The sequence below is a fragment of the Dermacentor silvarum genome, chromosome 4 (assembly GCF_013339745.2).
Source record: "Dermacentor silvarum isolate Dsil-2018 chromosome 4, BIME_Dsil_1.4, whole genome shotgun sequence".
Classification (NCBI taxonomy): domain Eukaryota; kingdom Metazoa; phylum Arthropoda; class Arachnida; order Ixodida; family Ixodidae; genus Dermacentor; species Dermacentor silvarum.
Genome location: NC_051157.2, coordinates 149,856,611 through 149,928,699, shown reverse-complemented (window position 1 = coordinate 149,928,699; position 72,089 = coordinate 149,856,611). Strand labels below are relative to the sequence as shown.

The 72,089-nt window shown below is 48.0% G+C and overlaps 1 protein-coding gene across 1 annotated transcript; it reads right to left on the bottom strand.

Moving 5' to 3' along the window:
• Nucleotides 1–43,249: 43,249 nt before the first annotated feature.
• LOC119448986 (uncharacterized protein K02A2.6-like) lies at nucleotides 43,250–44,935 on the bottom strand. Its single transcript, XM_037712186.1, has one exon. It carries the CDS (start codon nucleotides 44,933–44,935, stop codon nucleotides 43,250–43,252), a length of 1,686 nt encoding a protein of 561 aa, XP_037568114.1.
• Nucleotides 44,936–72,089: the final 27,154 nt, after the last annotated feature.

Genomic DNA, 72,089 nt, shown 5'->3' with positions numbered 1-72,089 from the left:
ATGGTATCATCTGTTTCCTTTCTGCTGTGCTTTCTCGTGACTCAGTAGCACGTTTCAATTCAACGCCATGTAAACAATCAATTGTGAGCGGATCTTACGTTGCTACCATACTGCTGCTGTACTGCACTCCACGGTTCCTTGACAGTCAACAGAAGCTATTCACTGGGAATAAGTTTTATATTCAAATAGCATTGTGGCTTCCTTAATTAATGCTGAAAAATAGCTTATGACCAACATCACTTTATTCCTTTCAGTCATGACTGTGTGTGGCCTCCAAATTTAAACAAATTTTCTGTATGTACAAAGCAAACTCAGCCGAAAAAAATTCAACCTGTAGCATGAACATTTAAGTGACATCAGGTTAGTCATCATAGTTACAGAAATAACTGATTGTGAAATTTATTATTTTAGATGCATTATTTCACGACAAGAAATAAAAATTGTTACAGAAGTAGGTGCACTGTTCTTAATCTAAAGGCGTTCTAATGCGAAAAAGAACACCAATTAACAGCAATGATACATAGCAACACTTTCCGACTACTTGTCAAACATGGTGGTATGCTTTTTCAGATACTGTTGTTTTGCATTATTCGTCTTATTTATTATGATGTATTTAGCGCTAGCTGAAGCTTACATTGGTACAGCAATTATCAGTTGCAGGATACCTAGTACACACGATTTTACAAGAGCAGCTCCGATGCAGTTGACAGTTATGTAGCAGCAAGTGGGAACAACAGTGCAATTTAGATAAATTAGGAGATTTAAGCTTTAAGATTTTGTACTTGTTTTTCAGGCGCATGTGCCAGGAGAACTAGAATGAAGTGAAAGCAACTGACTTTACATAAATGCCAGTTCAGTGGCTTCCGGTTTTCAGGTTGTGTAAGAAATTGAAAACAGTACACAGTAAAAACAGAGTTGCCCTAATCTTAACTTGTTTTTTGCACTGTTTCCTTCATTTTCAAAATGTACCAACCGAGTTATCTTAGCACACCTTTCAACACAGCAGTTGAGTAATTTCTTTCTGTATTAGTTTGGTCAAAGTTTTTATGGATAAATGACTACATGTACAAAATATATTGTTCAACCAATTGTATATTTAGCTGAGCGTGCAATTAATTTTACAGAAGGTGGCCGTATTGCACCTCAGATGCAGAGCTGCTGTTGGCATCTTCAAATTTAGTCAAGCTGCAAAGCTTATAGATCACAGCATGTCTACTCAATGACAAGCACACAGACGAGAACAGTTGCGAGAAACAATAGCCATAAACATTACGAAGTGCTAAGAAAGACTTTGACAGCATGTTTTAACCTTTAGATGTGCCAAAGAAATCAAAATGAAGGAAATTTACAAGGAAATGCTCTTACATAGCCAGAGTCCAATCGGTTCCTCAGGGCTGGGTACTGGTTTACCAAGGCACCTTGCAGCAATGTTGTACAGCTTATTCGGGTACCTGATGTTTACAAAAGTGTGCATAAACCTTCCACATAAAACAATATACAAAAAAACAATATGCAACAGCACTGTAGTGCAACCATTACCATGAAATCATATCCACCAGGTGAACTGTGATTCATCAGATGGGAGAATTTGTTCGGTTAACTGCACCATGAAAGCATTAGGTGCATGACGAGACAGAGGTTATAAAATTTATCGGATGGGTTTGACACAGGAGAGGGGTAACAGTATATCCTTTGGCCCTGCAATAGCCAAGATAAACTGATGATGATGACCAGAGTTCACACTCTAACAATACTTTCACCAAAACAGATTATAAAAGATTGTAATTATTACTTCAAATGAGTTTATTACTAAGAAATGCACACAAGGGAAAATTAGCCATGAATACCAATTGAAGAAGCATCTTCTATAAAAAATTAGTAGGGCGGCTGATTAAGCTAGTTGTTGATCAATTATCGTGAGTGTACAGCATGTCACTAATTGCCACTATATGACATGCACTTTATTTGTTTTCTAAATTTCCATGAGCGTGCAGATATTCCTTCCAGTTGCAAAGTTGTACGAGGCACTAGCTGACATGTACACAAAATTTAGTTCACGTACGCCCAGCTGTATTTTTTTAGAAAAAGGTACGAAGTCGAAACATCACATTCTTAGAAATATGCGAATAGATGTGTCAAATTGCTTGCTTAATCAACACATCCCACGATTAGTCGTCTTCATATTGAACTTTACAGTAGTCTTTCGCTCTCTTTCTGCAGTCCTTTCATTGCTGTTATGCTTCAGCTTTAGCTTGAAATTGCCTTTTTACCTGCCATGAGTCTGTTGATAGCATGCACATGAAAAAACAAAAATTTACCGGAGTGACCTCCAGTTGCTTAGTACGCTTTCACTGCAGCGGTTGCAATAAAACTTTCAATTTCGTATCAATGTATGTGTTTTCCTCATCAGCAACACTAAAAGGCATGAAATAGGTCCTTCACAGATGTGACGTGTCCTCCGAAAAGCACACACCAACATAAACAAAAGCAAGAGGAACGCATGAGAACTACAAAGAGCTCCCTAAGGGCTGTAAAATGCATTACAAAAAGAAAAAAAGTCATGAACCAAAACCAAAAGTACTGTCTAATGCAAGACGTTTTTATAGGATGGAAACTTCATATCATCTTAAGTCTCGACGACGGGTCATGCCCACTTTACAGTCGACGCTACAACTACAATGAATTAAATAAGTGGTTTAGAAGTCGCATATAGCCAAGTGTTTTATATTTCTTGAAAGCTATAAACATGTGCTAGCAGAACAACGCAAAATCAGAAATTTACGGTTCGGGCCTAACAACGTCTAACCCTCGCCCCCCCCCCCCCCCCTTAACAGCTGTACCCACAATTTTCAAAATACCCGAACGCTCTAGACACTGGTCGAGAGCATTCTCAGCCCAGAAGGCATTGAACATATTGCACTTTTCGAGCCTAAGTGCAGCCAGTCTACACTGGCTAACCTCATTCTCTTTCTATCTAAACCTCTCAATGCCTTTTCATTAGTAACAAAGCTTTAATGGGGCCCTGAAACACTTTGTGCATAGTAAGAAAGCATTGCCACTCTGTTAACGAGGCTCCTGTGGGCATGTGAACAAAATATTACATGACATGCAGCAGAAAATTCACAATCTCGTGCAAAAGCTGTTAAAAATTGCTTGCTCTCACTTAAGCATATTTGTTATGCAGTGTCAGCGCAAGCAGCTAGACCCACAGCAGCTATTGGCTGATTTCGTGATCGCAAGAACATTCTCAATAATACCATTATTGCTCATTTGAGTTAAATAAACAATATATACATATATATATATATATATATATATATATATTCGACCTCAAAAAGACAAAACAGCCATTTCACCTTTGCACTGCTTTTCTGAACATGACTGCACGCTGCTGCGCATGGCTTCAGAGATGAAAAGCGCAGCGTAGACATTGCGGCCGCCACGAGCCGTCTTGCGTTCACCCTACGGACAGCAGCGGGGCATTGCTTCCTTGTGCCCCTTTGCCAACTCCCCTGTGCAGCTTCCAGCATGCTAGCGGAAATGAAAGGAGACAAAAAAAGAAACACTTATCGCTATGATAATTTTGTCTAACTTCACTTGCCCTTGAAGGATTCGAAAATTTTTGCGGGAGGAAATTTTTGAGGCGACGTAATTTATAGTGATGTTATTCTACGATTACTTAGAAAAGTGTTTCAGGACCCCTTTAAAGTATTGCTCAAATACTGTTATTTTATCCTTCCAGCATATGACAGACTTTAGTCATACAGAGTTAACTAATGATTACAGATTGGATAAGATATACGGATAAGCATACAGCTGTTTTGGTGCCTCTGATGCTTCAGAGTGGCTTTGGGAGACGAATAAGTTAATCAACGCCCCGTCATGCACTGCTATGCTTTCATTCATGTTGACATAGCACGGGAACCGATCTTTGATCTGAAAGCATACACCGGTCGTTTATGAATAGGTTTGAACCAGTGGACACTGAACAGGCATTGATTAATTTTTAGCCTTTTTCTATGGTTGCTGTAGTGTCTCAAACAGGTTTCTTATTTAAAGCCATCACAGCACAGCACAACACTAATCCTGCGGCCCATATGTGAGCTAAGTGTAGGACACATTGAGCAAACAAGTTTGAGCTTATTTAGCAATGCCAGCAACGATCAGTATATAGGAACAGATGATTTCTCAAAGATAGAACCATATAGCTGATTGCACAACGTTTTCATAGTCTTGTTGCTGAAAATGTCAATGTTTTTCCTGGGTTGGTTGAATTTAACTTTATTACTGCATGATTACTGCAGCAAACAAATAACAAGGCAGGCAACACTCCTGTTTTCCTCGTCTTGTCTAAATATTGGTTAAACGCTACAGAAATTTGCAGATTATGGCATACTACGACCGGTTACACAAACTAAAGCACCATTACATTGTTTGAAGCTGTTAGTACTTCACCTTTCCCCATCCAATAGGGTAGCGATTGCACACCTGACTCAAATCAGTAGTAAACCAACCGCAAAAGTTTTCAGAAGACGGAAGTTCCGAAACCGTTCAGTTTCCTTTCCAGTTCTCCCCTAGGCAAAAACTGCAGTTGAGCAACGATGTGTTCGTAAGGGCAAGTATGCGCTTCACCTGTCAATGTCAGCGACGAGCCGAAAATATTTGTAATTGGCAGCACAGTGAAGTGACACAGGGCAATTTCGTAACACTCGGACTGTCAGGTAAACGTGAAACAACTCAACAGCTCAACTCGTGCTCGACATTTCCGCTACGCATACCGTTGCTATTTTGCCCATACGAACCAAACAGTGACCAAATCGTCTTTGCACTCCATAACACGCAGAACATTCATGCTCACCTGTATTAGGAGATCGTTGCATGTCATCAGGTGCGTGAACCAACCCATCCGCACACTTTCGTGAAGGTCGGCGAGCTTCCGGGCGCCTGTGAACTTCACAATTTTCTTTGGTGGCCCGTGCGAAACGAGGTAAACTGCTTCCGCATCAGTCGGCGAGCCTTCAGTTGAAGTCGGATCAGATGACATGCTGCTACAGTTGTCGGGTGTCACAGGCGCAACGGACGCAAGAGAAAAATCCCACTCGCGTTTCGACGGTCGCAGGCTTACCGCCGTCATGGAATATAGAACCGCCGCCGTGGTTTCAGATTCCGAGGAGTAACCGTTGCTACCGCAGCCGCGCTTTTCACAGTTGCGTATATATCCAAAGTTGAAGTAAATGCGAAAGCCATAAGCCAACCACTGTACCACGAGCATCAAAACCGCAAACGACCGTGAAAGTAATTGTGAGTCTCCAAGGTTGCGGTTTTTTTCTGTACTGCAAGCCCATTTTACTTACGACGTCAACGCTGCGTTTGAAACGGTTCTCAGAGGCTATGCTTTAGCAGGCTAGAGTGGGTCATAAGACCCATGACGGGTTTTTTATATATTATTTTGTTTTATTTACAACATTGTGCTAAACCTAAATAAAGATGTGTTGCAACGATAATTAAAGAAACAAGCTTCAATTGCTAATTATTATTTTTGCTCACTGGTACACGGCCCGAATTAATCGTGTTTACTAGGAGGCGACACAAATAGCTGTGCACCTCTACTCGGTACGCTCCATCAGCTTCAGTGAATGATGAGTTCCGCGTGCAACTTGGTGCACTTCATAGTTTGGTTTTCATTGACATTCAGTGTATATTCATGTTATATTTTCATTTGTTTTTTTTTATTCTATGCATGTTAAATCAATATTTATGTACTTCCGCCCCTTATTGCTTCCCTTGAGGAATCTTTAAATACAAAACAGATATGTATGTAAACCGCGTTGTATATAAATACCATCCAGTGTTTTCACTATGAAGTTTGCGTTGTGCCATCCTGCTTCTGTGATTTCTTACTGAATATTAAAAAAAATCAATTTACATTTCTTGCTATGTTGATAATTCAGTAATGAAGCACTGCATGAAACGCCTTTTACTTTTTGCGGCTATAGTTAACCTGCATTGTGTTGTTTTCTTTGGTATAGTCAACCAACTATTCCATTGAGTGATCCAATGAATCCACATTGGTTGATTGGATAAGGTGCTTATCACTGACTCCCTTCAAGCAGCATGGGACATGGGAGTCCCGACTTCGTTTCGCGACAACCTTTGGAAGAAAAGGTAGTCAGCATCTGAAAAAAAGAGAGTCGAGGTAGTCGTGACTCTCTTTTGACTCTCTTTTTTTAAGAGTGTACCTGTGCTTGTACATATTCAAGAAATTGTATGGAGCAGTCGTTAATTCATTTCTTGATATGTCAATATCATGCAAATCGTCGTGGCCAATATCCAAGCTCCCATATACACCTTGCGCGTCTGCTACAGTGTTCAGCATAGATCCGACTTCCTGGTGATTCGACAACACGCTTTGGATTGATTCAACATCACGCTTTGGAGACACACGGGGTCCTACGGGGACCAGCAAGATACTCTTCCGAAGGCTATAAACGCCGTCGTGGAATGCACAAAGGTGGCGCACATGGCGTGCACACCTGAGAAATCGTAACTCATCCGGGTGCGTGCGAAATACGCCAGAAAGAAGGACTGGGTGCCAATCACTCTGACTCTCGACGGGGCGCCCATTCGAGAAGTGGTCCACTCAGAGTATTGGGGATGTGAATACATCAGAACATTCGAACACCACACCCTTCAAATACAAAAGGGGGTCACATGAAAAGTTTCCAGGATGATGTGGACAGTGGCAAGAAGCAGAGACGGCCTCACTGAAGGAGAGACGATCAGCCTGGACCACGCATTCGCAATCAACCGCATCACATACGCCCTCCCGTATCAGGCTTTGAAGAACCAAGAGATAAAACAGGCAAACGCAATCATCAAGAAAGCCTTCAAAACCGCCCTTCCCGAATAGGCTAGCACAGAGAATTTCGTGTAACTAGGCCTCCACAGTACATTTGACCAGTAAACAGTCACCACGTTATATGCTCGGAAAGAACGGCTTTGTTCTTCGACTCCGGGCAGGGAAGTATTGACGAGGTTAGGATTTACAATGAGGCCCCACTTGTGGAGAGGAAACGGCACAGATAGACCGCAATGTTCAATCGCACATGGCGGTAGCCCCAGTTCCCAAGAACATGCATCCCAAGTACCATCCCGGACGACTCAGAGCAAGGGCAAAGGCTCTACAGAAAGGTTTCGGCATGGGATCGGGAGTGTATTATATGAATGCTAGTCAAACCATTACGGCGTGCCTCATCTTCAGAACTGGTTCTGGCACGTAAAACCCCAGAAAGAAGTCGAATGAGCTCCGACACCTTTACCGTAGTCTCTACGTATTCAAACAACGGCATCCTTGAAAACCTCCTCGGCATGCGTGGCAGAGCCTGCAGCCGTCGCATTGGCCATTCAGGACGCCGAGTGCCTAAACAATTCGGTTGTCGTATTATCCCACTCACAAGCAGCTTACCGCCTGTTTCTAAATGGGACGGCACTCGAATCAATAATCAAAATTTTGTGCAACCAACTAGAAGAGTGCCACACTATCACATGGTGTCCGGCACACGAGGGACTGGCAGGGAACGCGAGCGCAGACCGTACTGCTCGAGGATTAAACGTCCGAGCAACGGTAGGGTACAGCGACGATTTTCCCCCAAATTCTCGTGACATCCTCTTACAGCAAAGACAAGAGCGGAGACGCTTTTGACATCTTCACTCGAATTTAAACAGTGAACTGTATAGGGACTGGCGTCGTGTTCAGACGAATACATACCCGAACATGCACCACCTACACAGAATTCACCCTCCGAGGTTACTGACGATTTCCCGTTGTGTGGTGCACAGACACCCACATTAAAACACATCACATGCGAGTGTCCCAAGAGGCCTCTGCACATTAACAGCCCCACAATGCACAAACATCCACTTATTAGAAATATGTAGTGGGAGGCATGGCTTGAAGATGAGGGCCGGGAGAGCCAATTGGTTCTTCTGGAGAAAGTCCAGCGAGCCGCTCGTGCCAGTGAGGCCTTGGAATAGGTGCCACAACCATCGCGCCTTCTTTAATTCATTTTCATAAAGTTTTCACTCGCTCACTCACAGATTTGACAGAGTTCGCCGAAGAGGAGGCGGTGCCCTGGTTCTCGTTAAACAATGGTAGATTGATGTTTAGTACACGTGCGTTGTACTAGAGCACTGCACGGGCCGATTTTTTCAGCCCGGGCGCCCGGCCCGGGCCCGTTTTTACGTTGGGCGGCACGCCTGAGCCCGATCAAATCTTTTATGGCGAAACTCGGGCCCGGCCCTGGCCCGGAAATAATCTACGTTACCCGCCCGGCCCGGCGCGCCATCCCTTTACCTTAAGCCCGAGCCCGGCCCGAGCCCGACTCGAAACCGGCCCGAGACCGAAAAATAACGTTTTTCAGAGTTGAGACGCCCTAGAATAACTCGCTGCACGTCACATGCACACCACCAGAAAGCCCGAGCCCGGCCCGGGCCCGCGTCAAAAAACCCGAGCCCGGCCCGGGCCCGGGTCAAAAAGCACACGCCGTGCCCGAGCCCGGCCCGAGCCCGTGAAAAAACTGTTCTACCCGGCCCGGCCCGGCCCATGGGCATGGGCCCGGGCTTTCGGGTAAGCCCGAGCCCGTGCAGTGCTCTACGTTGTACCCTCGAACAGTTAACCTGTCTTTTCCATTTGGGAGAACCATTCTTGTCATCTGCTACCGTCCGCCAAATTCTGAGTGTTCTTTTGTTGATGAGTTGTATTCCGTCCTCTTACATCTGCAGTCCTACTATCCCCGTGCTAACTTTCTCCTCTGTAGAGTTTTTAATTATCCCTATATCGATTTGGAGCAGTGGTCAACATGTTCTCGCCAGTCAAACAACGCTTGAAATAGCGAAGCTGGGTGATCGTAGCCCAGCATTTTCCGGAACTGCGCGCGAACTTTTCATCTTATTACTCATGATGATGATAATTTCTTTCGCTCGTCTTTGAATTAAGGCCGTCACTGCGCGTTGCATAGCGCAGCTTGCGACCCCGACACTGTGTTCCAATGCCGACACGGCGTTCCATGATACCCGCGCCATGAATGCGTCTCTCGCTCTCATAGCGCGCAAAACCTCTTCACCTCGCAGAGCACGAGCGTACGAACGTGCTAGCTGTGGACGAAGACGACGAGGCTCCAACGCAATCATATCGTTCGCATAAATGCATGTTTTCAAGCGTGGCTGTATAGCCTCAGTCTGCCTCAGGATGCGGACGCGTTCGCACGCAAGATGTCGAGCTCTGCAAGAGCGGGTTCAGCAGCCACGTCTGGCCGTGGTAACATGTCTTCTGTCGCCCCACCGGGTTATCGGTATGTACTACTGACTTCGCCATCAGGAGAAACTATGAAGGAGTGTTTGTTTTTACACTGTGACGTGACCGGGAGCCGTTCTCCTCCCTACAACGAGAGCCGCGACGAACTTGATGCGTGAGTACCCACCAGCCAAGGATGGCCAAGCGACAAGTGGGCGCTATCATTAAGCTTTTGCCGGTCAGGCGAAGCTTTGAGCGTGGTCGGACGCATGTCTGCGGAGGAGGCCACAGATTATCAAAAGCTAAAACAAACTTTATTGCAAAAATTTCAGTATACCGAAGAAGGATACAGCCAAAAGTTTCGCGAAGCTAAGCCAGCGAATTCTGAGACAGGGCGGCAGTTTGCTAGTCGACTGCTCGGGTACTTCGATCATTGGCAACAGATGGCGAAAACAGAGAAAACTTATGAAGCATTAAGAGATAAGATTGTACAGAGCAGTTTTTGCTACGTTGCGATGAGAGGCTCGCCATCTTCCTGAAAGAGCGAGGGTGCCGTGACCTCGACAAGCTAGCCGACGCCGCTGACCATTATTTGGAAGCGCAAGGCCTGTCAAACCTAGCCAGAGGAAAAGAAGCAAAAGAAGCGAGTAAAGCAGCCTTGCAGAGCAAGAACTGTGAAAGAGAGGCCGAAAAAGAAAAAGTTCGGTAATTTCTATTTGGCAAGCAAGGACACCATGCTGCAGATTGTTGGACGCGGTCAAAAGGACCGAAGTCCTCGTCTTGCTGGAAATGAAGGAAGCATGGCCATAAAGTTGACGAGTGTCCAAACATAAAGAGAAGAACCAAGGAGGCGGCAAGTGCTATTTGATGACTGCGACCGGATGCCTGCCACCAGGAATGACAAATACCCGGCTTCTACCGTCGAAACAGAAGAGAAAACAAGCCCATCTGATGAAAAATATATTTGTCTTGGTCTTATGACGCAAGAGATGCCGCCGGCAACCGGATATCTCGATGGACATCCTGTGACGGTGTTGAGAGATTCCGGATGCAATATTGTGGTCGTCAGGCGTTCACTGGTGCCGGAAAAGAATTTCACCGGTAACATGCGTACTGTTTATCTTCTGGACGGTTGGTCTAAGCAGCTTGCAGAAGCGAAGGTTTACGTAGATTCTCCTTTCTTCCGAGGAACGACGCTGGCACTCTGCATGGAAAAGCAGCGTTATGACGTTGTTCTCGCGAACATCAACGGGGTGCTCAACCCCTCTGGTTCTGACATGTCACGTGACCCATCTGATGTTTCAAGACTGCATAAAGAGTCGGCCCCAGCAGAGGAGCCTGTTCGACACCACAGCGTGTCCCAAGATAGAGCGACCTTGAGTGCAGCGACAAGGGTAACCAAGCAAACGAGGTTACCTGTTGCTGCATCGAACGCACTAGATGTGAGCCCACAAGTTCTGGCAGAGTTGCAGCGAGCAGACCATACCTTGGAGGGTTGTTTTTCGTCGATCGGGAAGGCAACGACGAAGCGATCAGCAAACTTGGAATTTGTTTTGATCAAGAGGATTCTTTACCGACGCTACATATCTCTGACGAGGAAGGAAGTGGACCAACTAGTTGTTCCCCAAAGCCTGCGTCAGTTCGTCCATAAGATGGCGCACGAAGGAGTTTTGGCCGGTCACCAAGGTATTAAACACACCACTGACAGGATACTCGAAGAATTCTATTGGCCAGGCGCTTCAGGCTGAGGTGACATGATTTTTGCGCTCTTGTGACATCTGTCAGCGTACTGTTCCGAAGCACCTAGTCGGATGTGTCCCCCTAGGGAACATGCCGGTGATTGACACGTCATTCGAACGTGGGGCGATAGATATAATCGGGCCACTCTCACCGACATCGGCAAAAGGAAACCGATATATCCGAACAATGGTGGACTGCGCCACACGCTATCCTGACGCCGTTGCATTACCAAGCATTGAGACGGAGAGGAGAGCAGAAGCGTTGGTGGAAATCTTCTCGTGTGTGGGAATTCCACGGGAAATCGTGAGCGACCGATGTCGATCCTTCACTTCAAGTTTAGTGCAAGAACTAAGCAGGCTACTGTCCTTCCGACATTTGCCAACAACCCCATACCACCCTACGGCGAATGGCCTTGTTGAGCGTTTTAATGGCACGTTAAAGCAAATGATACGGCGCATGTGCCAGGAAAGTCCAAAAAATTGGGACAGATACTTGGCGCCATTATTATTTGCTTATAGAGAGGTGCCTCAGTCCAGTCTGGGTTTTTCTCCTTTCGACCTACTGTATGGTCGATACATTAGAGGACGAATGGCCATACTAGAGGAATTATGGACACGAACAACTCTTGATGAAGAAACCAAGACCACATATGGTTATGTTATGGAGCTTAGCGAACGTTTACGGGAAACGTGCAGAATTGCTCACGAGGAGCTGCAGAAAGCCAAGTTGACACAAAAAAAGTACTACGATCGCAAAGCAAAGCCACGTCAGCTCTGCGCCGGAGACAAGGTGTTGTTACTGTTGCCTTCCGATAACAACAAACTAGTTCAAACCTGGAAAGACCCCTTCACTCTATTGGAAAAACGTAGTGAAGTCGACTATGCTGTTGATCTGGGCACCCGCACCAGTTTGTTCCACATCAACCTCCTGAAAAAAGTATGAGGAGAGACCACTTTCGACGGACCCCGCGGGACGCGCGGCTGTCACGTTGCAGACGGAACAAGTGGAAGAGGACCCGGAACTACCGTTCCTTTCATTTAACTAGCTTGAGACCTACCGTGACGTCAGAGTCGCTGACACATTCGATATTAACCAGAAGGCGCGGGTCGAACAAATTCTGTCGAACTACCAAGACATTTTTTCCGACGTTGCAGGCAAGACGAACTTGGTTGCGTGGAAGCTCACGACAACATTTACAGAGCCGGTGAATGTGCGCCAATACCCGATACCATTTGCTGTGCAACAGGCAGTAGAGGAAGAAGTGCAGCAGATGCTGGCGCAGGGAATTATTGAACCATCGGACTCACCCTACCACTCGCCAATGGTCGTGGTTAAAGAGAAAGACGGCAGTAAGCGTCTCTGTATTGATTTCCGACAGTTAAACAAAGTAGTCGTCACGGACAATGAGCCTATTCCACGAGTTGACATGATGTTTGCAAACTTGGAGAAGGCTCGCTATTTCTCCAAGTTTGATTTTACCAAAGGGTACTGGAAGGTACCAATGCATGAGGACTCGAAACGTATGACTGCTTTTCAATCAATGTCAGGCCTGTACCAATTCCGCTTCATGCCCTTCGGCATTAAAACAGCGCCAGCAGTGTTCGCTAGGCTGATGAGAAAGGTTGTGGCTGGTATCTCTCACGTGCATCATTACTTTGATGATGTGCTTATAGCCACAGACACCTGGGAGACGCACGTAAACACATTGGAATGTTTCTTCCGGCAAGTGCGGCGTGGACACCTCACAATCAAGCCATCCAAGAGTGAAGTTGGGTCAACTTCGGTGAAGTTCTTGGGCCACATCGTGGGACATGGGGTCTTACGACCGCAACGGGAGCGCCTTGAAAAGATACAAACTGCAAAAAGGCCGCAAACAAAGAAAGAGGTCCGTTCCTTCCTGGGCCTTACAGGTTACTACCGCAACTTCGTGCCCAACTATTCCAAAGTGTCTTATCCCTTGACAGAGCACACTCGAAAACGCGCGCCGAACACGGCAATATGGCAACAACGTCACCAGGTGGCTTTTGAGGAACTTCGACGATTATTGTCTACCAATCCGATCTTAAAGTCTCCTGACCTCGAGAAGACATTTATTCTCCGCACAGACGCATCGTCCACCGGTGTGGGAGCTGTACTCATGCATTGTCATGAAGGCGTTCTTCATCCTGTCGCCTACGCAAGCAGGAAGCTCCTTCCGCGGGAGACACGCTACTCTACCATGGAGCGAGAGGGCCTTGCTTTCGTGTGGGCTGTTCAGAAATTCCACGTCTATGTCTTCGGGAAACAGTTTGTACTTCAGAGCGATCACCAACCGCTCGCCTACATTAACTGGGCCAAGCACACGAACAGCCGGATACTCCGCTGGACTCTGATCCTAATGCATTACGACATCACGCTGGAATATATAAAGGGCAGCGAAAATGTACGCGCTGACTATATGAGCAGAGTGTAAACTTACAGCGTCAGGTACGCCTACTGCATTTATTGCGTTTGTGACCACCTCATGAACTACTTATGTGCGTGTGGAAAAACTATTACATGTAAACACTTTGCGCCTTACGGACTGCGAACTTTACTCATGCACGTGGTTTGAAAAGTTATTTAGATGAAACAACTTTCTAAAGTGGGGGGTAAAATGTCATATGTAAGTGCCGCGAGGTGCCGCTAGAAGATCGGAGCGGCCACCCAAGCTCCGTGAAGAAGTGAACGGGTGCACAAGCACGGCGGCACGAGTCGCGCTCTCGCAGTGTTCGAACCAGGCGGGCTGCAGTTCCGAGCTCCTGGGGTGAACGAGGCGAAAGGTCCTTCCAAGCGAGACGTCCGTGGCAAGGTGCGGAGGATTGTGGAGCCGAGCGTGGACGAGGGCGTCCGAGGAACCAGGATCCTGCTGCCAGTGCTCGAGACGCTGGATTATCCGAGTGCCGCCGGTCCCTGAGCTGCCGCACCTGAGCTGTGCCGAGCTGCGTTCGTCTGGCACCGATGTTGCTGTGCTAGACGCGGTCCTCACGTGCGACCGCCGCACGTCGGTTGCGAGCGGAGTACGAGCTGGGCACCAAGGCCGTGCTGGACGTGCGACCGTAGCACGTCGGTTGCGAGCGGCGCGTACGAGCCGGACACCGAGGCCGTGCTGCTGGACAAGGCGTACCGTGGCGGCTGCTGCTGCTGCTGCTCTTGAGCGTGCCGAGCCAGAGAACCGTGCTGGACGGTGCCTGAACGTGTCGTCGTCGCAGTCCGCTCGAGCACGGGTGAACCCGCAGTGCCGTGACGACAGAACCGTGAGCATTGCAACACGGGACTGTCTCAGCCCATTTATGCTCGTGTGTGTGTGGACACACTGACTGCCGTTACGCAGATTATCAACTCTCTGTATGTACACATTCTTTAGATTCCTTTTGATTTTATAAATGCTCCAAAACGACTCTCTGTCTTTCTCCCGCATCACTGCGCACTAGCGAAAGTGCCGAACAGTCCTAAACACTACACCAAGTTTGGCACAGTTCCAAGAACACTGTTGCTTGCCGAGGCCGAACGTGTTGGAGGCTAGCCGCTCGATATCAATCGGCCAGCTTCGTTGTGTCTTGAGCTTTGCGCGGCTAGTGCAAGCTTTCGCCCTTTTTTTTCTCTCCTGGCACAGCGCGCCGCGGAGGGAAGAGAGGCGGGGGTCGGGAAGTAGGAGACCGCGTGTGCATGCGCCGCGCCGCCTTCCTCCACCCTCCTGGTTGCCATGACTACGGCGCGGCTCTTTTTTTTTATCCGAACCACACACCACAAATTACGGCTGGCTTCAACAGCTTCGCTGTTAAAATAGCAGGTTATGATCACTAAGGCCACTAGTACAGGCGAGCAGTAGCGCACCCAGGATCTCTGCCAGGGGGGGGGGGGTTAACAGTTTGCCAATACCACCTAAACAACTCTAATTTCGATTTCTCCACGGGAAATTGTCAAAAAATGCGCTTTTTGCGAGTGTGCAGACGATTGCGCGTCTTAGATCTTAGTTGCAGTACTCAAATGCGTAAGGAAAGAAAAGGTGTTAAACAAAAGGGGGGGTTAAGTCGGCCTCGGGGGGGGGGGGTCACAACCCCGGATTCCCCCCCCCCCCCCCCCCGTCGGTGCGCCACTGCGAGAGAGACTGAAAAAACTCTGGTTTCAAGACAAATACAAGATCAAGAATGTTGCTACCACGCGTTGGAGTTTTAACAGACTGAACCGGGTTAAAGGTAAGAATTAATTCCAACATTTTTTTTCACTGGCGAGAAGAAGCTCACCACTGCTCCAAATCAATATCGGGATAATTATAATCTCCATAGAGGACAAAGCACGGAGATAGAAGGACTGCAGATGTAATAGGACGGAATACAACTCAAGAACAGAACAATCTGAATCTGGCGTACGGTAGCAGATGACAAGTACGGCTCTGCCAGATGGAAGAGATTGGTTAACTCACACTAGTTTGAGGCTACAACGCACGGGTACTAAACATGAATCTATCGTTGCTTTAACGAGAACCAGGACACCGTCTCCTCTTCAGCCAACTCTATCAAATCTGTGAGTGAGCGAGTGAAAACTTTATTGCAAATAAATAAAAGAAGGCACGATGGTTGGGGCCAATATTCCAGGGCCCCACTGGCACGAACGACTCGCTGGGCTTAGTCCAGAAGAGCCAACTGGCTCTCCCGGCCTCATCTACAAGCCATGCGTCTCACTGCCTATTTCTCATGAGTGGGGCCCCGTGTCGCAGAACATTTGGCGTCGGCAATGGCGCCCGCGGCGGAGAAAATCATCCCCAACCACGCAGGCCCTCCTAATATATTTAGGTATGCCACACAATTGTATCATTAATGTTGCTCAAACCTTGTCTTGCATTCTTAGCAAAGCTATTCCTCAGAATTTTGAGAATGACAATCCACAAACAAATGTCATGAAACAAAATACCCACAGCGCATGTCTTTTATGTTAAATCTTCTCAGACTGAAATATTAAAAGTACGAAACAAAAACGGAAACCTGAAAATAATGCAATTTTTTTCGCGCGGCTGTGCAATATGTCCGGGATCGGCCCACGCGAGAGGCCGCGTTTCTGCTAGAATGAATTAATGAATGAAAAAAAATTAATTTTCACAAAGGAGGTTTCCCGGCGTAGGTGGAGCCCTCAGTTCAGGGCCCCTGTGGCCTTTGCCATCTTGCGAGCTCTGTCGATCAGCTTGAGCTGTTCAGGCTTCGAGCAGGATAGCGCAGCCTCCCACTGCTCCGGTGTTGGTGTTCTGTGTACTGGTGCTACATTGGGTTTTTGGCAAGCCCGGTAACGTGGTAAAGCGTCGTGTGTTCCCCGCATAGCGGGCATTTATTGTCATATGTTGCCGGATACTTGGAGGTTAACAAAGAAGCTCGAGAACAAGTTAAGGACCACACAAAGAGCGATGGAACGAAAAATCTTAGGACTAACGTTAAGAGACAGGAAGAGAGCGGTGTGGATCAGAGAACAAACGGAGATAGCCGATATTCTAGTTGACATTAAGCGGAAGAAATGGAGCTGGGCAGGCCATGTAATGCGTAGGATGGATAACTGGTGGACCATTAGGGTAACAGAATGGATACCAAGAGAAGGGAAGCGCAGTCGAGGTCGGCAGAAAACCAGATGGGATGATGAAGTTAGGAAATTTGCAGGCGCAAGTTGGAATACGCTAGCGCAAGACATGGGTAATTGGAGATCTCAGGGAGAGGCCTTCGTCCTGCAGTGGACGTAAAATATAGGCTGATGATGATGATGATGACGATGTTGCCGGATAGATTTTGCTGAGTAAACTCAGATTGGGGTATGTATTAGTCTGCAGTTGTCTCCAGGCGACCGACTTCTCTGTACTAAGGTCTTCGTGGGAAGGGGGGTAGATCCTCCTTAAGGCTCTTTGCTTTTCTAAAATTGCTCCATAGCGTCTGGTGACTGTGTCCAGTTCCCCGTCGTGGTACGCCTCCCGGTTGGCGTATGCTCGGGCGTTGGCGTCGGCACGCTGGTTCCCTGTCACAGTCTCATGGTCTGGTGTCCACGAAATGAAACATCTCGAGAAGGTGATTTTTCTCGTCTTGAGTATGCGGATGGCCACAGCGGATATGCGTCCGCTGCTGTACCTTCTTCACGCTTCTTGCGAGCCCTTAAGTATTTCTGTAGTGGCCTCTTCGCCTTGTTGGGTGATGGCGAGTGCGATTGCCGCTTCCTCAGCCTCGAGGATGTTGTTGCCTTTGATCGAAGCGCAATTGATTTCCCTAAGCTGGTGATCAACAACGCTGACTACCGCCCCGGAGTGTTCCTTGTATGTGGTCGCGTCGACGTATAACACGTCTTTTCTCCCCGCGAAATATCTTTCGTGTGCTTGCGATCTTGCCTTTCTTCTGGCCTTGTGTATTTTAGGATGCATGTTTCTCAGTATCGGGCTGATCTCAATGATCTCTCGAATATCTTTAGGTATGCTTTCCGTGCTGCTAATTTCTCTGCAAGCATCCCTCATGCCCAGTATCTTCAGCGTGTTCCTGCCCGTTGGCGTCTGCATGAGTCTCATTTTCTGCGCGAGAAGATGAGCTTCGATGTGTTTTTGCACTGTGTTGTTTATGCCCAATTTAAAGAATTTCTCCGTCGAGGTATTGACCGGCAGTCCGAGAGCGCATTTATAAGCTTTCCTAAGGATTGCCTCTAATTGTTCCTTTTCCTGCTCGAGTGGGGTTTGATAGGGGACACTGTATACAATCCTACTGACCACCAGGGCCCTTTACTAGTCTACATGTGTCCTCTTCCTTTATACCTCGTCGTCTGTTTGAGATTCTTGCGATCATCCTCGTGATCTGCGCTGTGGTGTTTGCGAGCTGTCTGATTGTGTGATCTAAACGACAGTTGCTGTGTATCCACATGCCAAGGATCTTAACTTGGGATTCCTCCGGAATCTTCTTCCTCCTATGTAGATGCCTATGGAGTTTTGCAGATTGTATCCTCTTCTGTAGACTCTGAGCACTTCGGATTTCTCCGGGGAGCATGCAAGTCCGCAGTGTGCGGTGTATGCGTGGACTGTATCTGCTGCACTCTGCAGAAGGTCTTCTTTTTCTCCTAAGGATCCCCTGATCACCCAGATTATGACGTCGTCTGCGTAAATGGCTTGCCTGAGTCCTTCAATTTTTTCGAGGTGCCGTGCTAATCCGATTATAACAATGTTAAATAGCATAGGGGATATCACAGAACCTTGCGATGTTCCCTTTGGGGCCGTTTGAAGGTGTCAGTCCTGATGCCTCTTATACCAATGGTGGCGGTTCTGTTACTGAGTAAAGCTTTGACGTAGCTGTGTATTCTCTGCCCGCAACCAATGTTGCTGAGCCCCTCCAGCACAGCTCTATGACTTACATTGTCGAAGGCCGCTTTAAGATCGAGCGCAAGCAAGATATTTTCTCCGTATTTCGGGATGTTAGTAAGCACCTCCTCCTTGATCTGCAGGAGGATGTCTTGTATTGAGAGGCATTTTCTGAATTCAAACATAGTGTGCGGCATGAGCTCGTTATCCTCCAGGTGGGTCTCCAACCTCTTAACCACAATTCTCTCGTATACTTTTCCCAAGCAGGACGTTAGTGAAATGGGCCGCATATTTTCCAGGCAGGGAGTCTTTCCGGACTTCGGAATCATTACTATTTCCGCATGTCTCCAGTCGTCTGGGATGGTCCCCCGTTCCCAGTGTTTATTGACGAATTCTGTAAATCGTTTGATCGAGTTTTCGTCTAGGTTCCTTATCATGGCGTTCGTGATGCCCTCCTTCCCTGGCGTGGTGTTCTTTGTGTCAGACATCACAGCGTGTCTGACTTCTTCTGTGGTAATGGGTTCATCTAGAGCGGGATTTGCTTCACCCGTGTATGTCAAGTTGCAGTTGACGTCCGTTGTATCCCCAACATAGCGCTGCTTGATGTTCTCTAGCATTTCCCGATCTGTGCCTTGGAATCGGTGAGCGATTCGTTTGGTCGTACGATTTTCGGACTTGGTCATGGTTGGCTCTATAAGAGCCCTTAGCAAGGCCCATGTCTTTTTCCAGTCTAGGGTCCCCTGTAGCTCGTTGCATTTTTGGTCCCAGTTGCGTCCTGAGAGTTCGGTCGCATACCCTTCGGCTTGTCTGGTGACCTCGACGATCTTAAGTCTGAGTTTCCTGTTGTGCTTCTGCCGTTTCCATCTTCTTAGTAGCCAACGTCGGGCGTCCCATAGGTGTAACGGATGCTTATCCACCTCGGGTGTGTTGGTGGTGAGGGCTACCTCTCGGGTTAGCCTTTTGCAGTCTGCCTTGATTCCTGCGACCCAGCTGGTAATGTCTGTGATCTCAGCATCATTGGACTCCGCCCTAGTTTTTCTATAGGCTACCCAGTCGGTGAGCCTAGCCTTGCCAAGTCTTTTCCTGATCTGGATGCTTTCTATCTTTGTGCGCAAAATGCAATGGTCACTGCCGAGTGTTTCCCCGTCATTTTACCATCGAGCATCCCTGACCCCTCTGACGAATGCCAAGTCAGGGCATGAATCTCGGTTGATACTGTTCCCCACTCGCGTGGGTTGGGTGTGGTCTTTGATGAGACAGAGCCTTCTGCGATCCGATTCTCTGGCTAGATCCCTGCCTTTTCGTGTTTCCTTAACGTAGCCCCAGCTTTTGTGCCAGGCATTAAAATACCCCAGGATGACGAGACCCTTCTTGCCTGCTGCTTGTTCTGCCTTGCGTTGCAGGTAGCCGAAATTTGCTTTCCTGTGGCTGGGCGGGCGGTAAATGTTGAAGAGAAAGAGGCTTTCTGGCTTCTTTTTGGGGTAATCATTTCAATAAAGGCGTGGTCAATGTCCGTTGCGTCGATGTCATGTCTGAGTGCGGTGACCGCTTTGGCAACCAGCATCGCGACCTTACTTTGCTCGAGCAGACCGACTAGACTGAGACGATAGACTGAGTAGCCCGCAAGATGGGGTGAGTAGCCGGTTTCCTGTAGGGCGATTATGTCTGGCGGAGCTCTGCAATTAGTGATGTGTTGTTTAAGAAGACCGTGCTTTCTGCGAATCCCACGGCAGTTCCACTGCCATATATCGAGGGTTTCCAACTTGATCGAGCATTTACGGCAGCTCGCCATGGTGAGCTGATGGCCTAATATATGGTTTAGTTCTGGATTTCATGCCCGTAAATTGTATTAGGCATTCCCTATACTTGCGCGCCTGCTCTTGGAGGTCAGAAACGAGGTTGCTAAGATTCGCTAGCGCATTGTTCATGGCTACCATGGCAGTTAATTCCTGCCACCCTGTGGTGGCCGACTGAGTTTCGTCTGTTTGCGTGTTTGAGTTTGGCTGCCCTGTTCTCAGTGCCTTAAGTTCATCTATGAGCTCGTTGAGCTTCTGTCTAAGCTCAGCATTTTCTGCGCTGAGAGTATGAATAGTTTGCCTAAGCTCATTTACTTCGTCGTTCTGCGTGTTCGTGTTCTTTGGAGCAGTGGGAGAGGCTGAGAAAAGATGCGCTTTCCAGCTCACCTTACTGTCTTCTTCCTTCTTGGCTATGGTATTCTTCTGTTGCTTCTTTTTCGTTTCCGGAGCCTGCCGGGCCTTGGACGCGGATCTCGACCTTGATCTGGACCTGCATGTCGAGCTGGAGTCCCTACTGAACCAGCGTTTCCTGGTCCGGCCACGTCCGCCGGCGTTCCTGGCTTCGGCGTCTGGTTCCTCTTGTTTTCTCGCCCGTGGGCTCCTCGGTTTCCTGAGGCGTTCCTTGCACTCCTTTGCTCGTGTGGGGTGCGCTTCCTTGCATAGCGCACACCTGGGCTCGCAGGTGTGTCCGTCCTCGATGACTGGTTCGGCGTAGTTCGAGCAGACAACGGCGTCAGGTGTCGGGCATACATCCGCCCTATGCCCAGGCTTGAAGCATATATAGCAGACTTGCGGTGATGACCGTGTCTCGCCGCCGTAGTAGTAAACGCAGCAGGGGACGATCTTGCCCTCGAAGGTAATGACTGCGGTTTGGGAATTTCCAAGCATTCTTGCTTAAAGTATTTTTACTCCTTCGGTACGTACCCGAAGATGGGCTAGTAATTCGGTCAGCGTTGTACCAGCGTCCAGTCCGTGAATCACACCTTTACACGAATTGTCCGGCGCTGCCACGTAAGCCGTCACTGCATAGTCTTCTGCACCAAAACGTAGACTTGGAACGCTCTGCACAACATTGGCAGTCTCCATGCTTGGTGTGCTGTTTATGGCGATGTTCGATCCGTTGCGCAACCGTATAAGCAAGTTGCCTTCGTTACACATGTCTGGGTTTCCACATGATTTGGTTATAGCCCGGGTCATCTGATGCGTGCTCAGTTGACGGATGTTGAGCCCATTCTTCGGTCTAATGATGACTTTGAAATCGGTTTTCGGCAGCGGAGGTAGCTTCTCTTGGCGAAGGGGATTCCCCTTTAGTTTAGGCTCGCTCGACGCTGATTTGTCCACCGCTTCGGTCCCGGTCTCCGGAACGGCGATCAGTCTTGAGTTGTGGTATTTTGCAGTAAACCATCCCCCGTTGTCAAGGGTTTTCTTTTGCGAGAGGTCGGTAGGGTTGTCCTCGCGTTGGGGGTTCTTTTCGATCAGCGTCATGGCTCCGATCGTCGCAGACGCGTCGTCGTCAGCCATCCTGGCACGTCCCGCACGAGCTGCAGGAGCGTTCCGTCAGGCCGACGGCCTGACGCCGCTTAGGCTTAGAGCAGCGTCCTTCTCCGCGGTTCTTCGAACAAGCAGAGAATGGAGAAGTTTGGACTTATTTATTTATTTGACAATACTGCCAGCTGCTTTTTGGCAGCCAAAGCAGGAGTGGTATAAAAAAAAGGACATCGTACAAGCAAAGAAAATGTCGAAATAAAATTCGAACACAGCATGGTCAAACACAGAGCAACACAAATCATACTTGTACGCTACTGCGCAGAACAATCTCTGCGAAAATAAAGACACGAGTTAAATAAACATTCGGTACGAAAGGAATTGCGTGCTTCGCTCACATCTGAGAAATACCTGATAAGAAAGAGTCGATGGTACGCTTGTTCGTTACCTCTTGTGGAAGCCTGTTCCAGTCTCTTATCGTTCTAGGAAAAAATGAAAATTGATAGGCGACAGTTCTAGCCTGGGGTACAATAAGGGTAAGTTCATGCTTTCCGCGGGTACTTCTACAGGTGTTAAACTGTAAGTAATTGTCAAAATTCATTTTAGTTTGGACGTTGACTATCGTGTAAAGCATCTTGAGACGGTGTAACTTACGGCGTTCCTGCAGTGTTGGAAGACCAGACCTTGAACGGAGATCGGATAGTGACACCTGTCTTCCGTAGGCATTAAAAATGAACCTGAGTGCTCTTTTTTGTACTTTTTCCAGCTTATCTGTATCAGTCTTAGTATGCGGGTCCCAAACGATATCACCATATTCAAGCAGTGGACGCACCAGTGAAGTATAACCAACTAGTTTTGTTTTGCTCGTACAGTGCTTCAGACGTTGCCGAAGTAACCATAGTCTTTTTGAGGCTGACGAAACTATGTTTTTAATGTGCGCACTCCATCTTAAATCGCGAGATATTTCAATCCCCAGATATTTAAACGTATCGACAAGCGTAATCCCAACGTCGTTAATTTTGTATGCATGCGATAGTGGACTCTTCTTTTTTGTTACGGTCATTTGGGAGCACTTAGGGATATTTAGGCTCATTTTCCAGGTCTGGCACCAGTTAGAAATTGATGTTAGGGAATTGCTTAATAGTAATTGGTCATCTTTAGTTTGAATGACATGATAAACAACGCAGTCATCCGCGAAAAATCGACATTGTACGGCAGTGTCAAGCGAGAGATCATTCAGATATACAAGAAAAAGTAATGATCCAAGGACGGACCCTTGAGGAACGCCTGAAAGGACTGGAGCCATTGATGATTTAGAGTCACCTATTTGAACATATTGTTGGCGTTGCGTTAGGTAAGAGTCAAGCCATCGGAGAATACGCTCATTTCTAAAGAGACGCTTTAGTTTTAATATCATTTTGGAATGCGACACGCGGTCAAAGGCTTTTTTAAAGTCTTACCACTATTATCCACTATTATCAGGAACTGCAAACAAATCATTAGTAATGTGAAGTAACTGTGTCACTGTTGAAAGGCCGCGCCTAAATCCGTGCTGACTGTTCAAGAAAAATTGTTGCCTTCAAGGAAGCTGCTTAAATGTTTGAAAAGAAAATGTTCTAATACCTTGCTAGCTGTGCACAACAACGACACCGGGCGATAATTAGTCACTGTGAGCTTATCGCCAGTTTTGTGTATCGGTATAATTTTACCTATTTTCCAGTCAGAAGGAACTTCTCCTTTTGCAAACTTTCGGAAAAAATAATATAAAGATACTTGGCACACCACTCCGCGTATCTAAACAAAAATGCATTTGGGATTTCGTCGGGTCCCGAAGATTTCCTAATGTCTAAGCTGAGCAATGCTGAAAAAATACCTTCTTCTGTGATTAGTAGCTCTGGAAGTCCATACATAGATGCGTTGCTGAAATCTACATTGTTATCGGCACTGCGCAGAAAAACGTACGAAAAGTAGTCGTTGTATGCCGTTGCTATACAGGTTGGGTCAGTGACGTCTTTATCGTGTATTTGAAAACCGGTTATCCACAGATTTCGCTTGATTAGTAGAAGACGATGGAGTACTGCATTTTCCGCTACGTTAAGCAAAAAGCGACCGAAGGCGACTGATGTTCACACCGGCAAGCCCGGCTGAGCGCGACCTGCAAGTCGCAATCCCGGAGATTCTCGTTCTTCAGCGAGAATTCTAGGGATCTACGCAGTTAGCGCGCACTTCGCTGCCGCTGTGTAAATTGGTTTCGCGTTCCGGCAACTGCCATGGATTTTGATTCGAGCGAACAGGAAGGCGTCATCCCTGTGCTGATGTGCTCTGCCGTGGTGTCAGCTGTGGCAGCGCGGAAGCCTCCGAAGAAACGCGACGCTGGTGGGTGCGCCCGTGCCTCCGCTCGCGTGAAGTGGCCGGCCACCCAAGCCGCCTCCTGCCCTAACTTTGTGCGCATGACAACGAGTATTATCGAGAGCAAGTTGTAATTTATAGTTCGCATTGCATGTGATTCGGTGCATAATATTAAAGCGAAGCTGTTCACCAGCTGTTCACCTTTGGGTGGCGTGCTCATCCAACGAATGACAGCTGGAAAACGGGTTCGTGTTGTGCTTTCTTTTCCTGCTGTTTAGCTTCCAGCAAATGCGACCGCGTACATTCGACACGTTACTGCAACTGCTGCGTCCCAGAACCATAGGAGAAGACACCAATTACCGGCCTATATAGTCTGTATATGGTGGCGTGGACATTGCATTTGGCGTGGACGATGACACATAACATCACTTTCGGCGTGGCGCTGATTAGTTGAGCAGCTTTGCGACCACCGTCGCGTGACTGAAAAATCTAGCAGCAAGCGACTGGCCTAAAATGGTCGCGTTTCGAGAAAAGCGACCATTTGCGACTGGTCGCTTTGCGACCAACTTGGTCGCGCGACCACTGTCAGTCGCCGCACTCGGCTAACCGCGTGAGGGATCAGGCCCCATTTTCTCGGGTCCGTGGTGTCGCAGTGCACGAAATGCCTGCCAGGCATGACCAACTCTCTTCAACAACAACGCCAAATACAATTGGGCGCATATACAACCCCGTGCTTATATTGTGCGAATAAATATTGCTATGTTTTACTCAGCAGGGGTATTGCTTTTTTTGACATAGGAGAAATATATGTACCTGTACACGAACTACTACATATACGGGCACTGTTTACGTTGAGCATACTGAATTGACCCAGCAGAAAGTTTCGTTAGCCGACTTCACCATAGTTAATGTACGTAAATAAATGAGAAAAGTGGAGCACGTCAATAAAGGTATTACCTACTCACATTTACCTACGCACATCTACTTTTGCAAGGTAACTGTTGAGAAAATCATAAATAAAGAACCGTTCCTGTGAGTCTAACCGGAGATGTCGATGGTATTTTATTGGTTTTTCAATGTAGTGGTAAAATCACACTTCACCATGGCACTTAGGTAAATGTCGCAGGCTATGAATAAGCGTTCGTGCTTTTATGTTGAATTTTATATAGTTTCACTGTTGTTTGCTTCAATTGTTTGTTTTTATTGCTTGGTTTTTCATTCAATATAATGTTTGTTGTACACGCCTGAGTCAAGGGCTTCAAACGTGCATCATGTAAACATAAACAGAAACCCCTTAGCTACAGGGAAATACGTTCGTATGACTCAGGGGATGCTTCACTCAGCAGCTGTACAGATGAAGTCATGAGGACGTGGCAAAATTCTAGGAAGAGTATTATGCCCAAATGTCACAGGGTACGTCACTAAGCCTGTTCTATTTTTTAAATGTTTCAGCGTCATAAAACTCACAGCTGTGAGTCGAAAATACGCATACATTTTCGGCTGCGAGGCAGGCAGAATTTGTAGTGACAGCGTAGCAAGCCGCCTGGCCATCGATCCCCCGCAAACATAAAGTTTGTCACTAAATGAAAAACTATGCCCAAGAGAGATTTTCAAGTAGCGTGCGTTGCAAGCGTTCTGTCGCAGGGCCGAGCGTGTCCGGTATTCCAGTAATCGCAGGCGAGCTGGTCATGTTGACGGATGGGCGGAGGCGTAAAGCCCCTCCATAACCACCACTGCGATGAAGAAGCTTTAACGTAACCTTGAGTGGCCTGCACGGTGGAGCTACCTGATGGCGCAGGAGCTTAACCATCCAAGCAATTACTACAACCAAGTGTAAAATATTTTAAACATTTAAACAGACAATGTTTTCACGATTACGCTCCTGCCAGATAATTTACACCAGCAGCAAAGTAGAATGCACTTGGGGACGGCTATATTAGGTCTGTGTTTGTCTGGTGGATCTCTGTACCACTAGGTGACTGCACCGTGTAGGCCGTTCACGTTCGTGCCTCTGCTCACTCGGTGAAACGCCCAGACGCAGTCCGCTTGCGCTTGCGTTTACCCGAATACAGGACACGTTGAAGCTATCTGTAGTGGTCGTAATCCTCCGGCGTGAAGTGATCGCCACAAATGTGTAGATGCTGGCGCCGATCAGATATCGACAGCCCGATGCGCTGCAGCCACACCACTCGCATGCTGCTTCGCAAAGGGTCACGATGTCGCCGCTTGACATGTTGCCGATCGCTAGATCTTTAGCCCACAACGTAACAAGGGCGATCCTCGGTGCTCGGGAAAAGAAAGCTGTCTGTGCGGCTCGCGTCAACACGGAGAACGTTGTAACACAAGTAGACGACACTTGCTGTGTACCGGAAGTACTTGAGTGTAGTGATAAATTGTCCTTGTGTTTTCTGTTTTTGTTTCTTTTCTTTAGAGAAACAAATTAACCAGCATTCCAACTTTTACGAACAACATTTTTTTTCACCATAATGTTGGAAAAATTATCGATGACGCGACCTGGATAGCAAATCAGTTAGCTTGCCCAACAGACTTCAATTGGGACAACTACGTCAATTAGTAGGGCGCGGCTGAAAACACAGAGAACCCGCCGGGGTGGCTCAGTCAGCTAAGGCGTTGCGCTGCTGACCACGAGGTCGCGGGATCGAATCCCGGCCCCGGCGGCCGCGTTTCGATGGAGGCGAAATGCAAAAACGCCCGTGTGCTTGCGTTGTAGTGCACGTTAAAGAACCCCAGGTGGTCAAAATTAATCCGGAGCCCTCCACTACGGCGTGCCTCATAATCAGAACTGGTTTTGGCACGTAAAACCCCAGAAAGAAGAGACACAGGGGAGCGGTGCAACCGCGATCGGTAGTGATGCAAATTTTTTAAACTTATAATAATTACACGATTAACGCGAAGCGCCTAATATGCGTCACCTAATGATTTAGTGACGCGTAACCTAGTGACTTTGTACATTTGTACAAGACCGTCAAAATTGTTTCAGGGTCCCTGTAAGCTACTCGTATTTGCGGTACAGAAGTAGACCACTCCAATGCGTATACAGTGCAAGTTTATAGCAGACGGATGGTGATCGCCTTGTTCGATCCATGGAACAAGGACGGTTCGAAGTGGCCTCTAGGGCGCTGTAGTCTAGATACAGAGAGCCTCATGATCATGTTGTGTGAGATTGAGGCTGTCATCAACAACAGAACCATGACGTAGCTTAAGGACGACCCCAATGAACTCCAGCTTTCAACTTCGGCGCACTTTCTGTTGGGAAAACGAGTGATAGCCATGCCGGAGAGTGATACTACCCCAGAGACATCGTTTTATGCTGAGCTGCAGCGGCGTGCTCAGTACCGGAAGCACCTCACCGTGGAACTTTGGCGGAGGTCGAAACTCGCGCACCTGTTACTGCTCAGACCAGCGCCCTACGGCCCGGACTGAGTTTCACTGCAGGTTCTCGTCGAGACGTTGTGCTGTTGCACGATGGCCACATTTCAGCGACATTCTCGAAACGCCGTTTGAGTGACTTTGCTGCATCGGGGACGGGATGGACTGCCTTGCTCCATGCGTATTGCAACCCGCCACGTGGTCAACCGCCCGGTACAGACTTTGCACATCTTGGAAGCTATCATATTATTTCAACCTCTTTTTCCCCTCCGCAGGAGGGTCTTCAAAATAATGAGATCGGGACACCCAGGGCGTCGGTCTTAGTTATTATTGCGATAGCAATTATATGGACACTCAAAAGCAGATTTCTGCCGTCGGTGTCGCCGTGAGGTTCCGTATGACGTCATTTGGAGAAGAAATCGTCGCCGATGATGATAAGTGGTTCTTGAGGGAAAGGGAAAGGTTGGCGCTATCTTCTGCAGCCCTTGAGGGAGCACGGCTCAGCGCCAACGGGGAGGGGTAAGTGGGCGCGCCGAACGCTGTATGTGCGAGTGAAAGGGCGCGAGGGGCGCGTCTTTCACGGGGAGTGAACGCACGGCGGAGAACAAACGCGCGTTCTGCGCCGTGCTCGCTTAAGGGCTGCGGAAGTAGGCGTCTCTGTTCTCCTTCACAATCACCATGTATGTAGAGCAAACGCGGCTTCTTCCGACGACCGAGAGGCCGTGGGGGAGGGGGAGGGAATGGAGGCGACGTTTAGCTGCGGCACGCAGTGCCTGTTTATATCAGAGGCTCCGGCAACAGTCACCAACGCCGCACGAATTTTGAGCGAACGCGGGCAAAACGCCGATGGCGTCGACAACAGTTCTGCGTGTTGCCGATGCTGCTGCATGTCCAAGTTTATACAGCTGATAAAGCTAATATCATTACTCCGTATAGCTCTCTACAAGTTTTCTATCGCAAATGATGCTTCGCCTTTCAGGTGAAACTGCAACAACTTTTTTTAGACGGCCATGGAACAATTGCACCGGCAGGCGGATGGTTGTACCATAAGTTAACTCGGCGCTGGTGGAGTTCAGATCTGATTTCATTGAACAGCGGATACCAAACAGCGTTAAGGTCGGACGCTGAACCCATTGAAAAGGGGTGTCGTGAGTAATGAGCCTCAAGTTGAAGTGACGATGAAAATGCTCAACGAAACGATTTTTTATTTTATTACGATAGCAATTATATGGACACTCAAAAGCAGATTTCTGCCGTCGGCGTCGCCGTCGCCGTCGCCGTGAGGTTCCGTATGACGTCAATGGAGATGAAATCGTCGCCGCGCGCCGAACGCTGTATGTGCGAGTGAAAGGGCGCGAGGGACGCGCGCTTTCACGGGGGGGGGGGGGGGGGGTGAACGCACGGCGGAGAACAAACGCGCGTTCTGATGATGATGATAAGTGGTTCTTGAGGGAAAGGGAAAGGTTGGCGCTATCTTCTGCAGCCCTTGAGGGAGCACGGCTCAGCGCCAAGTTCTGTGCTCCCTTAAGGGCTGCAGAAGTAGGCGTCTCTTTCCTCCTCTACAATCACCATATATGTAGAGCAAAGGTGCCTTCTTCCGACGCACGAAAGGCCGTGGAGGGGAGGGGGAGGGAAGGGAGGCGACGTTTAGCTGCGGCACCAAGTGCCTATTTATATCAGAGGCTCCGGCAACACTCACCAACGCCGCACGCATTTTGAGCGAACACGGGCAAAACGCCGATGGCGTCGGCAACAGTTCTGCGTGTTGCCGGTGCTGCTGCATGTCCAAGTTTATACAGCTGATAAAGCTGCTATCATTACTCCGTATAGCTCTCTTCAAATTTGCTATCGCAATTGATGCTTCACCTTTCAGGTGAAACTGCGACAACTTTTTTTCTTTTTTTTATTTATCACATACTGCGGACCGAATACGGTCCAGGCAGGAGAGGCAAAATACAAAAAGACAAAAATATTCGACCTTGAAAAAGAGACACCAGAATGGACGATGCATACTTATAGAAAGTTGAACGAGATATTGCACGGATAAAAACATGATAAAAAGAAAAGATGCAACGCGCAACGTTAACAATATAGCACATCACAGATAATGCATTCTGACAATCCATATCATTTATCAGGAGCAAGAAGGAGGGAATCATGCGACAATATATTCCAGTCTGCTATTGTTTTGGGAAAAAATGAATACTTATAAACATCCGTGAGAGCAAAAATAGGTTCAATATAGTGTTGATGTCCATGACGGGATTGTTCAAATGATTGTGTAGTTATGTACTCTTGGGGATCAATGCCTAGTTTCGAGCAATACAATCGGCTTAGAAACTTAATTCTAGCGATTCTTCTGCGGTCTTTTAAGCCTTCCAGCTTCGCTTCTTGCAACATAGTAGACGGAGAGTCCCGGCGTTTATAGCGGTTGTATATAAAACGAGCCGCTAATCTTTGAATTTTTTCTATCTTTTCTATATCTACTGTTGTGTGAGGATCCTATACAATACTTGCATACTCAAGGGAAGGTCTTACTATGGCTTTGTACGCCTTGTTTCTTCGTTCGTTTGATGACCTTAATTTGTGTTTTAGAAAGCCTAATTTTTTGCGAGCTGAAGAGCATATGTTATCAATGTGCGTGGTCCATATATAAGCCTGGATGTAATGTTAATTCCTAAATATTTATATTCTTCTACTTGTTTGATCATGTTACCGTTTATATTATACGAAAACACCAGTTTGTTTCTTTTATTAGTAAGGCACATCTGTACCGTTTTTTCAAGGATTAATACTCATCCCATTTAGCACAATATTCTGCCAGTAGCTTTAGATTCACATTCAACACATGTTGGTCAGAAACAGAATTTATAGTTTTAAAAATGACACAGTCATCGCAAACAATTTAACGGAGACAGTTGATTTGACAGAGTCTGCCATATCGTTGATATAGAGGTTAAACAAGACCGGTCCTATCACAGATCCTTAGGGTACTCCCGAGTAAACATCTAAATTTCCAGAGCATGGTTCGTCTACATCTACATATTGTTTTCTTTTAGTCAAATAAGATATAACCCAGTTGATTATTTCGGGAGGTATACCAATTGTTTTCATCTTTAGGATTAGTTTATTGTGAGACACCCTGTCGAATGATTTGGAGAAGTCCAAAATAGTATGTCCACCTGACCATTCATATCTAAAACTTTAGCAAATTCATTAATGGTTACTACTAACTGCGTGTTAGTAGAAAAGCCCTGTCGGAACCGATCCTGTGCATAGTGTATGATATTGTGTTTATCCAAGAAACTAGCGCCCACCATATCGCCAACATATCAATAATAAGAGAATGGGCGCGTAGTTGAATCAATGGGCCGAAGCATGAATGGCGGTTGTGTCGATTTCCTGGGCGCTGTCGGTGAGGGGAATACCTCGGATAACTCCTTTTGTAGTGTTGTCCGGGGCTTCCTCGTATGCGTTGACTTCGTGGTTGACATCATTGACGTAGATAGATTTCATGCGGGAGTACCTGTCAGCATTGTGCGGTCGGGGCGTGCTGATCACGATGATGTTTTGTTGAACGGTCGGGCAGATCGTGTCGTCTTGGCTTTCTTCCGGGATAAGTTGTGTTTCTTGGAAAATGGCTGCAGTCACTGTGGGGCTGCCGACTTTGCGGATATTTAGTGCCCCTTTAGGTCTGACGATCATCTTAATTTCGTTATTCGGTGATTGGGGCACACGCCCTGCCTTGATGACTTGATATTTAACGTTCTTCCTGGTTTTACAGCGAGAGCGGGAGTCTTGCGATTGGGGTGGGTCGTCGCGAGGTGAATTTTGGCCACGTTTCTCGTCGGGATGGCGGGAACGGCCGGTGCGCCAGCCCATTTCGGCGGTCAACTCTTCTGGGGTGATGTCTTCACCGATTACTTGAATCTCCACTCTCCCCTCCCTTCTCGGCGCGTAGCTGTCGCGCGCTTAGGCTTAGTGCGGCGGCGGTGTGGTCGTGGCACAAAAACGTTCGTAACACCGGGAAAAGAAGTGTCCCACCTGAAAACTAGGTGTCCACGGAATTCTTGTGACTTCACAGATCGAGTGATGTAAAGTTCAGGCAATGGTCGCCCAAGTGATTAATTATTTGACGAGGAAAAACTGAGTTTATCTACGTAGTGTTAAACTAGGTAGCTTTAAATAATGCACATATTTTATACATTGCCAAACAGGACTCATTGGAGATCGCTGGGAGAGGCCTTCGTCCTGCAATGGACATAAATATAGGCTGCTGCTGCTGCTGATGATGATGATGACGATGAAACATTGCTGGAGGTGACCGCCCCTCACCAAATAATTACTTTTTACAGCTTAATAATTTAGTTGTTTACTTACCCATCAAGAAAGGGGTCAGGCAAGGAGACATAATCTCTCCAATGCTATGCGCTGCATGCCTAGAAGAAGTATTCAAGCTGTATCGAGAAATGCTTGTAAGCCATGCGTGCGCATGCACCACTGCCAGTGAAACGAACCATAGATAATGACCACACGTTGTTATCATACAGCTTGCTATATATATATATATATATATATATATATATATATATATATACACATGCGTCGTCTGAATAAACGCTCTTTTTGTTACTGGCCTCCAGGCGCGTAGCAAGGGGGGGGGGGGCTGATGGGGCTTCAGCCCCCCCCCCCCCCCGAAATTTCTTCGTGCCGGCATGCACCGCCGACGCCGAGAATAATAATAATAATAATAATAATAATAATATTAATAATAATAATAATAATCATAATAATCATTTATTTCCCATGAAAAGAATTACAAGGTGGGGTTCTGGATAAAAAATGTCGCAGTTTCGCCCGAAAGGCGAAGCATCAATTGCGATAGCAAATTAGTAGAGAACTATTCGGAGTAGGGATAGTAGTTTTATAGGCTGCATAAACTTGGACACATTGGCTCACTAACTGAATTAACAATCGTGGTGTCAGCACGCACAAGCAAACATGAATAGATCACACTGAATGACCGCAGCCAACGACTGTCAAAACGCTGGCAGCAAGCGCAAGTTCGCGCGGTCTATCGCTTCAACGGAAACTGAGCGGCGAATGCACAGCGCATACAAAAGGTCAGAGCCATGTGGAGATAAGAGACGGTGCGGGCGACCGCCGGGCAAAGCGCAGAGAAGAAGTTGTTGGCAGAGGAGAAGCTGCCCCCCCCCCTCCCACCCTCTTCCCGTTTCTTGCTTTCGCGTGGGAGATTGAGTGGCAAGATACGCCTTTGGTGCTAGGGAGCCCAAATGCAACGCCGTTTTAGGGTGGTGACAACACCAAAATTTTGACTGCTATTTACCGCCAAATTTGGTGGGAAGCCATTTTTGTCACGCTCTGATGAACTCATGTTGGCACGTGATCTATTAAATTTATTTAATTTAGTTTTCCGCCAATGTGCACAAGAAACCTGCATACATCTTTAATATACTAGTTGCCTTTTCTTCTTATTTGAACACATCAAACTTACTTTTCTATTGAATGTCGTGTGACACATATAAAGCAAGAAGTTATAAGGCACGATGGCGTGCTCGTGGTAGGATTATCTCACGCCAAGAATGTGAACTGCATTAAGCATTGTCGTTGCCTTCCAGTTGTACATAATATATAAAGGGTGCTTTTTGAAGTATGCTGTAATAAAGACTGTCCTTGCTAATCTGTTTAACTAAAACGTAGACGTGCCGTGTACGGCGCTCAGACGCGCCGTTTCTTTCTGGCTGCTGTGGCCAAAGTTTATTAAAAGAAGTTAATTAATTTCACGTCACCAAGGATTGCGGGAAGTGTTGTCTGTCGGCCGATCTTTCGACATTTTTGTCCCCACAATTAACCCCCCCCCCCATTTAGCTGGCGGCGGCAAGTACCCTTACGAAGGCTGTCACCACCCTAAAAAGGCGTTGCATGTAGGCTCCCTATTTGGTGCCGGAGCACAGCGCCGCCCCGCCTCCCTCCCTCCCATACCGCGCGCATACGGCGCGCGGCGACGATTTTATCGCCCTTGGAATGTATACGGAACCTCCCGGCGACGGCGACGCCGACGGCAGAAATCCGGTTGAAGTGTCCATATAATTGCTATCGCAATAAAAGTTGCACGCAGGCAACTTGACCAGCCCAAAAACCCATCAAAGGCAACAGAGGGCGTCGGGCGCTCACATGTGAGTAAACAGATGAGATGGTGTCAATTTACAAAAAAAAATGTGTATACGAGACACGTAGTAATACACTTTAACAATTAGAAAAACAAGTAGACGGCATCAACAAGGCAATATTGAATTTATACATGAGCATTATAGATTGCATAAAGAAAGTCTTATTATACGAAAACAGGAAGAAAAATAGGGGAAGAAAACATAACATAGCACTATCTTCAGTGCAGCATAAACTAAAGCAAATAAAAGGGGGGGGGGGAGTCATACGGTATTGCATATGAACAAACTCATTAAACAACAAGGATTAGTTTGACTTAAAGTAGTTTTGCAGGCTGCATAAGGACAGGAGGTCTATTTCTCGTAAGGCGAGGTTATTGAGTAAAGCCGGAAGTGTATGTCGAAGCATTTGTTGACCATAATTCGTTCTTGAGTGCGGAATGTTCCATTGTTCAGGTGTCCTAGTGTCATAGGCTGCGACGTGTTCGTGTAGGCGAGCTATGTTCATTCTGAAATCTGTCTACAATGTCTTTTTCACGCTCGAAAGACATTTCGGCACGAACATTGCGAACTCGGGATGGATTTCGTGGCACCTGGGGTCACGTAACGCAAGGATCCGAGCACAAACTTTCAAGGGCTTTTCGAGAGCGAGCGGGCGCGTTGCGGCACCTCGCAGCGGCCGCGGAATCTACGGAGCGCATGGATTTCAATTCCGAAACTTTATGGGTGTAAGGTTCTCAAACTTTTGACGCGAAAGGCGCACTGACATTTTCAAAGGCGTGCTTTAAAAGATTTTCAATTCTGGAACTTTATGGAGTTAATGCTGTTATAAACTTAGACCAACATGCGTGCACTGGAGCCCTCGTGTCCAAGCCATTACAGAAATGAAAGCAAGCGCTCGCAATCTTCCACACACACGAAAATACAAAATATTACCGCGACTGTGAGCTAGCAGCTGATAATTTTCTCCAAACATTTTCAGGACGCGTGCCCAATGTGATCGATCAGCTGGACCGGGGCAGGCAAAGTAAACTTTGAGAAAACAGGAGAAAGGAAATGGCCTATTATTGAGGAAATTCATTTTGCGGGCTACAAGGTCTGGCTCTCGTTGGCCACAGGGACAGTGGCCCTATAAATTTAAGCATAGGCCCCGCTGAAAATACAGGTATTTTCAGAGCGCTTCACCGCATGCGAGCTGATTGTGGAAATACATATCTGAAGAACCATTGGCAAAGTTACCCCAGTAATGCCTCGTATTTAAACCCAGATGCACAAAACCAAATAATAGAAATTTGTGGTGACATTATCAAAGAAAGCCTAGATTCAAAAGTAGGCTGCTTCTCCATACTTCCTGACGAAACGACGGACATCGCTGGAATCGAACAGCCTACTGTTTGTGCAAAGTACCTAAACAAGGATGCCAACGACATCGAGGGAGTGTTTTAGGTTTTAGCACCGGAATAGATGCCCTCTCCCTTTGCGACTGCAGGTTCTATGTAAATGTGTACAAACTGTTCCAGATTCTAGTCACCCTTCCAGTGACCACTGCCAGCGCAGAGAGAATATTTTTTAACAAGAGTTTACTAAAAAAACTAGCTGGCTATACAATGTCTGTGGAACGCATGGTTAGACTGGTGCTTCTATACACATACAGAGACGTCGGCATCAACGTGTCCGAAGTCATTGACCGCCTCGCTCAACTTCCCCGCCGAGAGAAGTTTGTCCTTTAGATAGCGAAGCAGCAAAAATCAATGCAAGTAAAAAGCTCTGTTCCTTCAGGTCCATAAGCTCGTAATTATGAAAACGTATGATTGTTCGTTAGCTTTTAAAACCGCAGAAATTTTAGCCGTTTATTCTAGCAGTTAGCGTCATGATCAAAATTATCATGCGAATACGAAAATTAAGAGGACATCAATAACCAATTTTGACCGACCTTGCTCAAAGCCCGACCCACGCGGCGTTTGCCAAAACACACTCGGATATTGGGTAGTCACTTGCCGCATCATCTGTGGCTTTCGTTTGTCCTTTTCTTTCCTTTTTAGCTACCTGCTTTTATTTCTTTTTGAAACGAAGCAAAACTCTGCTTTAATTTTGGGTGCAGAATAATTGATGCCGCTGTGCAGGCAGTTAAATTACACATTTTCGTGCTGATTTCTGCATTATTCCTCTATTATTCTACCTGTATGGTGCTGTCGTGACCGCTGCATGGCCCGAGTGCATATCACGATTTCTGCGATCATAGTTTTGTTCTTGCCTAGATCATCTGTCTTTCTGTGCGCAAAGTTTACTATCTCTGACTCCGCAACGTCTTTATTTGTCTTGTTTGACGCATTATATAGAGTGAAGTTTGCTTAAATACGTAACTTTATTGGATACTTAGACGTATACTTAAATACCTTGTTGCGAGGTTTTGTGTATACAAGCAGTGAACTTTGTTTCCAGCGACTCTTTTTTGCCCTTTAGCAAGTTTTATCTTCGCATTTGTATATTCCATTCTATCTTCGCATTTCTATTGTATATTTTGCAGAACTCCTACTTTTATGCGACTGCCACAGATACGAAGATGAGAGGATTGCCCTTCGGACGGCTTTGGGGCACTTAGACGACAGGCCTTTTACGGAGGAAAAGATCTTGGGCGCGTGGCCTGGTGCGTCTCCTATGTGCAGGGCTACAAATGCACTGCTGTGTTTTTTGAAGTGCACAAGCCTGTATTACCGCCTGTGACGAAACTCAGCGATGAACGCTTAACTGTAAATATGCAACGTGTGAACTGTGAACTTCTCTCTGCCTTCTCTTTCAATCCCTTCTCCCCATTCCCCCGTGCAAGGTAGCCTACCGGGCTCAGCATGGTTAACCTCCCTGCCTTTCCCTTATGACTTCTCTCTCTCTCTCTCCTACTTTTTATTTGTACTCACTGTTGCGAGTATAATCTCGGTGTAATTACAATACACGACCGGTAACAGCTGCTCCTGCGCAATCTATTGCAACGAGGGACAGCGTTATTGAGGTTTTTTTCCTGGCCGTTGCATATGTGCAAAAATGTAAACAAGGTTTTTGAATGACGAAGATTCATCAAAATATTTGTCCTCAACTTATTCATTTCATAGCCTTTACGTTCTTCATATCAGCTGTATACACTGCTTTGCTGGTTTCGAACTGATATAGTTCTAATGTCGGTGTGATATTTTCTTTCCTTAATAAATAGACAAAAAAAACGTGGCCGCATTGATATCAGTGGTTTATGCCAGAATTTTTAGGACATACGAATATATGCTTTTATCAAAAAATACATATATTACTTGACAGTGCGTAGCGTTCAATAATTCATTTGCAGCATCTAATATACAATGGCATTGGCAATGCAGTTATTAGTAATGTATTTGATCCCTCGACCAATTCTATAAGGAGGAGGCCGCGCTGCAACCTGAGCCGCCCTCCCCGAAAAAAAATTTCTGGCTACGACACTGCTGGCTTCCACTAGTCACACGCGTCACTGATACATGGTGTCAGAAGTGGGCGCGTCGCTCCGCGGCGTAGATGTAATCGGCCCACGAACAGCAAGCAGCAACCGGTGAATGCGGTTCAAATCCAGGACATGGAACTTCGCAAGGCACCAGAACCCTTGCTGCTATCCGTAAGCACGGCAAAGAACTGGGAGAAATACAAACAGAAGTTTGAGCTGTTCTTGGAGGCGACAGCATCAGCGAAGGAACCCAGGACTCCAGCTGTCAAGACCGCGCTTCTGCTGAGCTTCGCGGGAGACGAAGCGCTCGAGGTATTTAACAATTTTTCTTTTGAGGAGGGCGAAAGCAAGCAAGGTTATGAGACCGTTGTAAAGAAGTTCAGTGAATATTGCCAGGAGCAGCAAAATGAGGGTTTTGAGAGATTCCTGTTCCGGACAAGAACACAAGCAGAAGGCGAACCCTTTGAGCATTTTCTACGTGACCTCAAGAGACAGGCACGCAGCTGTAACTTCGAGCCCTTGACAGAGTGCTTGATCCGAGACCAGATTGTCTTCGGCACAAATACCAAGCTGCGGGAGAAAATGCTCAAGGAAAAGGACCTAACGCTCCTCAAGACAGGGCACATATGACGAGCCGCGGAAGTATCCGCCCAGCACAATGAAGCGTGGTCCCATGCAGACAACCAGATAGCCGTGGTCAAAAAATCGCAACAGCACGTTTGTGCCAAATGCAATCGTTCCCACGCGCGTGCTAGGTGTCCAGCCTTCGGAAAGACTTGCTTCGTGTTTAAAGAAAAAATCACTTCGCTATGTGCTGCACGAAACGACAAGTAGACAATGTGCACGAAGACAGCGATGACTTTAGTGTTTTGGATGTGAAAATTTGCAATGTCAACCGCAAGGAAGATTGGACAGTTAAAGCACAGGTTGCGGGTCAAATGGTGGTGCTTAAGGTTGACACGGGTTCCCAGACCAATCTGCTGCCTTACTCCGTCTATACCGAAGGTGCAAGGGGGACCTGAAGCTTGACCCAAGTTGTGCTGTCCTGCGGTCATATAGCGGAGGTGTTATCAAGCCCGTAGGCGTGGCAACGCTGCAAGTTGAGATGAATCATCGGTCCTGTAGCATCTCCTTTTTCGTGGTGAAAAAAAAAGTTGTCGCAGTTTCACCTGAAAGGCGAAGCATCAATTGCGATAGCAAATTTGTAGAGAGCTATACGGAGTAATGATAGTAGCTTTATCAGGTGTATAAACTTGGACATGCAGCAGCACCGGCAACACGCACAACTGTTGTCGACGCCGTCGGCGTTTTGCCCGCGTTCGCTCAAAATGCGTGCGGCGTTGGTGACTATTGCTGGAGCCTCTGATATAAATAGGCACTTGGTAAGGTAAGTGGTTCTTGAGGGAAAGGGAAAGGTTGGCGCTATCTTCTGCAGCCCTTGAGGGAGCACGGCTCAGCGCCAACAGGGAGGGGTAAGTGGGAGCGAAAGAAGGGATAGAGTGGAGACGCCATGGCTGGGCGAAGCAAAACCGGCAGGCATAGGCGGCACGTATCAGGCCGAGATGGAAGGCCTTGGTGTGCTGCAGAGTCTGCAGGGGTGTTGTGCCAGGCCGGTCAGGCCCGGGGTGGAGTGGGAGGCCGTGAGGCCTTCCCGCTTGTAGAAATGTCCTTAGAGGCGTGCGGAGAGCCCTGACGAGTCAAGGAACTCCACGACGCCTCGAAGTGCAGAAAGGTGGTGTCGGCCGGGGAAGAGGAGATCTTCCTCCTTGTCACAGGGGAGGCCCAGGCGGCGGAACTCCTGCAGGAGTGGGCCCCGCTGCTGGAGGTACGCCGGGCAGGCCAGCAGGAGATGTTCGATCGTCTCCGGCTCCCCGCAGGAGCTGCAGGCCGGGGACGTCGCTCGTCCCAGTCGGTAGCTGCGTGCTGCCGTCCAGCTGCAGCCGATGCGGAGCCGGAGAAGGAGCGAGGTCTCCCTGCGAGCCAGGCCTCGCTGGGGGAGTGGTCGTGGGGGGCATCCCAGTGCCACCCGTTTGTCTGGGTGGTGGGTCGCCAGGTGTCGCCGCAGCCTCAGTCCTGTGAAGTCGCCCTCCGTCACGGCCCGACTGAGGGGCACAGTGGTGTGGTGGGCGTCCTTCGCCAGGGTGTCGGCTGCCTCGTTGCCCGGGATCCCTACGTGGGCGGGGATCCAGTGCAGGGACACCGGGTGGCCTGCGTCCTGCAGCGCTGTCAGCCGGGTAGACAGCAGTGCGACTCCAAGGCTGGCGCTTTCTGGCCTCTGCAGGCCGAGGAGGGCTGCCCTGGAGTCGCAGAGGATGGCCGCTGGTACCCCAGGAAGCTCCTCAGAGAGTAGGTCGACGGCCAGGTGGAGGCCTGCCACCTCGGCTGCAGTCGAGCTGGCGTGTCTGGGCAGTCGACACTGCCTGCTCTTCTGCAGGGCTGGTGCCGTGCAGGCCGCCGTGGCAGAGCCGGTGTCCGGTACCACCGAACCGTCGACGTACACCAGGAGGTGGTCTCCGAGGGTCTCGTCCAGGAGGCAGGCGGCCGTCTGCTGCAGGGCGCAAGCGGGTGAGCGCCTCTTCGAAATCCCGGGCAGCTCCGTGGCGATGGGGACAGGAGGCCTCTGCGGTGGGGGCAGCTGTACCGCATTCGGCGGTGGGTTGCCAACCACCTCCTCGTAGAGGCGGCACAGCTGACCCATCCTTGAGGAAGGCCGGGACTGGAGCGTCGCCGCGCGCCGAACGCTGTATGTGCGAGACAGGCACTTGGTGCCGCAGCTAAACGTCGCCTTCCTTCCCTCCCCCTCCCCCACGGCCTCTCGCGTGTCTGAAGAAGGCGCGTTTGCTCTACATATATATGGTGATTGTAAAGGAGAAAAGAGACGCCTACTTCTGCAGCCCTTAAGCCAGCACGGCGCAGAACGCGCGTTTGTTCTCCGCCGTGCGTTCACTCCCGTGAAAGACGCGCCCCTCGCGCCGTTTCACTCGCACATACAGCGTTCGGCGCGCGGCGACGATTTCATCTCCAAATGACGTCATACGGAACCTCACGGCGACGGCGACGCCGACGGCAGAAATCTGCTTTTGAGTGTCCATATAATTGCTATCGCAATAAAACGGAAAGCTGCGTTTGTGCATAGATCCTCGGAATATCAATAATTGTCTAAAGCGGGAACATTATCAAATGCCAAGGCGGGAAGATATTGAGCTGAGTTAGCAGGGGCCCAATATTTCTCTCGCCTTGATGCAAACTCCGGCTTTCACCAAATCCCTTTAGACAACGCAACGTCAGATATCTGCACATTCAGCACACCGTTCGTTCGATACTGTTTTTTAAGGCTTCCGTTCGGCATAGCGGCCGCGCCAGAAGTTTTCCAGAAGGCGATGAGCGAAATCTTCGACCGAGCTGCGGGAGTGCACGTGTATGTTGACGACGTCGAAATCTATGGAGCTACGAAAGATGAGCACGATGCGCGCCTCCGGCAGGCTTTGCAGTTGTCCAGACAGGAAGGCTTGACGTTTAATGCTGATAATTGCAAGATCGGGCTCACTGAAATTGATTTCTTGGGTGACGTCATATCCAAAGAGGGCATAAAACCAAAATCTTTGTTGAGCACATCTCTGAGCGAATTACCTCACCCGGTAGACAAGGCGGCCGTACACCGGATGCTAGGCGTGGCGAACTACTTTGGCAAATTCATACCCAACCTGGCCGATAAGACGAACCTGCTGCGCAGCCTTTTAAAGAAACTGTTACAATCTCAGCAAGAAATGAGACGCACAACCATACTGCTGGCGTGGCGGAGAAGCTCTGAGGGACCGCCTCGGCCCTACCTCTCTTTATTGTGTGCACGAGGCTCGCGCTACAGGGGGCGCCACCAATCGGCGTCCTATATGTAACACTTCCCCACCCCAGACAGTCTCTAGGGCGAGTAACGTGACACTGGCTTTCTCACACGTTGGGATCTGCGTAGCAACGGAGAAGAAGTAGTGGCTTGAGGAGTGTCAAATGAAGTTTGTGCATTGGGTACCTGCGCCGCTTCAAAATTCGTTGGTGATCCTTCACTGGTCACTTGTTCAGTCTGTGTATCTGGCGATGGCTGCGTTTGTGGCATACTGCTTGGTGAGCTCGAGTAAGGAGGATGAGAACGGTCATCCGGTCGGAGGTGGTCACCATGCCGATCGCTGCTTGACCCATTTGCAAGTTCCACCTGAACGGAAGACGAACTTGTTGGCCTAATAACAGTGGCTGGCAACCATGAAGGGTCTGGTCTGAAATTCTTGACGAGGACGTGCGAACCAGGCTGTGGCAACTGAGCGTGACGTGCTCCTTTGTCCTGGTGTAATTTCTGCTTTAGCTGCTTCAACACGACATCACCTCGAAGATCTGGGCACAACGCTTTAAGCGGTGTTCGTAGTGTTCTGCCTATAAGTAGTTCTGCTGGGGTTCTGCCAGTGAGGATGTGAGGTGTTGTCCTGTACTGAAATAACATTCGGTGAATCTAGGTCTGGAAGTCGCCAGATGCCGACTTTTTCAGCTTGTTCTTGACCAATTGAACAACGCGCTCGGCAGCACCGTTTGATGCAGGATGATAAGGTGGCACTCTGATTCCTCTGATTTGGTTTTTCTGCAGGAATTGCTGGAATGTTGCACTAGTGAACGCTGTGCCATTGTCCGACACAATAATGTCAGGGATGCCATGAGTGGCAAAAACTGCACGCAGACAGCTGATTGTGGCATCGGAAGATGGTGATGTCACTGGAATTACCTCAACCCATTTTGAGTAGGCGTCTACAATGACTAAGAAATAACGTCCCTTGAATGGGCCTCCGAAATCGACATGAAGACATGACCATGGTCTTGCAGGAAACGGCCAGGGTGTAGACTGCACTGGTCGGCGCACATGCTGATATTCCTGGCACACCGCACAGGATTTCACTTTGTCTGTGATGTCATCGTCGACACCAGGCCACCACACATGGCTTCTGGCAAGAGCTTTCATTTTCTCGATGCCAGGGTGACTCTCATGAAGGAGTTCAAATACTTCTCGTCTAAGTGACGGGGGAACGACCACCCTCATTCCCCAAAGAATGGAACCATCCTGCAGGCTGAGCTCATTTTCACGACTCTTGTAATGACTCCATTCCGGCTCATGGGGCAGCTGGCCACCATACAGCAAATTGTCATGGATCCTTGACAAAGCGGGATCTTTGCTTGATGCCTGGGCAATAGCTTTGGACGACAAAACACGGGGATATTTACCTTCCAACATAAATACATCCGCAGGAGCTTCCACCGGAAAATTCTTTGTTTCCAAGGGCAACCGGCTCAGTCCGTCCGCATGACATATGGTCTCTCCTGGGTGATAAACCAGGGTGTAGTCATAGGCAGACAACATGAGGGCCCAACGTATAATTCTTGGAGAGCTACGATCTGGAATGGCCTTATCATGGCCGAACAGTCCCAGTAACGGCTTGTGGTCAGTGATAGCTTCAAAGTGTCTTCCCCAAAGGTACTGCCGGAACCTTGTGACACCAAAAATGAGTGCCAGTGCTTCTCTGTCCAGTTGACAATAGTTTTTTTCAGCTGGGTGTAGGCTCCTGGATCCAAACGCAATGGGACGCTCCATACAATGAGCATCACGCTGGGACAGCACAGCTCCGAGCCCAAAAGGAGAAGCATCACAAGCAAGTACAAGTTTTTGCTTGGGATCATAATGCGCTAGGACTGGGGCTGAAGTGAGAATTCGTTTGGCTTCAGCTTCTGCGTCCTCTTGTTCTTTCTTCCAGCGCCAGGAGGTTCCAGCTGACAGCAGTTGATGCAATGGATGAAGTACAGCAGAAAGGTTGGGCATAAACCTCCTGTAATAGTTTACCAGCCCTAAGAAACTCTGTAGCTCCTTTACATTTCTTGGCACAGGAGCCTTTATGACTGCTTCAACCTTGTGTGGTCCGTGTGTAGCCCATCAGCGTCAATGATGTGACCGAGGTACTCCACACTATCCATCATAAACTTACACTTTGCGTATTTCAGCTTGAGTCCTCTTTCTTCTATTCTTTGGAAAACCTTGCCAAGGTTGTTGAGGTGATCTTTGTCATCCCTGCCAGTCACCAGGATATCATCAAAGTAAACCACGACGTGATGTAGGCCCTGAAGGAGACTCTCCATCTCTCGCTGAAAAATGGATGGTGCAGCTGAGACTCCGAAAGGTAGCCTCTTGTATTAGAATAGCCCCTTTGGTGTGTTGATGGTAGTGAGCTTCCTTGAAGTGGGCTCCAAAACTAATTGCTGGTAAGCATCCTTAAAGTCAAGTTTGGTGAACTTGACTCCACCCGAGAGCCTGGCCCACAGTTCTTCTGCTTTAGGGATTGGGTACTTATCAACAACAGCCACCGGATTAACCGTCACCTTGTAATCCCCACAAATGCGAAGGCTACCATCCTTCTTTAACACTGGCACAATTGGTGCTGCCCATTCAGATGAAGCGACTGCCTCCAGGATGTCTTCTCGCTGGAGTCTCAACAGCTCTTCAGACACCTTGTCCACTAGTGCAAACGGAACTGTACGAGCCTTGAAGAAACGTGGTTTTGCTCCTTCTTGGACTGACAGCTTAACTGACACGCCCTGAAATGTCCCTGGACCATCGGAAAACAATATGGAGTGTTGGTCAATTAGTTGCTGGACATCACTCAAAACACAGACATCAGCGACAGTGAACACGGGTATGTTCAATACCTCAATCCAATTTCTTCCTAGAAGTGATGGGGCATCACCTTCAGCAATAAGCAGTGGAAGCACTCGAACGTGATTGTTATACTTCGCTGACACAGTCACCTTACCAGCTACAGGCTTGAGGTCACCACAGTAACTTCTGAGCTGGACTTTGAATGGTTGACGAGGTAGCGACAGAAATTGACGGCGCAAAGTTGATTCTCCAATGATGGACACACTCGCCCCAGTGTCGAGTTCCATTCTGAATGGACGCCCCTGTACTTCCAGCTGCACCGTGAAAGGTTTAGGTGCAGGAGCACTGGGCCTTGGGACCAAGTTCCACATGTTGTAGGCAGTTTCTTCGTCAGATGAAGAAACGGTGCTGCGCTGTACTGACTTGGGCGTGCTGTGGTGCGAGTCGTCAACTGCGTGCACACGAACCTGCTTGTTAGCATTATTTTTCTTGAACTGTTTTGTGGACGCTCGGTGGTTGCTGCCAGTGTCTCTCGACTGACACACCCTTGCTAGGTGACCGACCTGTCTGCAGTAACTGCAAATTTTGCGAATGTGCGGACATTCCGTGGCATAGTGGGCATCGCCGCATCGATAGCAGCTCACATGTTTTTTATCCGACGTCATTAGCACATTTACATTCGCAGAAACAGCCCCTTCCGTTACGCAGAGCTCCGTCGCGTCGCGCTTGGCAGACTCCATGGCGAGAGCAGTCGACACCGCGGTTTCGAATGTGAGATTCGGCTCTTCTAGCAGGCGCGCCTGCATCTGTGTGTCCCTTATGCCACATACGATACCGTCACGAAGCAGGTCCTTCAGAAATGTGCCGAACTCGCAGTGTTCTGAGAGCTTCTTGAGGGCGGCAACGAACTCGCTCACTGATTCACCCTCTTCCCGAACGCGACAATTGAACTTGAATCGACTAACCACTATCGACGGCTTTGGCGAGAAATGGTCGCTCAGCGTCTTCAGGCAGTTTTCAAGCGTAGTCTCAGTCGGCTTATTCGGTGCAAGAAGGCTTCGCAGAATCGAGTAGGTGCGTGACCCGCAGCAACTGAGGAACACCGCGCGTTTCTTGGCGTCCGGCACCTCGTTCGCCGCGAAGAATTGCTGCATGCGTTCCAGGTACTCTTGCCAGGGACCACTGTCTGGATCGAACGGGTCAAGGGAACCGTACTTTGGCATCTTGTAATTATGTAGTTTTACCCTCGTCGCCAAACCTGTTACAATCTCAGCAAGAAATGAGACGCACAACCATACTGCTGGCGTGGCGGAGAAGCTCTGAGGGCCCGCCTCGGCCCTACCTCTCTTTATTGTGTGCACGAGGCTCGCGCTACAGGGGGCGCCGCCAATCGGTGTCCTATATGTAACAGAAACACACCATTTTTGAATGGACAGAGAACCATGCGCGCGAGTGGGCAGTTATTTGTGAGCGTCTAAGCAAACCACCGCTGCTCGCCATCTTTGACGCGTCCAGAGAAACAAAAATCTCTGCAGATGCTTCAAAATGCGGGCTAGGAGCAGCTCTTTTGCAACGTTACGATGACGCTTGGCGGCCAGTTGCCTATGCATCCCGCGCTATGAGCGCTGCAGAACAAAGATACTCTAAGATCGAGAAAGAAGCGATGGGAATTACCTACGGCTGCGAAAAGTTTCACCAGTTTGTCTATGGACGCAAGATTGTTATTGAAACTGACCATCGTCCGTTAATTGCCATTGCTACAAAATGTATTGGTGACATGGCTCCGCGACTTCAGCGTTCCTTTCTGCGTTTGTTCACCTATGACTTTGATCGTCATTTCGTGCCAGGCAAGCAGCTGCTCCTGGCGGACATGCTGTCAAGGTCGTCACCAACTGCCGCAGGGGATACCGATGGATTCAACGAGGACGTCGAAGTCCATGCAACAAGAATTGTGTCCGAGTTGGTGAGCAAAAAGACCATGAATCGCCTAATAAAGGAAACGGCAGCCGATACCGAGTTGCAAGCTGTTATCAACTACTTAGGCGGCAAGGCAAAGCTTGAAGGCACATTGAAACCATTCGCATCAGAGATGTCACTCGTACAGGGCATTTTTATTTAAGGGATGCAAAGTGGTTATCCCTAAGTCGTTGAGGCCAGAAATACTCGACCGCATTCATGAAGGGCACTTGGGTATGAATAAGTCCAAAGCAAAAGCTCGACGTTTGGTTTTGTGGCCAGGGCTTAACGTGGACATCGAGAAGATGCTACAGTGCTGTGCAGCCTGCCGCAAGTACGCTTACGCGCGGCAAAGTGATTGCGCTTTGTTGCGCGTTGCAAAGTGATTGCGCAAAGTGATTGCGCAACAAAGCGCAGCAAAACAGCACGTTTTGCCTCCAGGTACGACTTCCTGCATGTGACGTCTAGCCCCAGATTTTCTCAGTCCAACGGTCTTGCTGAGAAAGCCGTTCAAATTGTAAAACGAATCATGAAGACGACGACGGAAACGAAACAGGACTTCTGGCTTGGGCTACTCAGCTACCGTTCGTCACCCCTCGAAGATGGTCGTTCACCGGGTGAGCTCCTCCAAGGCAGACGCCTACGCACGAGACTTCCAGACTTCAGCCACCACTCAAGCGTTTCCGTGACTAAACACAAACAGCCCGAAGCTCGTGGCAGATGCTTACCAGCGCTCAAGAAAGGCGAAGTTGTACGGGTCCAAGACAAGGCATGGACCAGGAAGGCGCGAGTGCTAGGACGAGTCGCACCAAGATCTTACGAGGTAGCCACGGAGGACGGCAGACGGTTACGACGTAACCGGCGTCACCTACTGAGGACACGTGAGCAGTATCGTGAACAAATCGAAAGTGAGTCTTCATCGAGCGATGAAAGTGATGGTCCCACCGAGCCAGAACGGCATCAGCGTGAGCGCAGCGAGGAATGTCAAAGCCCCAGTAACAGATCGCCCATGGAACAGCCGCCGGCACAAGTTTCGATTCCTCAGCAAGACGTACTTCCTCAGCTGCGCAGATCTGGGCGGCAGACACGACCACCAGATCGACTACGCTACGATAGTAACTTTAATCAAATAGCTTAAGTTGTTTTCTTTACCCGCGGGAAGATGTATCGAGAAATGCTTGTAAGCCATGCGTGCGCATGCGCCACTGCCAGTGAAACGAACCATAGATAATGACCACACGTTGTTATCATACAGCTTGCTATATATATATATATATATATATATATATATATATATATATATATACATTCGTCGTCTGAATAAACGCTCTTTTTGTTACTGGCTTCCACTCGTCACACTCGTCACTGATATACAAGCTCTTAGACTGGGAAAGCTTAGGAGTGAGGATCAACGGTGAATATCTCAGCAACCTTCGATTTGCAGATGACATTGTCCTATTCAGCAACAATGGAGACGAATTACAGCAAATGATTGAGGACCTTAATCGAGAAAGTGTAAGAATTGGGTTGAAGATGAATATGCAGAAGACAAAAAAATGTTCAATAGCCTGGCAAGGGAACAAGAATTCAGGATCGCCAGTCAGCCTCTAGAGTCTGTAAAGGAGTACGTTTATCTAGGTCAATTACTCACAGGGGACCCTGATCACGAGAAAGAAATTTACAGAAGAATAAAATTGGGTGGGAGTGCTTACGGCAGGCATTGCCAAATCCTGACTGGGAGGTTACCACTGTCGTTGAAAAGAAAAGTGTACAATCATTGCATTCTACCGGTGCTAACATGTGGGGAAGAAACTTGGAGGTTAACAAAGAAGCTCGAGAACAAGTTAAGGACCGCACAAAGAGCGATGGAACGAAAAATCTTAGGACTAACGTTAAGAGACAGGAAGAGCGCGGTGTGGATCAGAGAACAAACGGGGATAGCCGATCTCCTAGTTGACATTAAGTGGAAGAAATGGATCTGGGCAGGCCATGTAATGCGTAGGATGGATAACCGGTGGACCATTAGGGTTACAGAATGGATACAAAGAGAAGGGAAGCGCAGTCGAGGTCGGTAGAAAAGCAGATGGGATGATGAAGTTAGGAAATCTGCAGGCGCAAGTTGGAATACGCTATCGCAAGACAGGGGTAATTGGAGATCGCAGGGGGAGGCCTTCGTCCTGCAGTGGACATAAAATAGGCTGATGATGATGATGATGAATTTATTTATTTGCGCCGTCAGCGCTCGAAGGCATTACGAAAAGCAGTGGGTTGAGCAGCCTAAACAAATCATGCAATGATTATAAAGCAACCTTCTAATCATATAATTTTAGCTGGTGGTACGTGCAAAAAGCTTAAGTGCGCACCAGGAAGGCAGCTTTACAAATATGCCATATTACCTGATATTGCAAAGAATTAAAAAGGAACTTAGTAAGTAATTATCAAATTCATATTACACAACGTACGCTAGTTGATGTTGCATGAAACTTGCGTTTATTAGTACTCTTTAGGATTTCTTTGGGGAGGCGATTCCATTCAAGGGCTGTGCGAGGCCAGAAAGAGCTTCAGCAAGTTAATGGGACTAAATCTGATACGTATTTTGTACAGCTGATCAATACGATGCGATATATGATGTGACGGAGAAACAGTCGTACCGGGAGATATTAAACCAATTAATAACGAATTATTCTGTATATCGAACAGCTGTAAAATCCCCTTGAAAATTCCATCCAAATTTATCGGGCTGGTGCGCGCGTATATACTTGTAGAACGGCCGTTCACCAGCACATTCAATATATCGAACGCGGCGCCATGCAGAAGACCTCATAGTGCACTTCTTTGTGCAGTTTGAGGTATTCTGGCACCTGGAGGTGGAGAAGAAATTATGCAGTCAGTTGAGCCCCGTCGAGCTGTTCGGCTAGCCCACATGCTACCTCGAACACCAACATTCCTTCTATCCGATTTTCGAGGCGTCGTCGTGTGGGTTGAGTGCCTATTCACGAGTTTATTTTCCGCAAGCGATGGCCGCTACAAGTGTAAAGAAAAAAATCTGCTTGGACTTTTCAATGAAATTGAAAGTGGTCCAGCAATTTTTATGTGGGTAAATATAGTGTGCTTGCTTTTTTTCCACGAGTTGCGTGCAGTAAGTTAGCGGCTCTCGGACGCACCAATCGGTAAGCCACCGTTTGCCTCATTGCCTATTATTTTGTATATCGAATTGCCTATATATCGAACATTTTTGTGATCCCCTTCAGATTTGATATATCCGGGTTCGACTATATCAGCCTGAGGGTTACAAATTCAAGCTTAGTTTTATTTGAGGTTAGAGTAGCTATTCGATCATAAGTTGAACATATAAAATGAGTGGAGTTATTTTGAGTTCTAATGAGGTAATAAATATAATGGAATTTCACACATTGGATGCATACACAAATTTTCTTCCTATTAGTGTTTTCTATAGTAGTAACTTGAGAGAGGATGGTAGCATATTAGAAATGTAGCGGGGCAAATAACCCAACGTTCGATCCGCATTGCTACTAATGTCGATATACCAGGTGAGATTAGCGGTAATAGTTTGGCCAGGTAAGATTAGCGGTATTATGAACACGTGAATACCTTTATGAATATACAGGCTGTAACTCGGTGTTGTTAAGTAAGTACGTCGAAGAGCTGTTTTGAATGGGAGTTGCTCAGATGATGTTGCTGCCACGTCTGGTGTGCCACAACGCTCCGTGTTAGGGCCGATTCTTTCTTTTTTTTTTAATGCGAAAACATACGTGCCATCACGCGAAAATCCGACGTTCTAGTCGGCGGCGCGACCAAATGACGGTACCAAAAATGGCCGACGGCAAAGAGTAAAAAACGCGTCAAAAATGTTCGCATTGACGACAAATTTAGCCGGGGACGTTCCTGTAAACAAAGTAAATTAATCCCTTTGAAAGGAAAATACGTAAATTTTCATCTGGGTAGGAATTGAGCTCGGGCCTCCAGGGCGCGATTCGAGCGCGCTCTCCCGACGCCACAGCGGCTCCACGGTTGCGATTCACTAAAGGTGCGCATACTGCGTGCGTCATTGCACACGTCACGTCGAAGCCATCTGGCTGACTAAACGTGGGGCCTAGTGCGCGCGTAGTTAGGCACATAACGGCGCAGCAAATGGGTAGGGGGTGGCGCCACGTCATGAGTGTATAAAATGGCTAAATGAAATAAAATTTATTAATGTCCAATTGAACGCCGCGGAGCGCTCCTTCGAGCTATGAACTCGTGGGCAAGCGAGTGCGTTCAGACGTTTGGCGCGTTTTCATTTGGCCTCACAGCGGCGCTATTAGAACGCAGGGGAGAGCTTGCGCGGACACGGAACGTGCGGAAAAGACATTTATTTCACCTAAGGGACCATATCGCTTTCGCATACCCACACGCAAGCAGTTTTAACGCGATATATAGCGTTAAGGGCCCCGTGTCAAAGAAAATCCGGCGTCGGCAACCGGCGTGGGCGTGCGATGTCGGCGGGTGGCGGAGAAAATCATCACCAACCACGCAGGCCCTCCGAATATATTTAGGTACATGTATATGCCACGCCTTCTGATATGACATGTGGTATATTCGGGCTATATGACTACACCATTCTATCATTAATGTTGCTCATATCTTGTCTTGCATTCTTGACAAAGCTATTGCTCGCAATTTTGAGAATTACAATCCACAAACAAATTTCATGAAACAAAACACCCACAGCGCATGCCTTTTTTGTACATGCCTTTTTAAGTACATGGGAAATCGGCAATCGTTTCTCAGAGCCACCACTGCACCAAATCTTATCAGTTATGTTGAATTTAGAAAAAAAATTAGTGTAGTGATTTCATAAAGGGATATTTTACTTAGGCTGTCTACTTTTGTTACGTAAAATTTTATACAATTGCAAAATTTCGAAAAATAAAACTTGACATATAAAACTCTGTACCTCAGCCACTAAAACGATATCGGAATTCCGTAAACTGGACCTAATAATACATCCAAAGCCGACCGACATCAAATAACGCGTACGTTTTAAGGTATAGCAAAAAAAAAATGTTCGCGTTTGATGCTCCAACGGGTGCAGTTTATAGAAATGCCATACTTGTTTTTCATGGCTGCGCTGCTGATTTGTAAACTTCATGCTTCCATTTTTTTTTCAGATTTACCAATATCCCGCAATTCTTGTAAAGCATTACACTATCTAAACGAAAATTCGATTTGCTGCAGTCTCAGCAATTTAACTTTCTCTCTTAAATGCAACTAATTTTATTCAAATCGGTTTAGTGGTTTTCTCATAAAAGAATTCCTGTGTTTTACATGTATTTGAGTATCCGGCATCGAAGATAGGCCCGAGCTAAAGCTTCCTCTTCAAAAATGGATCACGCCAGTTCTATAGGAAAGCCATGATACAGAACCCTGACGTATACGCAAGACCGTGGCCACAGTTGTGCACAAATCAAAAGTCCGTTAAAGAAGAAAAACTATTCAACGGAAGCTTCGCGGGAGCCGTAATCTGGGCCAGACATCTCTCCGGAATGCGCCCGAGCTTTCTGGCCAGGTGTCTAGCAAAACGGTCGATTCGTTGTCAGGAGAACAAATAGGTTCTCGTCTTCGAGATAACACTGATATATAAGCGCACTCGTTTCCAAGTGCCGAGGTGAAGAGACAGTCTTAGCATAGAGAAAGGAATTCCACAAGAGGGGACACTCCCATAGGGCCCAGCGGCCGAATTGACTGCAGCGTGCCAAGTGGTCGGCGTCAATCACTTCCGGTTTCGGTTCTGTGCGCGCGTATTTTGAACAGAAGCTAGCAAGCCGGCTGTGCACCCCCCCCCTCTCTCTCTCTCTCTGTTTCTTTTTTTTTTTGCTCTTCGTGCAGAATGGGTTTGTTATTTTAAAAAAAATGATTGCGAACGATATCGTAAAGTCCCATCGAATCTGCGCCACGTGCGATTCACAAAGTAGACGCAAGACCTTTTGTGCAATGAGGAAATATTTATTTTGCTTTATATAAAAGCTCGTTCCGCGCTTTTTGTGCGTTCATCCAACGTTGTGACCCCAGCAGGTAAGGCAGTAGTTCCTGTATGAAGCCCCAAGGGACGGCACCAGATGAAGAAAAGTAAATTACAAGCATGTTACATTTACAAGCACGTAACCGCATGTGACGAGAATGTGTCATTTTGGTATTTAGACAGGAATATTGCGTGCAGAAGCGAAACGTGCGAAAGCGGCGAATGGGCGGCATTACAAACAAAAGCAATTCGCTTTTACATACATGGCGTAGAAAATACTCGACTCATACCGAACAATACCATAAAATATGAAAACAACTGATTTCCAAGCGTTCCCATTTCCGGGCAATATTTCCTGCACTTTGGCAGCACAAATACACGGGCGACTTCGCGTTTCCAAAACTTGGCCTCGGGCGACGCGACGGTACGCTACATACATAGAAACGGACGCAACAGGCACACAAGACAAATGCGTGGGTGCAATGCCTTTTTTCAGTCCTTTAGAAGACGGAATTTTCGAATTACAAGTTTTTGATATGTTCGTCGGCGTTATCTTTCGCGCGTTCTGCCGGCGCCAGCAGCACACCCCATATCACTCTTGGCAATCGCCCATCGCGTTTTCAACAGGCGTGAGTACCGAAAGAAGGTGTGTGTTGCAGAGACACAAAAAACGTTACAGACTTGTGAGATTCTAAGACTCATTACACGCCAAACTAACTTTATCACCACGGCCGAGCTGCTTATCGCTAACTGCGTCACAGCGCGCTGTGCGGCCAGCGTGCCTCAAAAGTACCCCGGAAAGTAACGAAATTACTTTTCAGTAATGTCTGGCGTCAGAGAAAGCGGCACAAACTTCTCCTAGCAAGATGCACTAGACTATATATACGCACCACGGCCGAGCTGCTTATCGCTAACTGCGTCACGGCGCCCTGTGTGGCCCGTGTGGCTCAAAAACCGAAATAAGTTACCATAATCCCCTAGGAAGTGTCGCAAACATGTCTCAGAACGATTCATTAACTCAAATTAACTGCGCCAGGATGGCCGAGCTGTTTTTCGCTAACTGCGTCTTAAGTCTCGGTCCCGTGCCGTAAGCCTAACTGCGTCGTAGACAGTCTACGAAACAAGATTTCTCACCTTGCTGTAGTCCAATAGTGTAGTGGTGTCTTGTCCCAGTGCAGAAGGAATGCAAGAATACGCCGGGAACCCAATAAACCAGACTACTTTTAAAGAAAGGGGGACAGACGGGTCACCGCGGGCGAGCGCTCAAACGCGCGCGCGGCCGCACTCGCTGGCTACGGGGGAGTGTCTCTGTGCGTCATGTATCTGGTGCGTCATTGACCTGTGGCTAGGTAAGGCAAGGAAAATAAGTCGCAAAGCTTAAGTTCATTTATACGTAAAACGTTTTAGTTTTCGCGGCAAAGAATTCAAAAAATAAATCTATGCCTGTTAACTTAAGTTCACTCTTTTTTTTCGATGCTCGCGGCAGCTAACGTTCGGTGTCAAAAGTATAGCGTGACGTATGGTGACGTGTTTCCTGTTGCTAGTTTTTGCCGAGTGTCCCCTCTTGGTGAATTTCTTTCTCTATGGTCTCAGGGTGTGCTTCTTTTTATTGTGTTTTTTTTTAGTTGTGCGTCATGGCATACGTTACATCGGGAATTTCGAATTCTTTATGGTTGATACGCCACGTGGTGGCAGAAAAAGGAAACCGAACGAAATGGCCCAAATTCCTGGCTATGTGCATACCCAGGTACTTTCTAAATATAGCAGTGCCTATTTCAGAGCCGGCAATTACTTGTCAGACTGAAAAAAAAAATGTTGGTCACGACAAAACATTTGTTAACTTTAAATGAGATTACCCACTTATAACAGCAATCTTCATTGAGATTACCGTCATATGTGAAGGTAAACGCAAAAACGGCTGTGTGCTTGCGTTGTGGTGCACGTTGTAGAAACCTAGGTGGTCAAAATTATTCCGAAGCCCTTCACTTCAGCGTGTCTCATAATCAGAACTTGTTTTGGCAAGTAAAACCCCAGAAAGAGCAAGACATGAATTATTGTTCTGACATAGGACAATAAAATACGCAATCATCACTAAAAAGTTGAACTTTAGAACTTTAGTGACTGGGCTAATAAATACTGTGTACTAAAAGGAGTAGCGGTCCCGGGACATCAGGCACGCGAAAAATTATGGCGGATCAAGTAGACGAGAAGCTGCTAGCATAAATGCACTGTTGACGGTTTCTGAGGAAAGATATTTAATTCGTCATTAAAAAGTATCTTTAATGAGCAAGACATTCGAGGCGTGTTCATAGTGCCAGCATCACCGAAGCCAACGACCTTCTAATCTGATATTGACGATGCATATATATGGCCCGAGTGTGGAACATTCGGTCTCGAAATATACAAAGTACGTTTTGCTGCATAAGCAATGACGCTACGGATACGCTCCCTCGTAATCCGCTCTGTTGGGGCAAAGAAAACAGCCGGGATCTGTTATCCGCTAAGGGGGTTAGCGTTGTGCGCACAGATATTAGCGTTATTGCTAATAGGTGTACTATATTGTAGTGTTAGCGAAAATCTTTAAAAACATTGTGAAAATATAATTGTCCATGCGAAGTACACTTAGTTCATTGCACCTTCACTGAATTGTGAGCGCCATTTGTTTTCAACTATATGTGCATGACCTTCTTTGAGGCGAGGCTGTCATAAGTTCACCGATTGACAGAATGTATTTAATTTATTTGTTTGGAAATGTGCGTCATATGAGATGCCTCCTACGAACGTATACTTTCTTGGAATTTTATGCTACTGAACACGCTAAAGTAATAAATCAAAGACGATGACAACGTACGCAAACATAGGACGCTTGTGTTCTTGGAGACATTAGCACTAGCACTAGCAAGGAACGCTTCGAGCAGTAGCACGGAACGCCTCATGCAACTGGGTATTCACAACACGTCAGAAGAGATAGTCCAGGCACAGCATACGGCTCAGATCGCCAGGCTCTCCTTCTCGGCCTCGGGCAGGAGCATCCTGGCCGTCCTAGGATGTAGTCCAGCTCTAGAAGAGGAACGCAAACATAATATCACTAAGGAGCAACGGCTTGCATTACGGTCCCTAGTTTTCCTCGCAACGTGCGCCCGCACAACCATGCGGGGAGACGGAGGGCCAGGGGTGAAGCCCTGCTCAAAGACGTTCGTGCAAACCCGCTGATATGTCGCGCGCCTAGGCGATAAGGCGTCACAGCTAGGCATGCGCTGTGGTGGCGGCGCAGCGTTATCACCTTTTGGTTGTGCTTAAAAGCGCCGGCATTCAAGCTGGCGTGTGCTTTCATTACTGTAACATTGAACCGGGCAGTTCGCCCGTTGCTGTTAAGTTGATGGCTAAATAAAGCAGTATTGTTTTCGCTCCACCGTTGCGCTGTCCTTCCGTCAGACACGACATAGACTGGCGACGAGGATGGGATGCTGTCAGCATAGAACAAGCTCCTGCGTGACAGCAACAGAATTCACCTGCTGACGGATTACGCACGGACAGCCGAGAAGCAGCCGGTTGGGACAGTATGGTGAAGGCGACCACAAGTCTGCAGCTGGGGCAAGTAGAACATTTCGACAATTCTACGAGCGATTGGACTAGCTACGAAGAGCGCGTGCACGCGTACCTTCGAGCAAATAATGTCCCGGAGGAGCGGAAGGTAGACGCGTTCATCAGCATATTGGGTCCAAAGACGTTTTCGCTCCTCAAGTAGCTAGCCGCTCCAGATAAGCCGTCCTCGAAGTCCCTGGAAAGCTTGTGCGAGCTGCTTCGCAAACATTTGGCCCCTGAATGGTCAGTCATAGGGGAGCGAGCGAAGTTTCATCGCCGAGGGCAGAAGGAACATGAAACGATACCACAGTACGTGGCGGAGTTACGGGCATTGGCACAAACATGCGAGTTTGGTACATTTCTTGACGAGTCGCTTCGAGACATTTGTGTGCGGTTTGCTCAGAGTCGACATTCAAAGACACTTGTTTTCGGAAGAATCTAATGTTTCAACGAGCCATCGACCGCGCAACAGCTTTGGAAGCTGCGCTCGCTAACGCAACGGCTGCTCATTCGAAGCCTGAAAGCGAGTTCGGGGTGAATCAGTTGCCTAGCAGGGGAACTAAATGCTTCCGCTGTAACTCAACTCACCCTGCCAATTCGTATCCGCACGTCAATGCAACTTGATTTTTCTGCAACAAGAAAGGGCACCTTCAGAAAGCCTGCCTAAGGCGGCAAGGAAAATTGCAGCCGAAGCGGAAGCTAACAGCACAGAACGTTCGGGTTTTACAACCGTCAGAATCACCCTTGCGGAGCGTTGCAACGAAAGAGGTAGACAGGAGACCCCATCATGCTCAGCTTAATTGTCGAGGGTGTTCCCTTGCAAATGGAACTTGATACGGGAGCCGCCGTTTCGGTAATGTCTCTGGGTCAGTCCGCTCACTTTTTCCGACAGTACCTCTGAAGTCAACTAAGTTGACACTTAGGACTTATACGAGCGAACCTGTGAAGCCATGTGGTGTTTGCTTTCTTAGAATTGAGCACAACGATCAGTGCCAGCGCTTGCCGCTGTACGTGCTTCCCCAGAGCGGTCCAGCGCTGTTCGGGCGCAACTGGCTTCAGCAAGTGCGCGTCGATTGGTGTCAAGTTCGCGGCCTGCAACAGCTACAGTGTGAGAGATCACTAAGCGCTCAAGGACTTCCCGAGCTCCAATCCTTGCTGGACCGCCATAAGGACCTCTTCAAGAACGAGCTAGGCACCATCCGAGGTGAGAAGGCAACTCTTGTTTTCAAAGATGGCAAGACGCCAAAATTTTTCAAAGCTCGAAGCGTTCCGTTTTCTCTAAAAAGTACGGTTGAGCAAGAGTTGTCTAGACTAGAGCACTGCACGGGCTCGGGCTTACCCGAAAGCCCGGCCCGGCCCGTGGGCCGGGCCGGGTAGAACAGTTTTTTCACGGGCTCGGGCCGGGCTCGGGCACGGCGTGTGCTTTTTTACCCGGGCCGGGCTCGGGTTTTTTGACGCGGGCCCGGGCCGGGCTCGGGCTTTCTGGTGGTGTGCATTAACGGGCAGCGAGTTATTCTCGGGCGTCTCAACTCTGAAAAACAATATTTTTCGGGCTCGGGCCGGGCTCGGGCCTAAGGTAAAGGGGTGGCGGGCCGGGCGGGTAACGTGGATTATTTCCGGGCCCGGGTTGGGCCCGGGTCTCACCGTAAATGTTTTGCTCGGGCGGACCGCCCAACGTAAAAACGGGCCCGGGCCGGGCCCGGGTTGAAAAAATCGGCCCGTGCAGTGCTCTAGTCTAGACAAGAACAGATGGGCATCTTGACATCAGTAACGAGTAGTGAGTACGCTACTCCGGTGGTGCCAGTTTTGAAGCGGGACGGGTCAATAAGAGTATGCGGTGATTTCAAGTTGACACTGAACCCCATACTTGATGTAGAACATTACCCGTTACCCAAGCCCGACGAGCTGTTTGCAGCCCTCGCTGGCGGACAGCAATTCTCTAAAATTGATCTTAACAGGGCGTACCAGCAAGTAGAAATGGATCAAGAGTCAAAACGGTACCTGACGCTTAATACCCACAAGGGTCTTTACGCCGTGAATCGCCTACCCTTCGGAATTGCTTCGGCACCCGTAATATTCCAGAAAATAATGGATAATGTCTTGAAGGGCCTCAACTTCGTGTTTTGATACATTGACGATATCCTAATTACGGGACGCTCAAAGGAAGAACACTTGCACAACCTTAACGTAGTTCTCAAAAGACTGTCAGAACGTGGAATTCGCGTCAAGCCTTCGAAGTGCGAATTCTTACGTGGCGAGCTGACTTATCTGGGCCATGTAATCAACAAACACGGCATCCACCCAACGGACGAAAAACTGGCTGCGATAACCAATGCACCGGCGCCAACTGATAAGCACCAACTTCAATCGCTGCTGGGCCTCATCAACTACTATGGAAAGTTCGTTCCAAACTTATCCACTGTTCTTTTCCCCTTAAACAGGCTTTTGCAGAAAGACGCCGCCTGGGATTGGAACACGGCCTGCGATCGCGCCTTTCAGCACATCAAGCAGCTGCTTTCGTCAGCTCCGATCTTGGCGCACTATAATCCAAGCACACCCCTGCAGTTATCCTGTGATGCGTCCGCCTACGGGGTATGTGCAGTGTTGTCACAAATTTTTTCCGACGGCCAGATAAGGCCAATAGCTTATGCCTGCCTAAGGCTATAGTCAGTTGCAAAAAGAAGCCTTGGCTCTTGTGTTCGGCGTTAAAAAATTTCATTACTACGTGTATGCAAGGCATTTCGTTCTGCTCACGGACCACAAGCCTTTGGCTACAATTTTTGGTCCGAAGACTGGCATACCAGCAATTGCCGCCGCAAGACTACAACGATGGGCAGTTGGTTTGTCGGCCTATTCATTTTCATTGAAGTTCCGGCCTTCTACGCAGAACGCTGATGCAGATTGCTTGGCTAGGCTGCCAATAACACCGTCGATGGTCGAAGAGCAGGAAGAATCTTTTTATGACCTACGCTTTGACACTATGCCGATCAACAGCAATGATATTGCTCGTGAAACTTCACGTGATGCCACTTTGCGTACTGTGACTCATATCCTGTCAGGCTGGCCGCGTAGTGTACCGGACGAGATCAAACCGTTCTTTCATAGAAGACTAGAACTGTCCATACATCGAGGATGCATCATGCTCGGAATGCGCGTACTTGTTCCGGAAAAATTTCGCACGTTTATTTTGGACGAGTTGCATCAAGGTCATCCAGGTGTTGTTAGTACCAAAGAACTAGCAAGGATCTAGGTTTGGTGGCCTACTATCGATAGCGACATAGAGCGTTTCACCGCGTCTTGCACCGATTGCGCGTCTAATCGCAATCTGCCACCTAAAGCGCCCTTACATCCTTGGGCATGGCCTACGCGCCCTTGGCAACGGTTGCATGTCGATTTCGCTGGCCCGATAAACGGAGTGACGTATCTCGTGGTGGTTGATGCACATTCAAAATGGCCAGAAGTGTTTCCAATGCGGACAACCACCACTGAAGCAACCATTTCATGCCTACATGAACTGTTTTGCAGATTCGGATTCCCCGAGACTTTGGTGTCCGACAACGGTACTCGGTTCACTTCTGCAGATTTCCAGGAGTACCTGCAGCGAGTAGGGACCAGACACGTCAGAACAGCTCCGTATCATCCCAGCAGCAACGGTCTGGCAGAACGTTTCGTCCAGACGCTGAAGGGTGCACTTCGGAAGTCCAGCCGACCCACATCACCGTCGGAGCTCGCAGACTTCCTCCTGTCGTACCGCAACACTCCGCAAGCGACTACCGCAGAGGCACCCTCTATTTTGCTGTTGTGGAGGCGCCTCAGGACTAGGCTAGACCTCATCAGGCCCTCCGTTGAGGAGCGGGTCGCCCGCACACAGTTCCAGGACACCAGTCGCCGCAGGCACCGTGCAACTACCTTCAGCGAAGGAGACTTCGTGCGTGTCCGCAATTTTCGCCGTGGACCAAGTTGGTTCAGTGCTACCGTTCTCGCCCGCACCGGCCCAGTGTCGTATAGTGCTACCAGTGTCGCGTACGATGTGGTTGCGTCATCGCAACCACATCGTACGCGCTCCTGACTCTGACGGAACGGTGATCACAGCCACCGACTTCCAAGATGAAGACGACGTCACTGCTGGCACAGGCACTAGCAGCAGCAGCAGCAGCAGCAGCACCACCACCACCACCACCGAGCCTGTGGAACAGCCGTCGACACACATGGAAGCCACCGAGCAGGGTCGACGCTACCCACTACGTCAGCGCAGACCTCCCGACCGCTACGGCACCTAATCCTACTACGGGACAATAAACAAGTGTGGGGGAGATATGTCGCGCGCCTAGGCGATAAGGCGTCACAGCTAGGCGTGCGCTGTGGTGGCGGCGCAGCGTTAACACCTTTTGGTTGTGCTTAAAAGCGCCGTCATTCAAGCTGGCGCGTGCTTTCATTACTGTAACATTGAACCGGGCAGTTCGCCCGTTGCTGTTAAGTTGATGGCTAAATAAAGCCGTATTGTTTTCGCTCCACCGTTGCCCTGTCCTTCCGTCAGACACGACACCCGCATTCTGGATGCTTTGTAGACGCAGTGTAGTATGGTCGATCGGCCAACTTCTCGGCCATCACGGTTGATCACACAGGTTCTGTTCTCCATTATGCTTCTATCACGAACGCTACCCCCGCTAAGGCCGAGCAGGTAGCTATTGCCCTCGCTCTCCTTTACGATTCTGAGCAACAGATCTACACAGACTCCCGAGTGGCGGTCAGCACCCTTGCGTCCAGATCGGTATCAGCTGAAGTAACTCGTATTTTAGGTCATAAGGATATTTACCCTCACCCAATCATCTGCTTTCCGGCTCACCTCGGATCACATCTGGCCTCCATAGCCAACTTGAGCGAGATCGCCCACACGCGAGCGCGCGAAGTTACCCACCGCGCTGGGCAACCTGGGGGATCTCCGGACTCCAATCTAGCGGTTTTTAGGGACGTTCTCCTCACTTTTATTGAGATCATCAAACATTACCAGTTGGGCAGGAGGGTCTTCCTCTTTCCTCACGCGAAGCTCTCTAGAGCACAGCCATCTACACTCCGCAAGCTTCATACCACGTCTGTGTGATCTGTTTCACTGAACACCTTCGGGTCACGTTGGTGAGGGACCCAGCTTCAGATGACGGACTGGGGCGAAGGCGCCGGCGGGTCAGTGTTGTCGGGCATGATGGGCGGAGGTGTGCGGGCGCGAACCTCCAGGGTTCAGGCGACGCGGGAAAACTAGCAACCTGCACCAATTGATAATAGATTTATTGACGGTGTTCTTCAAGGACGCTACGAATTCAAGGAAAGGCGAAGCATCCTGGGGCACTGTTTCGAAAGACACCAGCGACCGTCAGCGCGAGCAGTGCGTTGTGAGCGTTGGCGATGCTGCTGAACGGAGGCGCGACTTCTTCACAATATGTTAAATGTGAACTGTAAAATGTCAGAAAGTTGGAGCTTCTTATTTCATTGTATATTTGTCTTAGTGTGTAGTCATAGGCGACACCATATGGCAAAACATGAATTCTTAGTGAATAACTTATTTCCCTGGTCAGTGATGTACGTAATGTCAACACGCGTTGTTCCTTCCGTACTCAACAGTCCTGCCCTCGATAGAAGTAAAATTATATTTTTATTTTTATTTTTCTGAGCAGGACTGTAAAGCCGCCTGTAATCGGAATAATTTTGAGATTTGAGCGTATTGCTACAGCCCTTGAAAGCGGTGCTCTCTCCCTCTACAGCAGGTTTTCAACAGCTTTGAAGGGTTTAGCAAGGCTATGCGCACCTCGGTAGTCAATAACTTATGGTGGTTTCTTACTTGGTATCTGGGCCACATATTAAGGCGAAAGCTGTAACTCATACCCCCAATGGCCTTGAAAAAGAAACACGTATTCCGGTCCATTCCGGCGTGTGGGCTGATGGCACTGATGGTATTTCATCTGGGTAATCTGAGGCCACGACTTACTCGTTAGAAGGCAGCCTGTGAAGACAGTGGAGCTCGACTTCCTGGCGGTGGAAGGCCTAGCGATGCGGCTGAGGCAAGTGACGAGAAGCCGTGAGTCACCAATTTGTGGGCGAGGAAAATCCAGACAGACATAATTGACTGGTGTCCACAAATTAGATTGTTACGCGAAGGACGAGTCAATTAGACGAGCAACTATTTGCAGATTATATTTACAACACCGGTTACAGCGCTCACTGGATAGATTCAAGGCCCGAGCCCAGTTCATTCTTCCTCCTCTTTTCTCGAGTGATGGACTCTCCTCTTCTTCCTTCTTCCTCCTCTTTTCTCGACTTGTGGACTCGCAGTAAAATCAGCGGCGCTTATATGACACCCGCCATCGTGACGCCCACTACACGCCGAGCGCCCTGGTTCTCCTTTGGTCTCCGTCGCGACGCGTTGGCCTCTCGGAGAAGTTGCTTTCACGCTACTCTGGCCCTTACCGCGTCTTGCGTCAAGTAACCGACGTCACCTACGAAATCGCCCCTCTTGACCCCACCGTAGCTCAGCCTCGTTCCGATGTAGTCCACGAGGCGCGTCTTAAGCCGTATCATTCGACCGCCTCCTAAACAGCACCGGGTCGGTGCTTCAGCCGCCGGGGGTCATGTGACAGAGCGACGAAGAAGACGTTTGGACATGACTTGAAGAAGACGACGCTCTGGACTTCGCGAGCTATGATCTTGTCAGCCGCTGCCATACTTGTAAATACAGTGCAAATATATTTCTTGCTTCTTTTCCCCGTAACATTATCGTACAATGAGCTACTATTTACACACGTTGTCCAATGCGCGGTTGTGCCCTTTTCACACACTACACGCAGGAGTAGTGTTGTCCACACAGAACGTCATCGCACAAACACATTTCGCGCACTGCACACTGCACAGGTCCGAGAAACGACCGTCTAAGCCCGTCTCACACATAAAGTTCAAAAGTGATCTTATGGTGCGCTGGGCATGGTCAACGCTTCTCTATGCGCCTGAAACATTGGCTTCCGAAAAGGGATGGGAGTCCAAACAGTCAACACTAGGCTTTAGTGTCCTTCGCTCGGCCGCATATTCAGGGCACACGCAAAGTATGTGTTCTATTGTCTCGGGAGTGTGACAGACGGTACAATCAGGGTCCCGTTCTCGTCCAATCTTGTGAAGGTATTTGCGAGTGTATGCCACACCAAGCCATAATCGATGAATTAGTGTTTCCTGGCCTCTCCGCATCCGAAGTGGAAGTCGGAATCGCAAACCGGCGTCAAGTCTATAGAGGCGCTCTTGTCGATGTTCGGGGTTGTCCCATTGTCGCTCCATAGACGTTTTGATGGAGTTGTGTAGCAAGGCGTTGATGTCATAACGGCAAAAGGGAAGTTTTATAATCTTCCCGTCAGTGTGCGCCATTTTTGCTTCCGCGTCAACCTGCTCATTTCCGGCTATTCCACAGTGGCTGGGAATCCACTGCAGTGCAATGGTATGTCCGGATTGAGACGCCTCAGTAAGCAGAGCCATGATGTCGTAGATTAGAGGGTTATATGAGCTTCTGGGATTCATATAATTGCTTGTGAGTTGCAGCGCCGGTTTTGAGTCGCAGAACACTGTCCAGTTAGCGAGGTTTTGTTGCAGTATGCAGCGGAGTGCTTCTCGAATGCCGGTCAACTCAGCTGCTGTAAACGATGTTTTGTGTCCTATCTTGAACCGCTGCGTAATCCCCATTGCAGGTACCGTGTAAGCTGCCGCGGAAGAGGTCTGTGTAAAAGAACCATCTGCCAAAACATGTTCGGTATATTCGTACTTGTAAGCAATGTTGGATAACGCGAAATGTTTGAGACCCGCAAGCAGCATTTTCCACTTTTTCGTTATTCCGGGGATTGAGATTTTCACCGTCGGCTTTGCCATCGTCCAGAGTGGAGCTTCCGGTATGCCATGCGGTGCGAATTCCGACGGCAGTAGATCCCGTTGCGACAATACGGCTCCTGAGTAGGCGGCGTCAGGCCGTATACTTGTGACATTTTAAGTGGATGATTCCTATGCCTTGTCAGCAGCCTTAAATGCACTCGCATTGGCTCATGTTGCAGATACACTCGAGCTGGGCATGCGCGTGCCTCTGCAATAGTGCCCCATGTGGAAGTACATCGTGGTAACCCAAGGCAAATTTTAGTGCGCGAGCCTGAGCTCCTTCAAGTGTGCGGAGGGCAGATGAACTAATCCGAGAAAGTACAGGTGCGCTGTAGCGGAGGTATCCAACAAAAAGTGCCTGGTAGAGCTGCAGAAGAGATGATTGCGATGGCCTCCACGATTTTCCAGACATATGTCGAATGATTTGTGCAAAGCTGTCCAGCTTTTTTCTCAATGCAGAATTGCGTTTCGACCAAGATAAGTCACGGTCGATGGTGACTCCGAGAAAGTTATAGTGGGTTACCGAAGGTATAATCTTGCCATCAATCATGACGGGGTAGCAGGCCATTGACTTCCGCGTAAATGCCATGGCTGCACTCTTAGTCGGTGAGAGCTGAAGTCTACGACTATTTAGGTATTGCGACGTTATTGACAGTGCACGCTGTAGCTTCGTTTGTACTTGTAAGCGCGTTAAGCTCGTGGTCCATATACAGATGTCATCTGCCTACACAGAGACCGAGACTGCGCCTATGAGTTCTTTGACGAGTCCATTGAGAACAACATTAAATAAGGTTGGGCTCAGTACACCTCCTTGAGGCACCCCACGGTAAACAGGATGGTTCCTTGTATGACCATCTAGAGTTGCCATAAACATCGTTCTCTCTCGAAGATAGCTGGCTATCCACTGATGCATACGGCCACCAATGCCATATTCTTTAAGAGAATTTAAAATTGCATCATGTAGAACATTGTTAAATGCACCCTTGATATCCAGAAAGACAGCAGCCGTCAATCGACGGCGACGTTTCTGATGTTCAACAGTCGTTACTAGATCAATAACGCTGTCGATTGACGACCTACCCTTTCGGAAACCTGTCATCGCGTCTGGATATATATTACGCTTCTCCGAAAACCATTCTAGGCGCATCAAAACCATCCGTTCCATGGTTTTTCCTATACAACTGGCAAGCGCCACTGGTCTGTAGGAAAGCATATCATGGGGTGACTTGCCTGGCTTCAATAATGCCACGATCTTGCTTGTCTTCCAATGTGCAGGCACAGTTCCCGAGGCCCAAAAGAGATTATATAAAGCCAGCTCTTCAGTCGCTCGAGGGCCCAGATGGCGTAGGGTAGAATAGGTAATGCCATCAGTCCCTCGCGAACTTGAGTGTATTGAAGAAGAGATCGCAGCACGTAGCTCTTGCAGCGTGAATGGAAGGTCGAGACGATCGTCCGCTGTTGGCGGAGCGCACCTGCACAGCGTAGATACCACTGTTGTAGAGCCGGCGAGATGTAAGCAGAAATCTTCCGCGATCTCCTTCTCACTGCGCATGTGATTGATAGCCAGAGCTCGGAAGGGACGTCGTTGTTGTGGAGTAGATGGCAAGGCTCGTACAACATGCCACATCGTGGACAATGGTTTTCTTGGGTCCAGGCTGCTGCAAAAGGACCTCCAGCGCTGTCTGTCGAGCTTTTCTAAGCGTCTTTGAATTTTCTTTTGCACATGACATGACGTCCTCAAATCTGATATCAATTAATTCGCCTGTATTTCCTCTCGGCGCGACGACGGACTGCCCGCAGCTGCTCATATACAACATCAACGGATGTTCTGGAATGTGATGTTGCGACGATGTCTGTTGTTGCGTGCATTGCTGCTGTAATTCGCTCTTCGATCTCTTACGGAGAAGTTATACAGCCGCAGGACTCTTCCAGTTTGTTTTGAAAAGCATCCCAGTCAGTGCGTTGTGCATGAGGATTAGGGAGTCTCGTGAACCATCTCAACTGTACATAAGTAGGTAGGTGATCACTGCCGTATGTTTCAGCATCTGTGCACCAGGCAGCAGAAGACGAAAGGGATCGTGAAGCGATAGCTAAATCAAGACAGCTGCTGTACGTTGTGCCTCGCAAATATGTTGGTGAGCCGTCGTTTAGGATGTCAAGACCATTGCTGTTTGTGAAGTCAAGAAGCTGTCTTCCTCGAATGTTTATGGCCCGGCTACCCCAAAGATGGTGGTGTGCGTTGAAGTCACCTACGATAACATAAGGTCCTTGGCTGGAGTCAAGAACAAGTTTCAGGTGTCCAGCGTCAAATCTTCCCCTGGGAGAAATATAGCCACCGATGACCGAGATTTTGCGGCGCTTTAGCCGCACTCTCGGCAGTGAGGTAGCCGCTTCTCTGTGTGTAGAGCGATCTCGCACCATTTTCCTTAGCACGAACATTTCAGTCTTTAATTTTGGACACTCCTTCGACGTTGCCTCGCATTTAGTGCATTTCAAGTCAGACCCATTACACGTAGACTCATCATGATCACCACCTCAGCGGGGACATGTCATCCTATTTGCGCACACAGCACTTACGTGCCCGATTTTGTGACATTTACGGCACTGTAATGGCCTTGGGATGTATGGACGGACAGGATGTCTCACATATCGCCCTTTCACATGTGATGGTAAGTTGTCTCCCTCAAAAATTAGCTTTATGCACCTCGACCGTCCAAAATGGTGTATATCTGTGATATAGACAGTTGAGGATATTAGTGGTGGGAGATTGCCATTATTAATATCTGTATCCACATCGTAGATCACACCAGCCGTGGTACTGCCTCCTTGTACGATGAATGAGCGGACAAGGATAATTCCCAGCTGAGTTACAGCTTTTAAAGTGTCAAGGATGCTTCGTGTAGAGACATCAACAGTAAGGATGTTTTTTCTGCTATTAATACGGACATCTCTGATTTGCCCTGGAGCCAGCCTCTCGAGATAGGCAGTGAGAGTTTGCCTATTGAGGGAATTGAGGTTGCCAGTAGCAGCGATGGGGATGTAGGCAATTGTATACGTTTGCTGGGAGGCCGGCTTATTGTAGTTGAGCTCACTCACGCTTGAAGTCCTGGGAACTTTCCTCTTCAACCGGCGGTTTGTGGCCACTGTATATCCACCGTCGGATTCCATGTCGTCCACGTCAGAGCCGCTCGATGACCCTGGCAGAGTCATGTGCAGATGATCGGACGCAGCAGACCGACGTTCAGCTTGGAGGCCAGCGCCCAACCGTGGCGGCAGAGGGGGCGGAACGTCCGTCATTGCTTTCGATACTGTACCCGCCACGGAGGCGTCGGTACGCACAAAGTTAAATGAAAAACCTCAACTAATTTGCTATTGCAATTGATGCTTCGCCCTTCAGGCGAAACTGCGGCATTTTTATAGCGATACCAATTAAATGGACACTCCAAGCGTATTTCAACTGTCACCGTGAGGTTCCGTATGAAGTCGAACGGCGATAAAATCGTAGCCGCGCGCCGTATAGACGAAAAAACGATCGCCTGAAGGCGCTGCTGCACCTCGTGACAGCGCCCCCAATGTGGAAATTTCAAGCAGCGCGGTCGCACCGTGGTGCAGTCTCCGCTTTGTTTACATCGTTTCACCCGCGCTTTCCTTCGCTGCTCGTGCTCACGGCGCTCCGTTTTCGACGGTGGCAGATCGCCTGCTTGCTGAACAGCAATGCAAAGACTGCAGTGCGGTTTCAAGACGGTTGCCGACGCCAACAGCTTTTTTCGTGGCGGCAACCTCAAGAAAGGGGAGCGTCGGCTTCCACACGTGTGTGGTGTTGAACAAATTGTGGGCGGTGATGTGACAGTGAAAGCCAAGTGCGTGTCGGAGGTGCCCAATGATATTGTATACGACATCTAGTTAGAGGTACACACCGAGTTCAGTAATTTAGTCACTTTTATTTCTCTATGATGCAGTCAGAAAGCGCTCATGCATGCTTGCAGAGGTGTGCAGAGGTGGTGACGATTGCGGTTGGTTTCGTTGGTAGCTGGGCGCGCACACACGGCTGCTCTCAATTTGGCTCCCAGGGAGTGGCATCAGCACTGTCCAAGCAGAAAGAACACATGCATTAGGCACCAATACGCCAATAAAATTAATGAACGGTGTAAGTAATATATATATATGTGCACAATGCCTTATATCATGCTGTATAAATATTTAATATATATCATGCCTTATTCAATGCAGATGTTAGAGTCATAGCAACTCATTGCATTATTGAGCAAGGTATCTTTTCACTGGTCATGAGAAATCACTCGTACAAACTACTCCGCGAAATGAATCCAGATCACGGTAACCAGCGATTAACTTAGGACCAGCAGCACGAGCGCAAGAATTAGCGATACATGCCGCATCAAAGCAAATAGACTTTCTCGTCGGGCGAATGGCCCCGCCGCAGCTAAAGTAAGCTCCCACCGATGGCCGGCTACTACACGAAACGAAGATTCTTGGCAGGAAGACTGAAGCAGGAAGAATGTGCAAGGTGGCAATTACTTTAAAACATGCTTGGATATTGTGGCCAAGCAACAAACGTGGCCAAGCAACAAACATAAGGCGCGTGTCTCGGGCAGCTGCTTTGCGATCTGCCGCTTACCGACGCATGCGATGACCGCAGCTTGCATTAAATACGGATTGCCACCACACAAAAGACAAGTAACGTGCGGCCCCTTTTGTTGCCTGCACAACTAGGAATTTAAGTTGCAGCGTTTGGAAAAAGGGTATAATTATCTTGAGCTCGTTTTTGCCGATCGCGAGTGAACGAACCGTACAATCAAATTCTTGGGTTTTACGTGCCAAAAGCACGAATCATAATGAGGCACACTGTAATGGAGGGTCTCAGGAATACATTTGACCACCGGGAATTCTTTAACGTGCGGAAAAATATAAGTAGATGGTAAGAACTGTATTCTTGCATTTCGCCCCCATCGAAATGCGGTCGCCGTGGTCGGGAATCGAGCTTGCGTCGTCGAGCTTAGCGGCGCTACACGTATGCATTTACCGCTAAGCTAACACGGCGGATGTCACTGTACGATTCGACTACGCGACACGTCTAAACAAACAGCCATGCGCTAAATACAGGCACATTACTACTGCGTTTTTATCGAGCGGCCGTGATATTGCACGCGAATGCGAAAGTACGTCACTTACTTGACTCGGCGCACCGCATTTATCCACGCATGTCGTCTGTGCTTCTCGTACCACTTCCCCGGAACTATGTAGGACTTCACAGGCGGCTTTCGACCTTTCGAGGCTATTGTGGCAATGAACAACACAGCAGTATTGCGTGCCACCTTTCCTGGTTGAAGAGGTCGCGCTCGCCGTAGCGAAAAGAACGTGCACGATCGCTCGCGCCGTAGAGAACACGGGCGCGCGCTGGCCCAGCGTCGACCTTCGACACTTCCATCCTTCCGCCAAGGGAGTATTGGCGCTAGTGCCGCGCGGGCAAACTTTAGGTTGCCTCGTATATGCTGTATGTGCAAGTGAAAGCGTGCGAGGTACGCGCGCTTTCATGGAAAGTGAACGCACGGCGGAGAGCAGGCGCGACGTCTTGTGTCGTGCGAAAGGCCATGGGGGGATGGGAGGGGAAGCAACGGTTAGCTGCGGTACCAAATGCGTATCTTACGACCGGGCGCAAAGGGAACTGACGACTCAATCTCCCACGTGGAAGGAGGAAAGTGGGAAGGCAGCGCGGGAGGGAGGGGGTGCGGCTTCTACTCTGCCAGCAACTGCGTACTTGTACTTTGCGCGGCTGTCACCTATTCATGTTTGCTTGTGCGCGCTGACACTATGCTTGGTAATTAAGTTAATAAACGAATGTGTCCAAGTTCATGCAGCCGATAAAAATACTATCCTTACTCCGTTTAGCTCTCTACTAGTAAACTTGCTGTCGCAATTGATGCTTGGCCTTTCGGGTGAAACAGCGCCTTTTTCTGAAATGGAATTATCTGATAAGCTCAGCCAGCAGCGATTTCTCTTGCGCTCTATTTCAGGGAACTTACGCATGAGGCCATTATTTGTGGTATTCAGTACAAATTTCATACGCCCAGACACTTGCATGAAACCATAGAATATCGAGCAGCTGGAGGTTAGAGCCAGGGAAAAGAACGGAGAATAAGCGCCGTTTATTTTTTCTTGGAAGCAGAAAAGAAAGTTACAGAGATGCAAGGTGGGTGACCGCTTTCACTACTTCATTGAATTCTCATCGGCGGCAATCACTTGCACCACACGCAGTGGCATCGATTCACTATTTAGAAAACGCTATTTAAAAACAAGGTAAGCGAAAAACTCGGTGATGGTTTGGAAAGGTCCCTTAATGGAAACATTAGGATTGAGTGCGGTAAGTTATGCCACTGCGTGTGGCGCAAGTGATTCCCACCGATGGACATCTGACCATATATTAAAAGCGGTGAACCGCCTTGCATCTCCATCATGTTTGTTTTTATATTCTGTTTCTCAGAACAGATATTCTGCGATGATTATCCGTTCTCTTCCCTCGCTCTTCTCACCAGCTGCTTGATATTCGACGGTTTCACGCATGTTTGTGGCCTCATGATGTTTGGATTGAGTACCACATGGGTGATTCCACGAGAGATCAATGCGGGTCCAAAAATTCATATTTTAGATTTCATTAAATATTTTATATTTTGTGCGCATATCCCTCGGTACTACGAAAGAGAACTTGCATTCTTTGACAAATGGATACTTTACGAGAAAAAAATATCGAAATTCTTCAGGTTGCAGGCGCCATTTTCATGCACCGGACATTCTTGCAAATTCACAACAATGTGTAATACAAAATATTATGGCTACAAAGAATGGATTTTCTTCTGTAAAACGTATACTTAAAAAAGAGTCAGCAAGCGTTGTTTGAGGCTTCTGTGCAAAACGGAAGTGTTTTAGAAAATATTCTTAATTTGCTACACTTTTCGAAATTTGCTATATTTACGAATTTTTATCTACTAAACTAATGCATGTAGCCTTTTGAAATCTGGTGGGCTATGAGACCTTAACCTGTTTACCGATTGTGTCTGCTGAATATTGTTGCTGTAGCACAAATTCCCATTTTTACAGTTTGCCTCAAATGTGAAGTTTTGACGAAAATGAACACTATTTAAAAATTAAAATAAAAAAACAATCGGTAATTTTTCTCAAAATTTTGTAAACAGCTGTCCACAGACACTGGAAAAAGAACATTAAAAACATCTTGCATTATTTTGTTTTTAATGACAATATATGTGGTAAAAATGAGAGGTTCGCCGAGATGCAGCAAGGTGCTAAGAAATAGGGACATCGGGGTAAAAAGAATGTCTATTAGCCTTTGACATGCCTAAACTTGGCCATGATTGCGACAAAAGGGCAGTTTTGGTAAACTAGTATTATGATTGCAAGGACGCAGTTCTCGAATGCCTAACTTTCTGACGTAAATTGTGCTACTGGGCCATCATTCGCGCCCATATTTTGTTAGCGCTTTCAGATGATGCTCTTCTAAAAATCGTCTCTTTTGATCGAGTTGGTAGAGTGTAGCAGAATGGGGAGTGGGTCCGTGGGAGGCGGTGGCAAACAGGTGGTAAGGCGAAATACGTTGCTAGTTGCTGGCGGTGTGGCCGCCGCCTTAAGAGGAAGCTTTAGCTTGCTGTTAAGCATTGCTTTAGTTAGAGACTGTACGCTTGGGTGCTCCTATCTAAGTACATGCAAAACGAGAAGTCGTTTTTCTCGGCAACCACTGCACCACATTTGATGACGTTTGTTGCAGTTAAAAGAAAAGTGAAACTCTAATGACTTTTCTTGCGTTTTTTTATTTAAGTCGTCAACTCTTTAATAAAATTGGCAAAATAGCACAGCTTCAGAAAACGAAACTATCAAATTTACAACTCTAACTCAGCAATGAAACATGATATCACAATCTTGTAAACTGCACCGAATAGTAAATCTAAAGTGGACAAAATTGATATATTCTACATGGCTTTAAAATAGACTACTATTTTGTGTGTAGAACTTGTGCAAAATCTTTGTAAACAATATAACAAATTCATGTAAGCAATAAATTGGCATATCAAGTTTGTCTGCTTTGAATGCTCTAACAGATGCCGTTCACAGGTCTGCGATATCTTTTATATAGGTGCAGAGCTACGAATTTGTAAACTTCGTGCTTCTATTTTTTTCAAACTTACCAATTCCTGAAAATTCCAGTTAAATAATGCAGGCCAGCCCTTATAAAAATGACTATTGAAATGTTGTTGGCATATTATTGAGGAATTGTTGACACAATATCCTTTCAATATTGTCTGAATAGTTATTGAACGTACACAACAATACCACAACAATAAAGTTGTTGAGCGCTTGACAACAGTAAAGTCATTGACTAATTGTTGTTGACATATTGTTGAATAATGTTGAGTACTATTGAGAATTGCTGAGCAATATTGACATTGAACAGCGTTCGAGCGCCCTCGGTGAACGGAACCACATAGAAACGCGGTACGCGCGAGGGGCGCAGCGTGGCGCCAGCGGTCAAACGCTTTATCTACTAGCAAATGGAGTGTTGCCTCCGGGGGCGACTCGGAGGTTTTAGACGAGATCAGAATGGCACACTCGCCGAGCAGCGTGGGAAATCTTACCCACCTTCTCGCCTCGCAACGTTTTATTGCGATAGCAATTATATGGACACTCAAAAGCAGATTTCTGCCGTCGGCGTCGCCGTCGCCGTCGCCGTCGCCGTGAGGTTCCGTATGACGTCAATGGAGATGAAATCATGGCCGCGCGCCGCCGAACGCTGTATGTGCGAGTGAAAGGGCGCGAGGGACGCGCTCTTTCACGGGGAGTGAACGCACGGCGGAGAACAAACGCGCGTTCTGCGCCGTGCTTCCTTAAGGGCT

Coding starts and splice junctions, on each gene's coding strand:
- LOC119448986 (XM_037712186.1), bottom strand. CDS start 44,935: ATGCCAAAGTACGGTTCCCTTGACCCGTTCGATCCAGACAGTGGTCCC.